The sequence below is a fragment of the Porites lutea genome, chromosome 2, assembly GCF_958299795.1.
Source record: "Porites lutea chromosome 2, jaPorLute2.1, whole genome shotgun sequence".
NCBI lineage: Eukaryota > Metazoa > Cnidaria > Anthozoa > Scleractinia > Poritidae > Porites > Porites lutea.
The window spans coordinates 37,816,048-37,882,922 of NC_133202.1; the positions used below are offsets into that span (position 1 = coordinate 37,816,048).

General features: G+C 37.1%; 4 protein-coding genes across 7 annotated transcripts in view; 2 read left to right on the forward strand and 2 right to left on the reverse strand.

Annotated features, from left to right (window-relative positions):
• The window catches only part of LOC140926964 (uncharacterized), a 2,157-nt gene extending 771 nt beyond the window's left edge, over positions 1-1,386 (forward strand). The window contains exon 2 of the mRNA XM_073376634.1: positions 402-1,386. Coding sequence (XP_073232735.1) covers positions 402-1,209 — 808 coding nt within the window. The 3' untranslated portion in view covers positions 1,210-1,386. The remainder of the gene's footprint in view (positions 1-401) is intronic.
• Positions 1,387-2,681: 1,295 nt separating this feature from the next.
• Positions 2,682-5,947, forward strand: LOC140926965 (uncharacterized). The gene is made up of 2 exons (XM_073376635.1): positions 2,682-3,068; positions 4,687-5,947. The coding sequence occupies exons 1-2, from the start codon at positions 2,830-2,832 to the stop codon at positions 5,492-5,494; spliced, it is 1,047 nt and encodes a 348-aa protein (XP_073232736.1). The 5' UTR covers positions 2,682-2,829; the 3' UTR covers positions 5,495-5,947.
• A 6,276-nt stretch (positions 5,948-12,223) lies between these two features.
• On the reverse strand, positions 12,224-26,696 carry LOC140928546 (ephrin-B2a-like). The gene is made up of 5 exons (XM_073378302.1): positions 26,620-26,696; positions 20,654-20,786; positions 17,643-17,947; positions 15,041-15,169; positions 12,224-12,781 (listed from the first exon to the last, which is right to left on the reverse strand). The coding sequence occupies exons 2-5, from the start codon at positions 20,776-20,778 to the stop codon at positions 12,585-12,587; spliced, it is 756 nt and encodes a 251-aa protein (XP_073234403.1). The 5' UTR covers positions 20,779-20,786; positions 26,620-26,696; the 3' UTR covers positions 12,224-12,584.
• Positions 26,697-48,365: 21,669 nt separating this feature from the next.
• LOC140928544 (uncharacterized) lies at positions 48,366-55,763 on the reverse strand. Of its 4 annotated transcripts, XM_073378297.1 has the most exons (9): positions 55,477-55,763; positions 54,430-54,734; positions 53,382-53,510; positions 52,641-52,808; positions 52,152-52,181; positions 51,736-51,765; positions 51,486-51,515; positions 50,990-51,133; positions 48,366-49,644 (listed from the first exon to the last, which is right to left on the reverse strand). In XM_073378297.1, the coding sequence occupies exons 1-9, from the start codon at positions 55,599-55,601 to the stop codon at positions 49,544-49,546; spliced, it is 1,062 nt and encodes a 353-aa protein (XP_073234398.1). In that variant the 5' UTR covers positions 55,602-55,763; the 3' UTR covers positions 48,366-49,543. The 4 variants fall into 4 exon arrangements, with proteins under 4 accessions (XP_073234398.1, XP_073234399.1, XP_073234400.1 ...); XM_073378298.1 differs by lacking the exon at positions 51,736-51,765; XM_073378299.1 differs by lacking the exon at positions 51,486-51,515.
• Between the last annotated feature and the right edge of the window lie 11,112 nt (positions 55,764-66,875).

The following is a 66,875-nucleotide window of genomic DNA, read 5'->3' on the forward strand; positions in this document are numbered from 1 at the left end:
ATTATAGCATGTGCAGAAAAAAAAATACCACACGTGTTTCATAATAGAGGCCACTCCATTTGATATTTGATATCAACCCCCCCCCCCCCCCCTTCCCCTCTATGGATGAGATTTTCTCGAAAGCTCTGATGTAGGTGGCTGTGTTGGCACCTTTGATCACTGGAGTATTCTGACGGGTATGAGAAAATGTTCCTATTTGTGCTGGTAGTGGGGGGTGTTACTATGTCAGTACTTTGATCTTTCTTGTTCTTAGGGGTAAGAGTCAACTTGCCTCATCCATTGGGGATGGAGGGATGTGGCATTTTAAATGAAATGGCCAGAGATAGCCTTTACCTCTAGCAGCTAATATCACCAGGAAAAAATGAGTTATTGTATTTTTCTTGGTGTCGTCTGTGTTTCAGGGTAGTGATCAACCCAAACAGTAACTGTGGTAGTTGCAAATTTTGTCAGAAAGGCCAACCACACTTCTGTAAGACTGGCGGCATCCGTTCAAGTGTTGGAATCTGGCGTAATGGAGGGTGGTCTCAGTATTGCCGGGTTTCTGCAGAAGCTATTCACCTTGTTCCACCTCTGATACCCCTGCGACAGGCTGCTCTTTGTGAACCGTTCTCTTGCATCGCTCATGGATTTGACCTGTTAATGCCATTAACAACCTCATCGGACATTCTTATCTGTGGTTCAGGAATTATTGGACTTTTATTTGCCTGTTTATTTCACTTTCATGGCTACAGGGAAGTTACCATTAGTGAGGTCTCTGAGAGTCGGAGAAGCCTTGCCACTGGACTAGACCTGGGCTACCATGTTGTACATCCAGATGTTCTCGTGGATAGGTATAATGTTGCAAGACTTAATGGCGATGATGGATGGGGATTTGATGCTGTCATTGACTGCACTGGTGTTCCGGCTGCAATTGAACAAGCCATAAAATGGTTATGTTGTGCTGGAAAGCTGATTGTCTTTGGGTGCTGTCCAAAAGAGTCATCAATCAAAATTGATCCTCATGAAGTTTATGCTAAAGAATTGAAAATCATCGGGTCACTTATTAATCCTTTTACTTTTCCTAAAGCTATTCAGTTAGTGAAAGATATGTCTGAGAAGTACTTGAAATATGATAAGCTAGGTATTGCTGTTTTTGATTTGCCAAGCTACCAGTCAGCTCTTGATGCCTTGACTAGAGGTGAGATTTCCAAAGCTGTATTTCAGATGTAAGAGAATACACCAAGTCCACCATTAATAAACAAAAAATTAATACACATTGAAATTTGATCATGTCATAAACTAAAATGTTGTTTTACATGCAGTTTATTTCTTACTCTTTAAGTACTTGTATCAATTTGGTTTTAGAGTTGCTCCTGGCTTAAAGTCATTGTTCCAGTAACATATTTGTTTTTCCTCAAAACAATATAAATAAACAGAATTAATATTTGTGAATAATTTGTCCTGCAAGGCCTTAAGTATAGTTTTTTGTGTCTGAGGTTGTGCTTTGACAGAATATTGAAGGGCGACGTAAGATAGAAAAGGGCGATGGTCAAGCTGTAAATTTTTTTGGCTTGGGGTGGGAGAACTGGGCAATTTAATGATATGGTCTCTCTATTTTCAATCCTAGAGTAAACTGGACACAAAAATTGCAAATCAATTCAGGCGCGGATCCACACCAGTTTCCACCATATTACAGAAATCGGTCATATTTTTCATAATAAACATATTTTTGATAGTAATAAAAAAAAACTTTCCCAATGTAAATCTGCAAATCGTCAGGGCTCGCCTTGTTCCGTCCACTACAACACAAAAATTGACCTTGATGAAATATTAAATCTGCCAAATTGCCGGTAAGGTTTCATCCGGGGAGAATGGAACTGGCCAATATCCTGTCTGAATGACTCAGAAACCTAGAAAAGAAGACTCAAGGGAGTTAAAATCTAACAAATTGCGAGGGAGAGCATGCCCTGGACCCCTCTAAAAGCTTGCACCTGCAACGCTCATTTAGGAAATCAGTCAGTATCCTAGATCTGTGCCTGCAATTCCAGCCAGTAGTGAAGATATACCAGTACTCCTATTAAGAAAAATACTAAATACTTGAGCATAATCCTGGGGCCATAATAGAGAAGCTTTTGCATGCTTATGTTAATTTCAATTTATCCGCCACTGTGCCCTGCAGGCTATTTACAGGTCTTTTGAGGGACCTTAAGTCTGGCGGGTGGAAGAGGGGGTGGGGGAAGGCTACAATGGTCTTTACAGCTCTGCCTGAAAGGTTTAGGAAATCCATCATTTTTAGTGGAAGGTATACAAAAGGGGCCTATGAAAAAAAGGAATACTTCAGGTCAAAAGGGCGGAGCTTCTGTTTGGGGCGAGGAGTTCGGGTTTTGTGACTCAGTCACACTCCTCTTTACCTCTTTCAGATTATATAAAGGTTCCTGGAAACTGCCGTGCCTTATTACCCCTCCCCTGACGTAATGTTAACATTAAGCCACTTCTCACTTGGAGCAAAAATGTTTGGTTAAGGGAGGAGGGGTAGATGGGTATTTTACCAGACCATTATACTAATCCACCCTTATAGCTCAAGATTAAATCATTTTACCTTCCATATCCTCCTCTTTCAAACGTAGACTCGAGAAACTATTGACCGTTAGTACGAGCGTTGCCCGGTCGATTGTCTTTCTTTTTGGAGCTGGGAGGGGTCATCGGGTTCCGAATGTTTCTCGCCCTAATCTCTCACGTCCAACAACATCAACTATCAAGGGCAGAGTATCAAGGGCAAAATAGCAGTGTTGCTCACATGCTCTAAAGTTTTCGCTTTTTTGTTTTTTCTCTTGTCTCTTCTGCAAAATAATGAACAACGCGGTTCAGTTATGGGACGGACATCTTTCTGTGATCACAAGGCCTGTTCCTCATGTTCAAAACCCGACCGACGTTGTCGTTAAAATCACATACTCGGCGGTTTGTGGTACAGATCTGAAGATCCTGGAAGGCAAGTTTCCTTGTGAGAAATCCGTTATTATGGGGCATGAATTTGTTGGCGTCGTCAAAGAAGCTGGAAGTGAAGTTAAAAATGTGTCTGTTGGTGATCGGTAAGTGTCCTATACTCATTGATTACTTAAAAGCTCACAGCAATCGTGATACAGTCGATACCCGATAACTCAAACTCATAACTCGAACTCGAAAAAAGTTCCAGTTATCCATATCGCTCTGGAGCTTGGAGCAAATACCCAGAAATAAGGAAATGAGATGTGGAAGGAATGCAAGCATCATGCACACTTCACTTCAAGGGTAGCAAGAGATATATTGATATTTTTTTAAAAGGAATATAAAGAACACATAGTTGTTTTGATAAATGGGTCAATTTAGTTTACCCAGTTACCCCTTCCTTAAGCCAACATTTTGCCTTAAATGAGATAGGGGAGGGCTAGGCAGGCAGTTTTCCAGAAACCTAATAAAGGGGCAGTGTAACATGCAGACTGTGGACTGACTGGGACTATTGCTTTTAGGGTTAGAAAACAATGACTGTTGTTGTCACCTACTCATTTGCATGGTGAAAACACTAGTCCAAAGTCTGTGTTTTACACTGACCACCTGATAAATTGGATCAATAAATTCAATGGTTCAGACTGCAGTACAATTTTCTTTTGACTTGTCATGCGCTTAAACAAGGTTTGAGTTATTGAGGGTAAAATTATATAGAAAATAATGATCTGTAGGGAAACAAATATTACTTCGAGTTAGCAGGAGGTTTGAGTTATCGAGGGTTCGAGAAATCGAGAGTAAAATGACTGACAGTAAATGCATGGATGAAATCAAGGGGAAATTCTGCGATTTCAAAATGGAAGTAATAATGGAAGTAATAAAGTGGTAATTGAACTTGTGATTTCAAATGGAACTCACGCTGTGCGCTCGTTCGATTTTGAAATCACGTGTATAATTTCGGACCAAATTGCAGTCCACTCAGTTCAATTGTCCAATTTAGTCACACAAGCATTGATTTACAATGGTAATTGAACTGAGTGGAGTGCAATATGGTCTGAAATCATACACGTGATTTCAAAATCGCAGACCAAAATTGCACGAAACGAAGTTCAATTACCACTTTATTACTTCCATTTTGAAATCGCAGAATTTAGTCATGACTAATATTTTATTGACCAAGTAGCCAGTTTGAAATCACTGGCTATGCATGCAATCTGATTGGCTCTCAGCGGTGTGATTTATTCCTAAGTCGCACCATTTTTTGCTCTAAATCGCATCTGTTCCAAATTGCGTCATTCATGTTCTAAATCGCATCATTTCTGTTTCAAATTGCACCATTGTTGTTCTATATCGCATCATTTCTCTTTGGAATACAAAATGAGATGTAAAAGCCTTTTTGTTTCAGCGTATGATTTCAGACCAAATTGCACTAAGAAAAAAAACATGGAGTAGTTCATAATAATTGGTTCCCTTAACCACTAAGTTTATCTCCGGACATGTTGCAAAAATTTCTGACAGACAAACAACTTAATGATATTGTGCAAAAATAATGGCGGTTGCAGTTGATTGCCCTCATTTTCAATCAGCTGTTGTTAATGTAACATAACTCTTAAGCAATGCAAAATTATACAGATCAACTTACAGGGCCAGCCGCAAAACTATTTGATTTTGAAGCCCTGCGTAATTCATAATTGCAAGGTTGATTGTGTTTTGTTTATTTGGCAGTGTTGTCATTAACCCCAACACAAGCTGTGGAATGTGTGACAACTGTTCAAAAGGACTACCTCATTTCTGCAAATTTGAGGGCGTCAAGGCCACTATTGGGATAAGGCGGAATGGAGGATGGGCCCAATATTGTAGATTACCAGCTAAGAATACAATTCCATTACCCCATCAGCTATCTTTTGAGCTTGGTTTATTGATTGAACCAATGTCGTGTGTCGTCCATGGATGGGATCGCCTGCAGCCAATTTCAGCCGATGCAGAAATCTTAATTTGTGGTGCTGGGTCTGTAGGTCTTCTCTTCATGTGCTTATTGTATTTCAGAGGCTACCGAGAGGTTGTTGTCACGGAGCTGTTAAAAGGACGTCAAAGGATAGCACAAAAGCTCAATTTCGGCTTCCAAGTTGTGCACCCAGAAATTTTGGTTTCTGAAGCTAGAAATGCAAAAAATGAAGGGGATGATGATTGGGGTTTTGACATTGTCATTGATTGTTCAGGAGACCCAAATTCACTTGAACAAGGGATAAAATGGTTGCGTCAAGGTGGTAAATTTCTTCTTTTTGGTATATCACCTGCTGGGTCAGTAGCAAAAATAGATCCTCATGAAGTGTGTCTCAAGGAACTTAAGATAATTGCTTCAAGGATTAATCCTTTTACCTTCACTTCAGCCATGCAAATAATTCAGGACATGGGAGAAAAATACTTGAGCTTTGAAAAATTAGGCATGCGCACATTTCATTTGCAGGAATTCACTGCAGCTTTGGAAATACAACGTAGTGGAGAAATTTCAAAAGCCGTGTTTGAAAATTAAGGGAAATGGAATTTTTTGCTACAGCTAGTAAAACAAAATTAATGATACATGTGTTGGACTCTAGAAGTTCTAATTAATTTTAGCATGTTAACAGAAACAGTGCCTGCACTATCACTCCTAATTTGAAAAGTAGAGGATCGCACTTTTTTCAAGTTTTATAATAATGTTAATATTAACGATAATAATATCATAATATTTAGACCTTTCTCGAAGAAAACAATTTCATGTACTCTTGTGCTTCAACATTATGTTTTCAAAACTTAGACTCCCACAAGTTAGCGTGGTTGAGCAACACAAGTCACTTTGACTTAATGGATGACCCAAGCAAAAGGATTAGTCTTTAAAATACATTAATGCTATAAGTGCATTAACAATTATGTCACTCTATAAAATACTAACTACTGGCTAAAGATGTACATTTATTTCTGTAAACAAGTCCGTGTTAATAAAGTACATGTACCGTAAATCCTCTATTAAGCCCCCCGGGGGGCTTATTTTTTTCAAGCACTTTTGAGGGGGGGGGGGGGGCTTAATAGAGAGGGGGCGTTAAAAGAGAGGGGGGGCTTATTTAATTTAGCGAAATGGATCACCTGTAGCAAAAATACTGTGGTATGAGACAGAGTAGACTTACGCGTTGTACAATTAAAGTCACTGTCAAAAGTATTTAATTCTCTTGTGGGTGCCTAAAAGTAACAAAAACACAATTCTTATTCTTCAAAAATGTGCTTTTGGCCTCATGTTCTTCTGTAATTTTTATGAATAAACCATAACTGATCAGTCCATGTTAATCGTTAATTCTTTTTTTTTTTGAAGAATAAGGATTGGGGGAGGGGGAGGGGGGGGCTTAATAGAGAGGGGGGGCTTATTAATGTTCCTCCTCTGAAAAGGGGGGCTTATTTGAGAGGGGGGGCTTAATAGAGGATTTCCGGTATGTTAAAGGTACAAGGTAAAGGTCAGTAACTTGTAACAGTACATATTAGACTGACAAACCTAAGGCTGAGGCTGCAATCAGTTTACTCCCCTCTCATCAGTGCTCCATTTTATGGGTATTTAACGCTAGTTAAAGCTACATGGAAAGGAAAGAAGTCAAAACAAGCATTTTGAGATTACGCCTGGGAATTGAAATTGAGACTTCTCCTGCACAGAAGGCTGCGCACTAACCCAATTTGCTAATCGCTGTTCCTTGTTTTCAGTAACTTTACTAGTTGTTAGTTGTGGATTAATGTTGTTGCATGATTGGAATCAAAAGTCCAGATTTGAACTGCAGTCTGTTTGTCATGAATAGATCTTGTGAATGTTTACACGAAAAGTGGGCAACTGCAGGCAAAATACTGTGAGATTTGAAAAATTCTGCTCAATTCACACAGTTGAGGGAATTAAAGCAGGTATAACAGAACCTGTGCCAAGGTGCCACCCATGACTTACTTTGCATGTAAACATTTGCCTGGTACATGTTTGGGTTCAATTTTATCCTTCATAAAAAATTATATGGTTCCATTGTTTTTGTTTTTTTTTGTTTGGAGGGGGGCGGGAAGTGGGGCTGGTTAAATTATAATTTTGCAAAAAAAAAAACTCTTGGAATTTCTTGTGTTTTAATTTTATAAATGCCTAAAATATCACAAATTTCATTACAGTTACGATTCATTGGTATCAGAACTCTGTGTTGTCCAATTCGGTCTGAAATCTAGCCTCAGAAAACAGCCGACATTTGGCGATGCTACCACTGGTTTCCTTGTCAAATGAGTCTGAGAAACGAGCGTAGAAAGTCCATACTGATGACACGTCACTACCCAGATCTGGGTAGTGCTTCTGATTGGTCGTGCTGCGTGGGAAATTTGATTCAACTAATCAGAAGCACTACCCAGATCTGGTTAGTGACGTGTCATCAGTATTGAAATTCAGCGTTCGTTTATCAGACGTCATTTGGCAGGGAAACCAGTGGTAGTGTCGCCAAATATCAGCTGTTTTCTCACGCTATCTGAAATCATAATCTTGATTAAACAAATCAGACTCCCACTAAGCGGTCATCCGATTTTGTTTATCACTTGTATGATTACAGACCGATTTGGACACCACTCAGTCCTATTACCATCATTAAACTGTGGTAGTTTTTAGTGATTTATTAGGCAGATTCAGTGGATACAAAGCTGAGTGAATGCAACTCACACTAGGATTCAGATCTGCACATGTTGATGTGACATTAGCCTATTAATGAGGCCCTGTTGGGGTAAAATTCCAACAAGCAACATGGCCGTGAAAAAGCAACATAAGGAAAGGTGAAATGGTCACAAACAACATAAAGATGCATTAAATACCAACAGCTGACAGGGACATGGCCTACTGCTCAATACGCAAAATGACAGTATTCGAAAATCAGACAAGGGAAATACTCTTCCCCCCCCCCCCCCCCTGTCCTGCCCAAAAGAAGGGCCTCCTGTCAGGAAGGTTTTAGTACAGTGGTGGGGTTGTGGTGCTGCTGGAATTAAATCTGAAAAATACTTCCCACAGATGGTTGTGAATATTGCATGGCAGTACATGGCCTGCAATTTTAAATGGCTATTTTTTTTTCTGTGCTGGCCAGTTTCTCTCACTCTATTACTCTCTATCTCTAAGACAAATAACGTGCTACTCACTGACTTTTATTAGCCGTTAGAGAGAAATGTATGAAGAACAAAAAATATCACAGCTTTCATATCATTTGATAAAATGTTTTATTACAGCAACAGTTAAGCAACTGTAAGATTGATTCCATTTTTCCTGTAAGAGGTAGCTTACTTAAGCTCTTTTAACTAATAATTTATTGTTGTTGTACATTGTTCATGCCCCATCACATTGTATTCCAAGTACCAGTAATACAAAAACTGCAGAATATATACAGACTTGGTAGCAAAAATAAATTATATAAAATCTTTTCGACGTTGGGCAAATAACCCTTAAATAATCAATATTATACAACATGTGTACAGTACTAGTGTGGCTATAATGACACAATTTGTTTACAATTTTGTAGCTTTAATTACTAGATAAATAATGTTCTCAGCAGCTAAGCAGAGAGGATGTAAGAAGGCATTGGAGACAGAATGACATTGATGATTTTTACAAATTTAAATAAAAGCTATTAAGTGTGAGGTTGTATTTTGATGATTGGAATCAGACTAAAGATACCATACCAGCATAAATAGTAATAGTAGGTAATAGCAAAAAAAATAATTTCCTCCTGTCCTAAAGACTTACAAGGAGGTGAAAGAATGTACATGTACATGACTGTATAGGTTTGCGGATCAGGGGATTATAAAATATTTTTGTCAAAACTTATCCCACATGATTACTTTTGCTTACATTATTCAATTTGTTTTCGGAACAAAATACATTTACCCTTGAAATCACTAAGTCGCTCAGATGTTTCACTACAAATGTAGCTACATTTCATTTCAATCCACTCATGCTCTGGGGCAAAATAGGTCAAAAAAAGTACTTGTCCACCCAAAGTTTGAACCAAGAAATATATCTAGAAATTAAAATACATATTATTTTAACATATCAAAAGATCAGTGTGCTTAGAAAATAAAGGACGTTATTATTCACTGTGGACCAGTTCTATGGGAGTTGAAGCTCGCCACCTATTTGTCTGTGAACAGTGATGTATTTCCAAGTACGTGTATTAAAACTAACTCTGATTTCTTCATCTCTATCCCACCTTGAGTAATAAGGTACAGTGAAGTCAGTTCATTGCTTTGCAAACCTGTCTACACTGACATCAGCTCAATCCAGTGTGAGCCAACATTTTTTTAAAGGCTTACTTGCTACTTGTTGATAATTCCACTAACATGCTAGTCATGGAGTATTCAGTGTTATGCGCATTCCACATTTTTAGAACCCATGCTAACATTTGTAAATGATGAGACAGGACGGTTTGTTGATAATGCACTAGGCACCCTTGTCGTCTTGACATCTACAAGATAGGGACAATTAAAATTAATGTTATTTTCCAATAAGCTATCTCAAGAAAAGTAAAATTTATTTTATTTATACATAGTACAATATAAAAAAAGGTTGAGTTTGATCGTCCAGGTGAACGTAGTCCTGAATAGGACTGTTGTTGTTGACAGTGACTGACGTTTCGACAACCTGTGCGGTAGTCATCTTCAGAGTCAAAGTGAGTTGTATCACGTCAGTTGATGTTATTGGTCGTCTGTCAGTTAAGCCATGATGGCTTAACTGACAGGCTTAACTGACAGACGACCAATAACATCGCGACATAATTGACCAATCAGATCAATAACCAGAGTATAATACCATCAACTGACGTGATACAACTCACTTTGACTCTGAAGATGACTACCACACAGGTTGTCGAAACGTCAGTCACTGTCAACAACAACAGTCTATTCTAGCCTCCCCGCAGATGTCCTTTGGGGTTCGTTTGTCATGCATTCATTTCTCCCCCATGAATGTGTGACAAACAAACCCCAAAGGACGTCTGTGGGGAGGCTAGTCCTATTCAGGACTACGTTCACCCGAACGATCAAACTCAACCTTCTAAAATGACTCCTGGGTTCAAACCTTTCACAGCCATAGTACAATATAGTTGTAAATTAAAGTCTCATTTAATTTCGAAACTTGAAAATTTTTCATGAAAATTTCAATGCAGGTTCTTTATTGTCATGATTACAGGTATGTACAGCTGTACTTTTGTTTAAAAATGAGCTATTTGAAGATCATGGTGTACATGGATGAGTAATTTTTGTGATAAAAGTTAACATTCACAAATCACAACATTCTGACCTCTATGGGGTGATTTTCAAGTTTGAGAACAAAATATAAAGAAATTATTTTTTTGTTATTCGCCCTTGAAAATGAACTCAAAGAGATCTTAACGTAGTGACTTCTTTATGTTGTAGATGTGATCTCTTTTTAACTCCGATTGATGAAAGTTAATTATAGGTACCTTACTCAGAGTAACAGCCTGCCAAGGAAATCATGTCCAATAGCTCATAGATAGTGGATTTTGCTATCAGGCTAGTGAATTCTGTTCTTAACTTGCCCGACAGGCAAGAAAAGTTGTTTTAGGGAATTCAAATTACAGAAGAACTGTGTTCAATCCTGCTCATCAAAAATTTTTTTGGGCTAGTTGAAATGACTGTTGGGCTAGTACATGCTGGCTATAGCTTTCCCGAGTGGCAAGCTGTAAAACTGACTTTCTTTGCACCTTGCTGTAAGAATGGATGAGTGTTTGGTACTTACTAGCTTTTTCGGGCTTCCTTCTCTGCATCCTGCATAGCAGCATGGTTACGCCTCCACCAACCAGCAGCCCAACCACCAATATAATGAGACATATTCCAGCAAAAAAGCCTTTGTTAATCAGTAGGTCATCTTCAGTCAAATTGTCTAAGGAAGAACGAGATAAAGGTCAAATGAATAGACACTTGCAGCCTACCTGCAAACTTCTAACACTTACATTGTGCTGTTGATAGTATTGTTGTTATCTTCAAGCATAACATTAAAAATTGTACTAATATTAGCCTCTTATAGCTTCACCCAGCTGAGTTAAGTTTAATTATGAGTGACTGGCTTGTTGAGCACAGCACCCTGAGAAATTGCTAATCACATGCATTTTACGAGGAAAACTCACTACTCTGGGCTACTTGCTCAGCAGCCGTTCACATAAAAATCAACAAACAATGTTATCTCCCCAACACCTGTGACCTCAGCAAGATCTGACAATACAATCACCTCAATAAACTCAATAAACAGACTCTTAAATGTCAAATTTATATTATTATCATCTGTTTTATCTTGTCTAATGCTTAACAAACCATTATTAATAATGCTCCTGATGATTTATTTATTTATTTATTTTAACATCAAAAAATGCATACCTCCTGTTGTGCTTTCTTTGGAAGGGAATTCTGGTGGAGCAAAGAAGAAAAAAAAAACAGTTTCAGCCACCAACAAATTACAGACTGTGCTAGTAAGAATAATATGAAAATACGTAAGAAATCATTATTCAAAGCATCAAGCAGGGCTGTCTTCTAGCAGTCATAACTGCTGGCCTCGTGAGGCAACTAATAGTTTTTGCTTTTGAACAACAAGAAAATTTTCCTTGCTCTTTCAAAAATGGAAATTAACTAAGGATACTGGATTCCCAGGCTCATTGTAGACAACTCAGATCTTTGAACCACACCTATAGCTATTAATTTTGCCATTTTTCTCAGAGCAAATCTTAACCACTGAGAATTCTATGTTTGTAAGTTGAAGGACCAAAGATATAAGCCTTATTAATATGAATAAGTACCTGGCTCTCGTTTACAGGGGCGTAGCTAGGGGGGGTCCTGGGGTACCCGTGACCCCCCTTGGTAGGCCTTCTTTTTGAGCAAACAACCTACAATATTCAGGTGGCGAAAACGCCATGACAATATCTTGGCCATAAAAGCCATTGTTGAAAAGCCCACTTTTTTAAAATTTGTTTTTTTGTAAAGTATTTTCGTCAACGGCTCTTGTCTTTAGTTAGTATGGGCCTTCATGCCACGATTATACGACTGAGCCCGCTGATTCACGTATAAGCCATATATATAGTCGGCAATCCCCGGATGGTGTCCCTGTCTGTGACCCCCCCTTTGAAAAAATCCTGGCTACGCCCCTGCTTTAGTTGTAACAGTAGAACCTACATGTAAAAAAGTAAAGAAAAAAAATTTGAGATTAACACGGACCGACAAAAAATGCCAAAAACCTACATTAAGCCAATCCCATATTATTAGTGATTTTAGGCTAAAAATGCTGGTCCAACCAGAGCATTCTAACTAACTAACAATGTACCTTTAGTATTACTGTCAAAATTGATCGCAACACTGTGAACATCTGATTGAAATATTCAAGGACTGCTGATTGTTTTAGCCACATGAATTCTCAAAAAAGATCAGAACCTATCAGCAGACTTCATGCTTGCAGTTAAGTTTTCTTACACCTGATTGGCGACTTTCCTTGCAATACATGCCAGAAATACAAAGTAATGGGTTTATAACAGTTCTCTAAATTTCCTAGTAAATAAAACACCTGATCCTCTATACTACAGACAAGTACACTGCTGTACCTACAAGAACGTTTGCAATTGCCACTCACGTGAGTTGCCCCTGCAGTCCAACACTTGAGAAGCTTTTGTTGTGCAGGCTCTTTCAGCATCACCAGTGCAAGGTAATCCACCACTCTCTGGATAAGGGCTGTCACATTTGCGACTCTGAAGGCCACCACCTGTACACTCACTCCAGTCAGACCAACCACCATGCACAACTACAGTGCAAAAATACCCAACATTACAGTACAATCCCTTAATTATGTACAATTATACAACAGAAGAACAGAGAATTACCGTATTTATTCGAATAAGTGCCCAAACTCAAATTAGCGCCCACCTAGAATAAGCGCCCATCCTAAAGGCAGAAAAAGTTAATAAGCGCCCAACCTCAAATAAGCGCCCACCCCACTCCCCCTCTCTCCCACTCCTACTTAAACTAAAATAAATAACTAAATTTTTCTCTCTCCCCGCCGCGTGTCGCCTTTTCTCGCGTGGGGTGATTTTCACGCGCGCTCGCGTTTCGCTCGCCCTACTATCCCTGAGGAAAAATGGGGGACTACTCGTAGTCTACCTCGTGTTCTCATTGCTTTGATTCAATTCGCGACAATGGCAACTGAGGTCGTCGAGGTCGCAACTGAAAGCGAAGAGGACGTAATAATTAATTGCGTGGCAATCTTCTATGAAGAAGGAAAGGAAGGGGAGAATTTCAGAAGAGCTGTACGTTTTAACAATCGTCTTCTCCACTGAACGTGAACTCTTTACGAGACAAGAAGGTCACAATTCCAGAAGAAACATTTATTCCGCGTTCCACAACTAGCACAGGGTCATCCAAAGTAATCAGTCACCCAATGTAAGACGTACAGGATCAGTGACAGAGTTTTTCAAATTAAAGTCAAGGGAGATAATCGATACTCGTTCAAGTACATGACCAGCATACTTGGCATTTAGTTAGTAGTAAATAGAGTATAACAGTGTAGTACAAGATATCGTTAGCGTTATGATGGTACGTTTAATGCTAACGCACAATGTTATCAGAATATATCACAAGTCTTGCTGACGTCAGCTTTCATATTGTGGCCTACATGTACGCGGTTTCGGTATTCGGGAAAAAATCCTATGCGGTTTGCGGTTTTTTGGCGTATTTCTGTGCGGTTTTGCGGTTTTCAGACCCCCCTTACGCCCCCCTCAATAAGCGCCCAGCCTCGAATAAGCACCCACCTTGAATAAGCACCCACTCTCAAGGTCCAAAAATTTAATAAGCACCCAGGGCAGTTAATCAAATAAATACGGTAAGTTAAAGCAGAGATTGGAACTGAATGGAAAAATTATTTTACATACGGCTGGATCCCATTTGTCATTTTTCTTGCTTTTACAAATTTATTGTGAACACCAGCTTTATTTGTTGTTTTTGAATTGGTGAAGGGTGCAAGTACCTGAGATTCTGGTACATAATTTTTCAGGGGTGTTTCAGTGATTTTGTTTTATTACCTCTGAATCCTGCATCCCTCATGCATAAAAATCCCCAAAGATGCAAAATAATTAATTCACTGGATGTGTCTGTAGTACACAAAGATCAAGCGATCTGAAGATGTTTTTGTAGAAAATCCTGTTCATGTGATTTCTGTGGCTGTTAATGTGGTTGTTGTTTAACGACTGATACATATTTATTCTAGTCCCCTCATTTTTTCTGTTTAAATTAAGAAGGACTATATTTTAATTTCAGTAAACTGTGATAAAGAGTTTTGGAGTCTGTCTTTAGATTCAGTAACTGCCTGGTTACATAAAGACCCAAGCTTTTCCAATTTAGAACTCATTGTTTTGTGACTTGGCATTCAATGGTTCTTGACTACGACTCATGATTTTTCACAAGATGAGTCCCAGGACTCACCATAACTATTTCTAACAAAATCACTGGGTGATTACAAATTAATTTTCGTGTTAAGCACTCGACCCATCATTTTTATGGTTGAGCCAGCCGCACCCATAAGCATAGCCAAAATTGATTTGGTTCAAAGCCAAACCAGCCAAAGTTTCAGAACCTGACAAATCCATTTCCTTCTGCAACGACTGGCACAGTCGAGGCAGATTATAATATTATTACTGAGAAAAGAAACAAAAGAATAAAACAATACAACTTAACTTTCTGGCTATTTTGCTAATTGTTTTTGTTTTAATATTCTATGCCACAACAATAAGCAGAAAGGATTCATTTATAGGGACCCAACAAGCCCAACCCCATCAAGTGCTTTAATTTAGAACAACAAAAGAACAAGAGAAGTTCTTCCGGAGATATCTTGCCTAACATGCAGTTCTTAGCACATTTTTTTTAATACTAACATTCTTAATCTTTTAACTCCTCTTTACTTTGTTTGCTTGCATGTGCATATTAATTTATAACACTGTTTACACACATGAGCTGAATATTCCACAGAAAAATTCAACTTGCAAGCAACAAAAATGTTCCTACAATTTACCTTGATTTCCATGTGGGCACTTAGGGTCATTCCCCTCCTTGCACACATAAATTTTCATTTTCATCTGGTTGTCTTTGCAACGTCCGCCTTCCAAGTTTGTTAATGAGGTAATTAATCCAGATGCTGTATCTGTAAATGAGATGATACAGTTCATATTTTAAACTGAGTTACAGTGATCACTGTGTACTATATCATACATGCCAACCCTCCCGGATTATCCGGGAGTCTCCCGGATACGACACCAATCTCCCGGTTTCCCGTACGGGTCGCTTTATCTCCCGGATAAAATCATCTGTTGAGCTTTTCTGTGCCTTAGGTTGAAATTTAGCCCATTTTTAGCTCAAAACTTGAATTTTTCTTATTCGTAACTGCAGTACGGTTTCTGAGACATTTTACACCTATTTAGTCACTGACAAAGATTATTTCTGGCATCAAAACGATGATCGCGAATTTGGATAGTATCTACGTCATGTAAGACTTGATATAATGTCCTAAATTTCCGGGGTAGGGGGCTAGTGAAAAACAGAGTCTCCAGATTTTAAATCTCTAGAGTTTGGCATCTCTGCTATATGTAAAAGTTGCTTATTTTAATTTAATAAATTACATAATCAAAATGTTACATGTAGTCATTACAGTACAGATGAATCTGTTTGGACATGGAAGGGTCGCAGGAAAGTGTCAACATTTGAGAAGGCTCCAATTCATTAGGGTCACCTTAGCTTAATAATATCACTTTTAACTACTGACAGTTTTAAGTGTTTTGATATTTTATCAGAAGCAACAATAAATATGGTATTTGTCAGTCACATACACAATACAGTATTATTTGAAATAAAACAAACAGCAATGCAACGCTGCACGTAAACACACTGTCCCTTTTCTTCTCTGATCTTTGGTTACAATGTTATTGTATTTTATTTTAAGGTTGAAATCTAACCATAAACAGGAAATTGTATCATTTTCATACACATACTATCATCACCTGGTAACTGTAAAAATGTCAGAGCGCAAAATTGCACAAGCCCATTTGAGCTTTTTGGAAAACACAGGAATTTTTGCAAATAAATTGTTTAATTAACAATTATTCTTTGAAATCGAGGTGAATAGTGGCTAAATATTCCCAAAGCCACTATTCACCGAGATTGAAAAGAATAATTGTTTTAGCATATACACACGAAGTGATCTCAACAAAATCAGAGAGGAAACCATTCAAAAGTACGATTTGATTGACAGATCAAATCACGCGTAAGTTTAAAAATAGATCTTTGCAGAATTTTCAAACATGGCAATTCAGAAGTTAATCATAACTATAACAAAATTCTCAAATCTGATTGGTTCTCAACTGCCCTGATTTCAGCCTTAATAGGACAGTTTAATAGAACAGTACGCGTCATGCCTAAGTAATTGGACAGTACGCGCCATCACGCGCGCGCTTAAATGGCTTTTTTTTTTCATAGCTAGCGAAAAAATCTTGGAATTTCTTGTGTTTTGATTTAAAAAGAGCCCTATATATCACAAATTTTGTTAAAGTTATGATTAATTGGTAACAGAACTTCGTGTCGTCCAATTTGGTCTGTAATCATACTCGTGATTAAACAAATCGGACTCCCGCTACGCGGTCGTCCGATTTTGTTAATCACTCGTATGATTACAGACCGAATTGGACTCCACTCAGTCCTGTTACCATTACTTATCATTTCGCAAACAACGGCGTAATGGCTTCAATGGAACCGCTAAAAGTTTGACCTGTTTCCTTACCTGAGAAGACAAGTAGAGCTTTGTTGTTTTCTGTTGACTCGCCAAGTTTATAGCCAAAAGGGTTTGTTGTGTCGTTCTTCGCATGAAGTGCTGACAAAAATGGCGGCTCGGTTGCTCGAGGTAAGACGTCTTCTTCCTATATCATTTTTTTTTCCGGTTTACTTGAAACGTAGAATTTCTGCAAACATTTCCTTTTAAATTTGTTTGTCATAAATAAACTTCGATTTTTGAGCCAAAATTTTCGGGTTAGAAAACGCTGAGTAAACGCCGTATTGAATCCTTCCAAGTCTTTTCTTGCCTTAAAAAAAGTCAGCCCTAGGATTTTGTCGACTTTTAAAAGATTGTTCTCTAAAAAAATGGGAAAAACACCGAGCTCACACATTATCCACTCGCTAGGAGGTAAATATTGTTGAATAGTCCGAGATAGCGAACGAATCAGATTGTTTAAATCACCAAGATCACTGAGTGTGTATATACTAAGTATGATTACCCTTAACAAGTGTATACATGAAAAATTTTCTGGATCACAGTTCATCCCCAAAACACGTTCTCACAAATCATCACAAACCAACCCAGTGTCACACACAACCTTAATAAAGTGGCCAATAAAGATTGTGGCACCTGATTGGTTCTTACAGTGTATTCCTATTCTTTATTAGCCAATCAGAGTGTTCTATTCTGTGAGATATTTGCTTTATTAATTTTCCTTTTTGCGTTATATTTTGTTGATTTTGCATTGTGTTTACTAAAAAATCCATTGCTCTTGTAAGCCAATCAGATTAAAGAAATTTGTTCATGTATATTATATTGAGCTGAAGAAATATGTCTACCAAAAAGCACTTACTTATAAAGTAGTATTCTTCTCCTTCCACAAATTTAGGGTCATTTTCATTTGCACTCTGTGGTTGAAACACAACTGTTACATGTCTTCCAGGCACATCAGGATTATCACAGGACAAGAGTTTAAGCCCCAAGGTTGCATTGCAGTTGTCAAAACCTTTTTTATCAACCATAAACAAATTTTCATAAAGTTGGTCTTTGGGATAAACATTGTCTCTTTCAATGGGATAGTCCATCAAGTTCGGACACCTTAGTGACAGTTTGTCAAATAGCAAAACCTTCCTTGCATTATTGTTAAGGTGGCTAAACCTAAAAGAGAAAAATACAAAAGCATGTCTCATCAGTTCGGATGTTTGCGATTGCATGTACAGAAAGAAAAATAAAGTGAGATCAAGAAAACTTGTCACTCAAGAACTTAATCAATTTTGTCACAGTTTTTTAGGCAACAAACACTGTTTATGGTTGACCAAGTAAGTTTAATTAAGCTTTATGTTTTTAGTAACATTCATGTGATAAAAGTTATGACTTAAAAGTTATGCATCTGTCGATTCCACCTGCGCCCAGCCCCCCCCCGGGCTGACCCCCGGGAATTAGCATTTTTTTTGCCTTGGATGGCAAATTCCCGGGGGTGGGGACTCTTGAGCTGTCAAATCCCCCGAGCTAGGGACTAAATATGGGGGCAAATGCCCCGTCCTCCGTCAACACTGCAACATTTTTCATTGATCGCACAGTCGAATAGTGCCATTTTAAGCATTTAAATGTGCGGTTTTTTGTTTCAGTTAACGTCTTCCTTTGTCATGCTTTGTAATAGCGCCAGGATTCTAATTAAGGCTTCACGCCGCGACGACATGCACCAGTTGATATAAAATTATTGACATTAAAATTAACAGAGCGCTGCAAAGTTATATGTTATGAATAGTTTTATCAGTATGAAAGGATGTTCTCCAAATTAAGAACATCAACAGAAATTTGATTCAATAAGCAGAAAAAACGTTGATTAACATCGATAGCTCCAATTTCGCGATGTAATTCTGGCTTGATAAGCAATGAAGAAATGCATGCATAAAATCGAGAACATGCCTTTACAAACATCTTCAATTTATTCCTGTCCTTGACAGATGAGCGAATCTGCCTTTTTTCCAGTAAAACCTTCTGTGTAGTTATATTCTTATAGGAAACCGCGTGCGTGTCAAAAGCTTGGGAATGGCCCCGGGGTTGGCAAATGCCCGGCCCCTAGCCAGTGTAAAATTTCAAATGCCCCATCCCCGGGACTGACAAGGCGGGCAAATGCCCTGCAGTAACCGGGGGGGGGGGGGCTGGGCGCAGGTGGAATTGATTGATGCATTAAGGCTCATATAAGCTTACGTGTTTGCTTTTAGAACATGCACAAACATTCCGCTCACTCAGTCTTGAAAGCACTGGGCAGTTTGCCACTATTATTTGTTTCCAAACACTTTTTGTTTGCTAATAAAACTTAAGTAAAGTAAATAGCAAAAACGTTTCCATTCTTGTGGATGAAAATTTAAGAGAAGCAGTTTCCTTTAAAGAGAAAAAACGCAGATCAGTTTCACTCCACGTGGCTTTTACTTCGGGTAGAAGGGCACAGAACGCATCATCAAAATGGAATGGGCAAAAGAGTAACATTATCGTTAATTTATGACATTTGTATGCAACAGTAGTCGTAATAAAGACAAACGTATGCATTGACATGAAAACACTACAATGTCTTGTAACGGTAGAATCGACTACTTTTAGTTGCTAAGAGAAGAGCTTTTTGGAATTTTGAAAATGCAAATTATCTGTTTTGCATCGCTCTGCTAGACTGTTCCACAAGTGTTGTCTCAAAATGTTTTCAGTGTCTGAAAAGGCCAAACCGGACAATATGTAAGACGATATCGTGATTTGCAGTTCTCGTGTCATTCCGGTTAAATGTGACAATATAAATGGTTATGAATATCTGTCTACGTCAAGTAGTTGTTTCAGAACTCCATAATCATGAGCAATTATCTCATGATTGTGCAACCGACAACGATATACCCGGCTCACTAGCATAACACTGATAACAGGACATGTCAGGCCATACAGTCGACGAGGATTATGCCTATCGGTCTTTCCATCTTAATCTTTCCACCCGACGACCCTTAGGAAGCTGTTTTTCCTGAACATGCTTCTCTTGAGCATTTGAGGAAGCCTTTAAGAGAGGGAATTCTGGACAGGGTTTGGCAGGGTTTGGCAGAAAGAGATCCTTTCAGGCATACCAGGAGTAGCCATCGCTTTTTTGTATGCATTCCTTTAAATCATCCATGGAAGCAGAATATGTTGTGACGAAAAATGAGAATAGCACGGTAAACTGCCAGTAGCTCCGCATTGTACTTTCAAATGGCAAAAATCCCACACTTCCACACTTCCAGAGTTATTAGATAAAATAAGACAGTGAAGACATATTTCCACATTTCCACACTTCCACACTTCCAGAGTTACTAGATAAAGACAACCAAGACACATAGAGACAATGGAGACACGTTTCCACATTTCCACACTTCCAAAATTAGCAACTAAAAGTACTCGATTCTACCGTTACAAGACATTGTAGTGCTTTTACGTCAATGTATAAGTTTGTCTTTGTTACGACTACTGTTGCACACATTTGTCATAAATTAACGATAATGTTACTCTTTTGCCCTTTCCATTTTGATGACGCGTTCTGTGCTTTCTACCCGAAGTAAAAGCCCTCAACGTGAAGCTACTAAACCTAAAGTAATGCACATACTAAGGAAAGAGCCAATGAATCCATTTTTATTTACACCACGGAAACAAAGGAAAGATGAGATTTAAGTGTAACCATAAAAACAATTTACTAGTCATTACAAAGTGATGAAATTTTAGGCTTTTCTGTAGCATGTAAACCTAAGCTTTACATTCTCAAGTAACGCGCTTTAAAGCAACCCGCAAAGCAGCGACAAGGAACGATCGCAGTAAAAGGAAATGCTTAGACAAAGATGTTGAAATACTCACCAAGGGTTTTCTGGATTCCATAAAATCGAAGGTAGTATTTTTGCAACGGTCCCAGGGCAAAGCAACCATAAACAATAAACAACAGTCAATACACGACGACTTCGCATCACTGAGCTTATCGCCATCTTTCAATCTACACACGAAAGAAATACTTAGACAACTTGATGTTCTTGATATAATCTCGACTCTTTACTGAAACCACGCACGGCAGGACGTAATAAAAGAACAACCATCAACCACTACTACAAGGGTGTCTAGAAAACGACGAACTAGAAAACAACGACCTAGAAAACGATGACCTAGAAAACGACGACCTAGAAAACGATGACCTAGAAAACGATGACCTAGAAAACGACGACCTAGAAAACGATGACCTAGACAACGATGACCTAGAAAACGACGACCTAGAAAACGATGACCTAGACAACGATGACTTAGAAAACGACGACCTAGAAAACGATGACCTAGAAAACGATGACCTAGAAAACGACGACCTAGAAAACGACTACCTAGAAAACGATGACCTAGAAAACGACGACCTAGAAAACGACGACCTAGACAACGATGACCTAGAAAACGACAACCTAGAAAACGACGACCTAGACAACGATGACCTAGAAAACGACGACCTAGAAAACGACGACCTAGACAACGATGACCTAGAAAACGATGACTTAGAAAACGATGACCTAGAAAACGATGACCTAGAAAACGATGACCTAGAAAACGATGACCTTGAAAACGACGACCTAGAAAACGATGACTTAGAAAACGACGACCTAGAAAACGATGACTTAGAAAACGATGACCTAGAAAACGATGACTTAGAAAACGATCACCTAGAAAACGATGACTTAGAAAACGACGACCTAGAAAACGACGACCTAGAAAACGATGACTTAGTAAACGATGACCTAGAAAACGATAACCTAGAAAACGACGACCTAGAAAACGATGACTTAGTAAACGATGACCTAGAAAACGACGACCTAGAAAACGACGACCTAGAAAACGATGACCTAGAAAACGATGACCTAGAAAACGACGACCTAGAAAACGATGACTTAGAAAACGATGACCTAGAAAACGATGACCTAGAAAACGACGACCTAGAAAACGACGACCTAGAAAACGATGACTTAGTAAACGATGACCTAGAAAACGATAACCTAGAAAACGACGACCTAGAAAACGATGACTTAGTAAACGATGACCTAGAAAACGACGACCTAGAAAACGACGACCTAGAAAACGATGACCTAGAAAACGATGACCTAGAAAACGATGACCTAGAAAACGACGACCTAGAAAACGATGACTTAGTAAACGATGACCTAGAAAACGATGACCTAGAAAACGACGACCTAGAAAACGATGACTTAGTAAACGATGACCTAGAAAACGATAACCTAGAAAACGACGACCTAGAAAACGATGACTTAGTAAACGATGACCTAGAAAACGACGACCTAGAAAACGACGACCTAGAAAACGATGACCTAGAAAACGATGACCTAGAAAACGACGACCTAGAAAACGATGACTTAGAAAACGATGACCTAGAAAACGATGACCTAGAAAACGACGACCTAGAAAACGATGACCTAGAAAACGACGACCTAGAAAACGACGACAGGGATAGGGTAGCTCGAAGGATTAAGAGGCAGAGTAGAGGGGTACAGAAGGCGGGAAGTAAGAGGACGGTAGGAGGGAATTATGAAGAGGTGAGAGGTGGGCGAAGAAGGAAAATTACCGAAAAATAGTAAATATTATTTGTAAAAAAACGGCTAAGGGTATGAAGCCAAGGAATAAAACGGTGGAAATGGAAATGCAAGGTACGCGAGGTCTCCCCTCTGTTTCGTTTATAAAACAGGCGTTGCCTGTTAGATATATTTGATGATAATGAATCGTGATTGACATTAATTCTATACAGTCTATACATTGATTTAAAAGTAGTAGGTTATTGTGTTATTGTTAGTGCTATTCTATTTTAGTGCAATTTACATCCTTTCTTAATAGTAATGACCATTGATTTTCGGTTTTCCTCTTGTTTTTCTTTCAGATCCTTTAAAATTTAATCTTATGGGTGACCGTGATATGTCGTCCAGATTTAAACTACCGACTCTCGGTAGTAAAAGGTGCTGTTCGGCGCCATCCTTGAACGCCTTTCCAGATGTTAAAACATTTGATTATAACAAGCTCGACAATGTAGTGGAAGTTGGACGAGGCAGCTTCGCTGTCGTGTTTTCTGCCATATACAACCCAGCGACACTGGGAGAAAATGTCGTAGTGAAAAAGATGTTTGATCTAGGAGGTGATGAAAAAGACCTTTTTTAAAAAGAGATGAAATTGTTAAATACATTAAAACATCCCAACATCGTGACATTTCATGGAATAAGCATTTCTTCTCCAGCCATCGTGTTGGAGTACATATTTTTCGATTTCAGTCTCTTTGACAGAGACCACAAAGTTCATTTTTTCTGCGTACTGTTAGTATAGCCAGTTGAATTGAGCACACATACTGGTAGGTTGACTGTAAATAACTGTCATGAACATCATGTCCCATTGGCTCATGAACATCACAACTTAGCAAATTGAAGGAGTTTCGTTCAGTGACCTAATGATGTGATAATGAACTGTACAACACGAGCTAAGTACTCTTAGGCCAAGGCCACATGTCGAACTTTTCAAGAAACGAACCAAACTTAGTGAGTTAGCTTCATCAAAAGTTCGACGTCTGGCTTTGTTGAGTTCGTCTGAATGAGTTTTCCAAACTCGTTCTATCCGTCTGTGTGTGTGTGGGGTGTGTTGGGGGGGGGGGGGGGGGGGGAGGGGCGTAGCTGCTTCGGACGAATAGAACACCTGAAGATCGTCTCCGTAAGAAACGTCGATCTTCATATCCGACAAACTAAACTGATAAATATAAAATTTGTATAATAATGCACGTTTAGCTTGTTCGGGAGAAAATTTTTTACTGATCTGATTCAGTTGATTGGTTCGACGCGTCCTCAGTTCGGCGTCTGACCCAAGAGACTATCTAAACTTAATTTGGGTGGACTCACATTAGAATGTGGTTCGCCTCATGAAAAGTTCAACGTTTGGCCTAGACCTTAGAAAAGCAAGTTAAAGCTTTATAAACACAGTTTGGTTTATATTGTCTCGTTGAATTTAGCAATTTTAAGCATTAGCAAACGCTCCAGTTGACAAGTGGAATTGCCTTTTAGTGCAACATTAGCGTAACGAAATGTATGAATTGTAGCCTAGATGTTTTGCATGCAAAGCCAGAGCGGAAAGTCTGCATTTGAAAAAGATAAGATAATTTTGTGTACAATAACGGTTAAGTTAATTTTCTAAAATTTCATATTGATCGGCAGAAAATTCAGCCCTAAGTGCCCTGATAAATAAATGAACTTTTTCCTTATTGAGCGTGCTTTAAATTATCCGAACGATTTTCCTTCGGTTCTTATTATCCAGGGTATCATGTTACGACCCAATTACTTCTAACCAAAGCAACGGCACCCCCTGCGGGAGCACTCCGTTATTTTGCTCGAAAGGGTATGTCCCACTGAACTCACAGGGTATGGTTTTTAGGGTCTTGACCAGAGATTTGCAAGGGGATACAATTTTTAAGAACGTGAAGGTTGGCGTGAGTGCTTTACAGTACATTTATTAAGATTTTTTCCCAAAAGAATTTAATTCCATGATGTTGGTTTAAAAAGGTACTTATAATCATTTCTTGCATGCAAAATAAATAAGGGTACCAAAATAAAGTCTCTTGTCTTAAAAAGAGTCGCTAAATGAACGAACAGGGACAGGGCCTGCAAGCTTACACGGTTCACCTCTAACCAAACTTCTCTTCAAGCGTCTCCCTTTCCCCTTATAAAGGTCCTCTGCTCACGTTTTTTTTTCTCAATTTTTTTGTTTGACTATTATTTATCGAAATTGTTTTTCTAGGTTGTCGTTTTCTAGGTCATCGTTTTCTAGGTCGTCGTTTTCTAGGTCGTCGTTTTTTAGACACCCCTACTACAAGTACAATTGTGTTCGGAAATACGTCACCTAACACAAAACCGCCTTATTTGTTTTCTGCGTTCCAGGCCAAATAACTGCCCTTAGGCTCTACTAAGAAGGAGGGGGTGATTGATATTTTCCTTTTCTTAAAAATCTGTTGACAGTGGCGTCTCTAAAACAAAATTGATAGACTGTAAACATAAAATATAAATTAAATATTTCGTAAAAACTATTTTGTAAAACTATATTCAACATGCCAACAGCAACTCACAAAAAGGAAATAACCATTTTAACCCTCCCGGTGTCAGTAGCTTGACGCGGCCAACTTATTCCCGACTAATTGTCTATGACGTAATCATGCAATGTAATTTGCAATACAAGTGCGATAAGTGGGCGCGTTGTGACGTGTATCGTGGGATATAATAAAGTTGAGGCGGATTTCAGCTTGCCGGAAGTAAAATAAACTGTCTTTAGCTTTTATAGTCGACGAAAAGCTTCCCTGTGGCGCGATTTCCTCTGTTAATTGGAAAAATGGCTTAATATGACGAGCACCCATATCGATGTGCACTGCATGTTGGGGCGTGGGCTGAATGAAACCGCATGAAAATTGCCAAACACGACAATACCGCAAAATTTCTTAAAGTAAGGCGCTATAAATGTAAAACTGTACCATACTCTCCCCTCCCCGAGACAAACAATTGCTTCCAAATACCCCACCGTGAGTAAGAGTACCTAGAGGGAACCCAAATTCCCAAAGGGGATGGTCACACTTCAAATTAACTGACCCGTTGTGGTTTATTGCAGGCCCTTTCACAGGAGTTGAGGGTGCTTCGTTTTCCAGTTGAGTGTATTTCGGTTTCCAAAAAATAGAGGATTACTTGGTTCTTTTCCAATTCGTGGTTGTTTCCCTTTTACTCGTAGGTCTCTTCGATTCAGCTTCGTATTTGAGAATCTTTTTTGTGGTTATGAAGTACGTCATAAGCAAAACGTTCGGAGAAGAAACTTGGGGTTGAACAAAAACCCAGTGGAAGTACTCCGGATTTCAAGTGACGGCGATGATCGAAGGATTTTTTTGGTTTGAAATTTTCGATTCCGGGATTTTTTGGGGTAGGAAAATTCGGCAAGTATTATCTTGGGCGGCTTGATATAACTGAAGATTCGTGGTGGTGGTCGCGTATTTTGGCCGTGTAGTTCTGTATGGGATTTTTTTTTTGGGGGGGGGGGGGAGGTAAATTTGTGGTCTAGGGATTTTTTGGTGTTTTGATCTTTGCCCCCATAAAATCATCCACGTCATTTCTGTGGTATAAGTTTTGTTCGCCCTTCTGATAAATAACATTTAGAACTACCGTGAAAAAAGAAAAAGAAAAATCAATTAAATGTATTAAAAGGCAAGAAAGTTAAATTGCGAGGAATAAGCAAAGGTAGTATTTGCTGAACTGATTTTCGAGAAGGTAAAACCATATACATGTTAAATAAGAAGCTTAATATGTCTTCGCCCTTCAGTGGGATTTGTGCTAAGAGACCACAAATCCGAGATGGAATGACCGTCTTAAATAAATCCGCATGGATTTCTTTCTTTCTTTCTTTTTTATCTTTGTTTGTTTTTTGCTAAATGGTGAAAAGACGAACTACATCAGTCAAATACTTGTTAGAGAAAAAGTTGAGCTGAAGAATTTTGCGCCTTGGAAATACGAAGATAAAGATCAAGATTTATCTAAAACAGTTCATGTCCGAAATTATTAACTAAAATACCTTACGTCAGTTTGTAAGCCTATTAATGCACTCACGTGAAACATAAAAAAAGCGATGCAAACAACAGGAAACTTTTTGAAAACAATAATAGTGTGGCTTGTCTAAAAAATGCACAAATAACATATCATTGAACAATATTATATGCTTGTTTCAGGTAGGAAAACCTTTCACTAATTATAAAATCTAATTTATCAAATTTAGCCTACCTGTATTTTCACGAAGGAAGAACTTCTCTTTTTCGCTACACTGTAACTGTTTCACTCAGTCGTATCTTGATATGATGATATGAAAGGGGCGTCAACTGATTATACAGCCTTTGACAAATCATGTGATCAAAAGGACACGACGCAATTGGTTAATTTTATTTTAAGAAATTGTGTGTGATGACATTCTGCCTAAAAATATCTTTTATTCGTCAGTAGTTAGTAAAATGGGGGGACTAGGACAGTTCTTATATATTTGGCTGATATATGCACTTTTTTGGTGGTTTAGAACAGTTTTTACATATTTTGCTGATATATGCACTTTTTGGACTTGACCTTGGGAATCCGGTGCAGGTTTGATCCGGTTTTGGGCGGTTTGATTGTAATAACATCTAAGCCCAACCATATCACCATACTGAAATAGCTTGCGACTATATATTATTTTGGTTTTTGAATCAGGATCTGGATTATAATTTTGATATTTGTCCTCATTTGTGAATACAACATGAGAATGATTATCGGTTATTTTTTTGAGTCCAAAATCCAACCTGTCTATATTTGCTTTTGCAATCATATCCACCATTTTGTCGACTATTGGATTTTCAATTATTTTCTTTTTATAAGTTTCTAAAATAGGATCTAACTAAAAGCTCTTACCGCATTTATAATCAGCTTTTTCTATTGCTTGCTCAGGCTCAATGAGTACTGATCCTTTGTATCCTTCACAAGTATTTGTTATGATGCCAGATAGTAGTAATCATCCACGGCATGAAATTCTTGGTTCTTTTAGCTGGTTTAGTTGCTATAATGTTGATTTTAGAGCGGTTTTTGTGTGTTTTTGTACGACTTTTGACTTAATATTTGAGACAAGACCCATTTCATTGGTCAACTTTTGTTTACTAAGGCTTACTCTACCATTTGGAGGAATATACAACAACAACAACATAAGCTTTATTTGCATGACTATAATTATGTAGTTACAGTATTGCAAAAGCTTTAACATAAAAAAACAAAAAACAAAAAAAAACAAACAAACAAACAAATCATAACAATGATAATGCAATGCAATGATTACTATAGACAATCAAGTGTCATCAGCATGATTTGATAACAAATTATTACGTAAATCATTACATAATGAGACAAATTTCAACAAATGTAAATTTACGGAAAAATTCTGTGAATTCATCAATTTAATTATTAATTCTGTGTAAGATAGCTGATTAAAGTCGACAAAATTTTGTTGGATTTGATTGTAGAATTTCTCCCTTGGGATTGAGTATTTTGGACAATGGAAGAGAAAATGAAATTCGTCTTCAATTATACCAGAGTTACAAATAGGACAGAATCTGTCGTTGCGGGAAGTTTGATTATGTCTTCCAGTTTCAATCATGAGTTTGTGGTTACTTATACGAATTTTCACTAAATCTTTCCTATTAGCAGAATTTCTAATTAAGTCTAGATAACTTGAAATTTTATAATCACGTTTAAATAAGCTGTAAAATTGTAGTTTCTTAGAATGATGGATTGTTTGTTGCCAATATACAATATATTTTTGTTTTATTATATCTATATAGTGTTTGATCTTAGCTTCACTTAAATTATTAGGATCAAAATCAGGGAGGTCATAATATTCAAATATTTTCATAAGATTATGGTAAAAGCTATTTTTACCATTACAGTGAAGTTCTAACGAAGTACGAAAGGCTTGTTTAACAATAGTATCCTCGTTTTTACGCAGAAGATATAATATGTAATAAAGGATGTTTTTATAAATATTAATAATTAATGGAAACCGTCCTAATTCACTTCTACTTGCAACATTTGAAGCTTTATTGCTTATTTCTAGGTAACGCTTGCAAAATTTCAAGTGGGTTTTTTCAATTGGGGTATTGTCCCAAGCTTTAAAATCATGTTTTACATATACACCCCAAATTTCGCTAATATATGATAATATTGGGGAAATCATCGTTTCAAATATTTTGCAAGCAAGAGAAGGTTTTAATTTGCTAAAGTTTGTGTGTTTTCTTAAACTAAAAAGAGCATGAAGAGCCTTCTCTTTTAAGTGTTCGAGTGAGATATTAAAATTACATAGATATCATAGTGCCTCCTGATAGAGATTGTTGTTTGGCTAAAAGACGCATAAAATCTTCCATATATATATTGTATATAACTACGGAATATAAAAAAGGTGTGTTAAATAGATACTGACTTGGTTTTAGTTTGTAATAATTTTATTTTTCAATTCGGTGGATAACTTTATAATGCATTTCTAGTGTGTCCTTTTTATAAAAGTGTTTGATGCAATATTTACACGGCACTCTGATGCCTTTCATATAATCATGGATATTCATGCATATTTTATCATAATCATTACTGAGTATAAATGCATAACCATTATTAACGTACTTCTTCTTCATCTCCAGTTGGGCTTCTGACACATGATAATTATTAGTTGGTGATTTGAATTCAATACAGAGGCCTTTATAATCTTTGTGATAATCGAGTACCATTAGATCAGGCTGTCCTCTCATATATCCCTTTTTATATGAATCTAGTCTCTTATCCTCAGTATCTTGATTCTCTCCCAGACCGGCTACTAATATAGAATCTGGATAATATCTCCTTATGAGGTCCACTACTTTATAATAATATTCAATACTTATATTGCGCTTTTTCTATAAAAATACTCAAAAGCGCATTACAATATTATCAATAACTAAATTAAAACCAGTAAAATCACCCGGTAAAATTACAATATTACAATATTAACATTACAATATTAAAAAAATAAAAATAAAAATAATAATAATTATAATGGAGGTCAGTCTCATTGCCAATCATGATCATCTTATTCCAGGGACTATCAAACAGCTAGCCTGCGCGCAGACCCGTTAAACCTTGTTTATAGCTATATCCACACTATATGCGATACGTGGGCCGGCTGCACCGCAGGCTATCACCAGCTTGTATTGGCCATATTTACGGATAGATGGGAGGACTGTAGTAAATACCCAATCGCGGAATTTTTTAGCAGCTTCTAATTTGGAACTAAATATAAGTTCATAAAAGGCGGCCTCGTCAATGAATGTGTACTATCTACCTTGTTGGACCTGGGGGGCGAAACGTCCATGCCAGCTTTTTGAACCTGACCCGTCCAGACGACGGGGCAGCATTTGGGGTATACAAGATGGATCATTTTATGGTTCTTAGATAGATTCTTTGTAACAGCCTGATCAGTATCACTATATCCAAGGATCTTAGCAACATCTTTTCCTCGGAACCAAACATTTTGCTTATTATCAAGAAATGAAATCAGTTCGATATTCATCTCTTCATTGGTATACTTTTTTTCAATCATACTTATCATATATATAGGTTACATAAATATTATCATACAGACCAAAAATATGATAAGTATGATAGATTAAAAAGTATGCTAGGCCTGAGGTGCCGTTTCACCATTCTGGACCTGGGGCGTCGTTTTGACACCCCCAACAAAACTGTCTTATTTGTTGACCCTTTATTTTGACGGGGCAACACTTTGGACCCACTGGACCCATTCCGGGTCCACTGGCAGTTTACTCATTCACCTCCTCTTCCTCCTCCGTTTTAAAGATTACTTCAAGGACGCCAGTCAATGTCATCTCAGCTGATTCCAGCTTTTTGGAGATTAATTTCTTGTGGTGTAATGTCGCAATCTCTTCTTCAAATTTTTGGATTTTAGTGAATAGTGCATTAAGCTCGGTTTCCTTATTCTGGATTTTAGTATCAAGCTTTCTTATATGATCGTTCACATATACTATTAGTAAGATAATTCTTGCAGGTTGCTTAGCGGAATCCAACTATTAAAGTCGTCACTATAGCCCAACCATTTTACAAGAGCTTGTTTCTTCTTATAATCCCTCCGAATGACCTTTTCAATGCGAAATACGTCCTGTTTAGCCGGTAGTAATTCAGGCTCATAAAAGCTGCCTTGCATCTCCTCATTGTTAAGATCCTTTAATCTATAGGTGATTGGATTTGTTGATTGGATTTTATCGATCAGGAATATCTCCTCTGTCCAATTAGGTGTGTACCTTATCGAACACCTTTCTCTTGTACTTACTTATCGTAACTTTATCACCAATCTTGAATTTGGGCTTAGATGATAACTGTTTCATATCACCATACAGATTGTAATACACGATATTTTCATTTTTCTTTTTACTAGCTTCTACAGGTGTCATTTTAATGGAACTGTGTTTGGTGTTATTATACTGACTCAGTATTTTTGGTAGTATGTCTAAATATACGTTATTACCCTGGACAGTAAACTGCTTCCACATTTTGGTTTTAATTGTACGGTTCCATCTTTCACCTACACTAGATTTTTTCTTATTTTCGGTTGAGTATAGTGTTATGTTATTCTTTTCCAATAATTTCCTCATATTTTTGTTATATTCTTTCCCTTTATCAGTCCAAAGATATTGTGGTTTACGGCCCTCTTTAAAGATGGTTTTGAATGCTTCTGTGACAGTTTCCCCTTTCTTATCCTTTAATGGTACTATCCAGCCATATTTGGAGAATAGATCTAGTACCATAAGGAGGTATCTGTAACCCTTGTTCCATTTACTGAACTGTTGCATTTCAACCAGATCTGAGCACCAAATTTTGTCAATACCGGTTGTAATAAGGCGCCGCCGAGTAAAGTTGCGTTTTATTGGTTTATGTAATTCGTCCGCTAATTGTTGTTGCCAAATGATACCCGACGGCTTTTCTAGTTTAAACCAAGACCAAGTTTCTGTTTTGTGTTTATTAGATTTCTAGCTAACCAGTGACCCCATTGTCGCTCACTATAGGGAATGGCGTCTAATGATTTTACCATTTTACGGTCAGCTTTATTTTTGCACTTTCGGTTATCACCACAAACACTATAATCAATATCATACTGCATGGCCACTGCATCGGTTGGCCCAGTTGGTTGATCATAAATTTCTAATATTTCACCAGTTTCTGGATTGTATCTTACTTGGTTTTCTAAATCATTATAAGGACCTGTATATTTATGCCCTGGTAAGGTCCATCCGCCTGCGGGTCTTGGTAATTTTCCAATGGCCTTGTGAATATCCAAAGCACCTCCATCAAGATCTTTCCTGTTTGTTTTGTAGTTTTTCTTTGGTCGTATTTTGGTTGATAATTGGTTAAGAGCTTGAGAACCGACATTCTGGATCATTGGATTTAATTTGTCCAAAGTATAATCTATATCTTTTTTCTGTAATTTAGGGTTTCTGAGCGCTTCTGACCCGTAATATCTCCCCATCTCAACTGCTTTTTTACCCATCCATGGAAGCCCGTGATGTACAAACGCATCAAGAGCAGTACCAGCTACTGTGTCCATTACGCCTGCCCCTAGGACCGGCTGATCTAGTTTCCCTTCTTTACAAACTTAAACTTTTTTATTCCGCATTCAGCGCAAGTGCACCAAAACATAAGTCTACCATTTTTAGCTGTTTTATAACCCGAAGGTTCTACACATTCTGTTTGCTTCTTCTGTTTAATACAATAAGATTTCACCATTATTATATATTTATGTTATATAATTATTGTCTAATCACTATCACTACTGTCTGGAACATAAGTATCTTGGCTGCTATCTGACTCATAATCACTTTCACTCAGGGGTTCACAGTTGCAGCACTCGAAACATCCATATTGATTCACATAATGTCGAGTAACTTCTTGGCAATAAACACAGAACTTTTCAGTCATCTTATATATATGGATTACATAAAATAGTTTATCAGAAATTGGTGATTTATCATTTGATTTGTAAAACTGAAGTTGGGGTTATGTATAACGTCTAATAATGATCTACCCTTTTGTCTCTCTAGAAGATAATATAAGCACCAATAACCGCATAAAACACTGTCTCTTTCTTTTATTTCATCTGATGAGTACACCATTTTTTTACCGCTTGTTTTCAGATAATTTTTGATTTCATTGGACATGATTAATCCGAACGGGTCAAAATATTCACAATATTGTTTATCCACGTTTCTATAACAAATCCAATGACTGCCCCCGCCCATTGAATCATCAAGATTAATTATTCCTGTTTCCAATTTGTGTATTTTGTCTGGTAAATTATCACGGCTGTAAATACCCCTAAAATATTTTATTCCTTATTGTTTGACCCATTGTAACAAATCAATGTTCGATAATGGTTTGTTTATGAATCTTACAGTATTGTTCCTAGAATTGGGATTGAATTGAATGGACTGTTTTTGCCGAGCAGCAGTCCCTTTCCCTTTCTTTTTTTTTTTTACTCCCGCACCAACCGGGTTTACCCATGTTCCAAAGAAAGGTGGCGACATGTAGGGATACGGATTATACATTCCGTGGCCATTAGTTGTATCGGGTACATAAACAGATGTTGTATTAGCGGAACCGGTTCTGTCAGCCTGCAGTCCTTTTCCCGTCAATGCATTTAGTAACAGGGGGACACCTATACTCGCTAATAGAGTTCCTAAAAACCCACCCCGCTTTGTTTTCGTCGGTCTGATAACTAATCCGTTGCCAGTTTGGAGAGCGTTAAGAATATCCTTTTTCTGCCCCGTGGTCAGTAAATGTTTGTATGCAACCAATTGTGCTATTTTGTCCATTGGAATAAGAAAACCTCCTCGTTGACCTTTTCCGAATATTTTATCCACACCGAGACTGGCTAATCCTGATAACGCTCCTGATACAAGTGGAGCGGCAGCCTTTTTGACTATTGGCATGGCCATAGGTAGCAACTTACTGCCTAAACTGATTAATGATCCCCACAAACTACCACCCTGTCTAACAGCCTTTCTGATTTGCGTTTTTGATATCTTGATATCCGACCCTGTACCCTGGCTCATTGCTTTTTTCAGTTTACTGATCTGAGTTTTTGTGAACATTAATTCATGTGGACCGGATAACTCATTTCTAGCTAATCTGATAGTTATTGCTGAACTATTATTATAAGCTCTCGAAAGCTTTTCCAGTTGTCCTTTACTAAGTGACACACCATAAGGATAATATTTCGTCATTACTTGTATATAATATATGTTACATAATTTTAACCATATTCAATTTTCGATCTGAGTATTATTTTACCATCCTTTTGAATTAGCTCAACATCTTGCTCATATAATGTTAATGCGTAAATTGAGTAGGCTGTTGCCGTTGTTCCAGACAGTTCATATTCAAATGTCAGTTTTGTGGTGCCATCCTTAATGTCCATTTTCTGCTTCGTTAAGTCGAAATACAGGTAGGGTAATAGCGTACTAAAATTAGATTTATTGAGTAATGACCCTTCACCGTATTCATTATTTTATTGAACATATTTCAACACATCCCTGAAGACTCTAGTCATATCAATAGTTGGTGTGTAATGTATTTCGGGGTATTCGTTACCGTTTCCAACTTCCAGGTGACAATTGGATAAGGTTCTTGGGTCAGTTGATACAGAGAATGTGTTGTACAAGAATGGATTAGCTGTCTGGGCATCGATATTTGCATCATTGATTATGAATACAAACACGTGTCGGGGTTTTGAAATACCAGAAGAGATTCTGAAATGCCCAGCTGTCTGCTGGCTACTATTTGATCTTTCAATATTCTCTCTCAAATAAGTCCATTTTATGATTTTTAAGGTATTGACTCATGTAGGATGATTGTCCTTCACTGTTAAATGTTATCCGCGGAACATACAATTGCATTCTGGTGATAACCACCCTACAAGCAGCTCCGGCTTGCCAAATTAGATTACCATCGGACTCAATCTCAAAATTCATCTCAACCCTTGTATTGGGCAAGAGCTCATCCTCTAACATTTCGAAAAATGAGTATCTATTCAGTGGTATTTCAGTATTTACTGTAGATGAGGTACCAAGAAGGGCTTTCCGAATAGCAAAACCCTTATTGTAAGCTGCTCTTCTTTTGGCTAATTGATTTGTACCACTAACTTCAAATTCCCGCTCTTCCGCATTTCTGGATGTATCAAGGAAGAAAAACTCATTATTTGCTGTCTTATTGGCGTAAGCCGGACCGTAATCAAGTAAGTTCTTAATAATAACCGCGTGATTTGCGTCATTACAATCATACACTTTCTTGCCATTAATCTTAATATCAAAATGTTTCAAGAATGAGTACGACTCGTTTACAATTCCATTATGATCTGCTACTGCAACGTTACCACTATTAGCCAGTAAGACTACTTTAAAGTCGAGAATGATTCGAGCATTATACCAATGAAAAGGTGTAACCTCTCCACTGTTATCAACAACAAATCTGTAGCCATCTTTCTTTTGGTGAGCATTGTTGGCGACAGTTGTATTTAGTGCTGTTTCTAGGTCAAAAATAACATCTTCATATCGTTCAACATATTTTGGATCTCTGAAAGAATTCATTATATTAATAGATTAGATAAATCTTCTCATCTGACCCCCGGATAATAATTGTTTCACCCTCTCATTAATCTCCTAATCGCTTAGCTCTCTTGATTGTGGATTTTCTATTGGTAACGCTGCTACTGGTGTTTTTGTGTTTTTATTATTTTTGCTTAATAACTAAATAATTTTATCGCCTGCTTTTTCGCCGGCATACTCGCCAGTTTTGGTAGCAGCTTTCTGAACAGCCTTCTTGGTTGCTGTTTTAGCAGCTTCCTTCATGGTCTTTCAAAACAACTTTCTGCCGATTGTTTTGAAAACATCGGTAACAACACCTTCACCATAAATGTGCTTCTTAACATATCTCCCCGTTTTAACATCATAACGTTTCTTAAATTCTGATTGTCTCATTGTATATTATTAGGTTAGATATTATGCTGGTTTGGATCGCAATATCAATGTCATAAACCAGTCAATCTTATTTAGACCAATCGGTCGTCCCAGTGAATCTGTGATGTAAAACCTCATTTGTGAAATATTAAGCTGCGAAACTTCATTAAACAATAGTCTTCTGGGTTCAAATGTGAATGGGAAGCTTCTTGTCAAATTTTCAGTTGGAATAACAGCTAACGTGTTAGTATTAACACCATTCAATATGCTCGTCGTAATAGCATCGGCATTGATATAAATCATGTCAATGGAATTTGTGATATTAGGTAGATTACCATCCCCATATTCTGTTTTCTTCACAATTTTCTCTGTAAATCCAATTAACTCGCCAAATTTACTATTTCTCATTTTTCCTGCTTCAATTTTAGGAATACTGAGTCTCTTGAATCTTTCTATATCCATTAAACTATTGTGTTATATAAAACTTACCTCAACTTATCTTAACTTATCTCAAGTTATCTAACATAATAGTATATGGATATTCCAAATTATGATTTCAATGAAGATGAAAATACAAACTTCAAACAACTGTATAAGTATATGCCCAAATCCAATTTTAGGATGCTAATTTGTGGCAATTCAGGGTCGGGTAAAACAAATCTACTTTACCACATCCTTATGAAACCATTAGTCTACTATGACCAGATACATTTATACGGTAAAAACTTGGAACAGGAAAAGTATCGACACATGATAGAAAAAATGAATGACATTAGTAGCCAGGTTGGATATGACATAATGCATTGCAATAATGATGACATCAAACCTGTAAATAGTCTGGAGAGCGATGCCCAGAAAATTGTAATATTTGATGACTTCATTTGTGATAAAAACCAAAAGCTGCTTATCGATTATTTCATTCAAGGCCGTCATAAGAACTGCAGTGTTATTTACCTTTCGCAATCATTTTATAAAACTCCAAAAGATATCAGACTAAACTGCAGTCATTATGTTATTTATGATTTCCCGAGCAGTAATGAGAGAAATATGATCTCTAGAGAGCTGAATGTCACAAAGGATCAATATATTAAAGCAACAAAACAACCATACTCATTCCTGTATGTTGACAAACCAATGAAGACTGTTAAAAGAAACTTTTTTGGGAATATATAATGCATTATCCTTTCTCTGGTAGATAATTATATAACCAATAATATATGAAGGTACATTTGAAATTCAAAAGTCTCCAATTTGTTCTAATGGCAACTGAATTGCTATATGACCTCCATCCTGTAATATTGAAAGATATGCTAGATATGAAACGGGCTCTTGGTTCAATTCTTGGACAAATTATCAAACCAAATCAAATAACCTACGAGCAAAGAGAACAACTTACCAAATTAATATAATCTATTTATATGGAAGTATATCTAGAAATTGAAGATGTCAAATATGGTAGAATGATTGCTGAATTATTTGAAAATCTATCAGAGGGTTGTTTATATGAACTTCTTAATCACAAACATGAATCTTTAGAACAAGCTCGGATTATTGGCAGAGTTATTGGGATGGATGATCCAATTACTAATGAAGAAGCCAAGCTGTTAAAAGCAAATGGATTTTGTGTAAGGGACATAACTGAATAATAAAATAGTAGTGGATGAAAATATCTAATGTACTATTATCAAATGGGAATATTTAATCAGCAACCTAATTATAATCAATCACACTCAAAAGGAAAACGAGGAATTACTGGCCCTCAAGGACCTCCCGGCCCGCCTGGCCCTAAAGGTGCTCAGGGTATTCCTGGCGCCGCTGGTGCTCAGGGTGTCCCTGGACCTACTGGCCCGCCTGGCCCTAAAGGTGCTACTGGTCCTACTGGCCCTAAAGGTACTACTGGTGCATCAGGCACTGGTTTTAATCTCACATCAGATGGGAATTACGATATGACAAGCAAAAAACTAACAATGGTGGCTAAGGGAACTGATTCCAATGATGCCGTAACAAAAAATCAACTGGATACTAAACTATCACTCTCTGGTGGTTTAATGACAGGCAATTTGGATATGAATAATAATAGGATATACAATGTAGCACAACCAGATGGTGATAACCAACCAGCTACAAAAATATGGTCAGAAAATAAATTAAGAAATAAGCGTTGACAGGCCAAACACGACTCATAAGCTCGTGATAATGTGAAACGTGACCTTGAGAGTCTGCTTGAACAGTCACGGTGGTTCTCTTCCTTTTTTCTCTCGAGCGAAGGTTACTAGCACTACACAGTGCAAGACGTGTAGCATTCTAAACTTTGACTGAGTAAATCTTGTTTTTGCCGCACTAAGTCTTATAGGTGGTTTTCACGTTACGTCATCGCCGCCATGCTGGTGGACGGTACACAAAAGATCGCTCATTAGCTCCCTTTGTTTGTCCACCAGCATTTGTTCATTTCACCATTGTTATTTGTGTCTCCCGAGATTGCATGAAAACCACCTATATTTAGTGGTCATGAAGCAGGTTTGTTACATACATACTGAGTAATCATTTCCTGTGGTTTATGCTTCTGTACTAGGTGTCCCTGACAGGATTTGATTTCAGATGCAATTGTTAAGTGTTTTATATCCTTTGACCTCTGTTCATTACGGCTGAATAAAGATTTTAGTTTTTTGGTTTTCTCCGAAATGACTGTATCTGAATAAATACATGCATGCCTGCATGCAAGTTTCTTTGTCCGTGAATGTGATTATTTCCTGCCATGTCATTATGGCTCTGGGCCCAGCTCTATAGTATAGTGTGGTTTGCAGGATTTTGAATTTCCACGGATAGTGCGATCTTCAGATTTGAGTTTTACACTGTAGCTTAAAAACTAAAGCTACACCAAGTTTGGAGAAATATGCCGTGCGTCAGTCAAGATAATTCTCTTAGCGCTCACACAGTCCATTTAGTTTTTCTTAACATAAGTGAGCCTTTGAACTAGAGCGCGATGTCTTGTTGTTCCTTCGTAGGTATTTACTTAAGTTTTTGCTTAACAGTCGTCTGTGCGACTGCTATGAATTCTTAAGGAAGACTGCAGTTTCGGAACTATAGCGTTCTTCGTCAGTTGCTACTATGGTAAAGTCTTAGGTAGAGAGAGCGAAGCAGACTGTTTAAATACTGGTGGCTAGGATCGAAAATACCATTTCTGGATAAGTCCAGTGGAGTAATGGCTGGACCACTAAACATGTCCAATAATAAAATTACTCATCTTGCTAATCCCACAGCCGATAACGATGCTGTATCCCGTATTTACGGTGATGGACGGTATGTTAAAAAGGGTGGAGATACAATGACTGGTAATTTAGCATTGGGTGACAATTATATAACTGGATTCAATTCAAAACAGACAGATTATGATACAAATCAACCCAATCTACGACAAGAAATCATTGATTGGAAAAATGCTTAATGGGAAGATAGAAAAGACAATAAATTTTATAAAGCTTATGAACAATGGACAATATATGATGGCTATGCCACACCATTTTATTTTATGAAACAACTACAATTGTTTTGGTTGTTAATGAATGATAAAGATTATGCTACAATAAACGCGTTTCAAGTATTAACTAATAAATCGAGACAATCTCCACCGTCTGAATCCCAAACAAGTAATAAATATTTTAACCTATTTGGTATGACTGCCACAAATATGGAAAACCCGACTGATGCTACTGATGGGGTTAATCTAAGAACATTGAATAAATATAATATAAAGCCATCTGATCACACCAACAGATTTGCATATCTCATGGATTCTACAAATGGTCTTTTACAATGGACTGCTTTACTAACCACACAGTATTGCCCTAAACAGCATTGGTGATTTGAATGCAACATCGGGCAATTATCATACATACAATAAAAAGGTCATTTACGCTTCCATTAGGAAAGAACTCACAAGGAGGTTATAAATGGCGATTAGCTATCCAATGCTATCCCCTTCAAAAGGACAAAGACTATACATTATGTTTGGAAATCCTCACTACTGCTATGAATTGTGACACAAATCTATAATCACTTTTGATACAACTACCAGCCAGGGGGTAACTGTAAAAAATTGGCATGTTAATAAGTACTCACATGAGTATAGAACATCTTCCAATCAGGTTGAGTATATGTATTATCATAAACTCCTGGTGACATCCAGCAAGACAGCTTCATCCACTCCTTATTTCTTACATATTCAGGATGTTATGGCCCAGTCAGGAATTGACTTGAATACATATCCAACTAATTTCAATAAATATTACCTAATAGCTTTACGGTATTCTTGGTGAAACAATGGATTTAAATCCAAACAAAACTTATGATTACCATACGGCATTTAATATCATACCAACAGAAGTTGTTTACAATGTTAATCTGGATATGAACAGAAAGAAGATACTGAATATTGCTCCAGATCGCTCTAAAAATAATTCGGCTGCTACAAGATGGTCAAGGATTTGAAGACAAAATTGAGCCCTTATACAACAAATAATGTGTATAGGGAAATATTTGAGGAATTTTATGATTTAAGTGATACTGGAATCTATAAACTACAAACAAGACCATCAGGTGTCGTATTTATAGGTTGACTTCGTAACATATATTTCACAAGTATGTTTATTGCCAATGTTGAGAAAGGGGGATTGAGGATACAAAATAAACCAATAAGTTTAAGATTATTTGGTAAAAGGAGCTTTACTCTTTGTGTTGTTATGCAGCTGTGGCTGAACAAAAACATGTACATTAAAACGTTTATGAGAAAGGAAGTTGATGAAAAACCACACTTGATTTATGACAAAACAACAAAGAAATTAAAACTGCAAACTAATGGTCTGAGAGACGGGTCAACTAATGAGACTTCTATCACATTATTGAATAGTTTCAATGGTAAACGTGTTGTGTTTTGGCGAACTAAGAAAGGTACAGGGAGTGACTTAACAGTAAAAGCTTCAGTTTCAAATTATTCTGGAACATTAACATTAAGTTCGGCTTTAGCATCTCAGAGTAACTACACATTTAGAATATCCTCAGAAGATGCAACAATCTATAGAATTATGTATTCTCCAAACTTTTATGACCTGGATTCTCACGAATTTCATACCATATTGGTGCAAGAAAAACTGAACGGTTCTTATGTTCTGTAATTTGTCTAAACCAATAATGTAATGAGTCAAAAGGAAAATATATTTCGCTTTAATCATATTGACAAAAGTAAAACAAAAGAGGAAATACAGGAGATCAAAGAATTGTATAAATATTATCATTTCAAGTATTGGTGTTACCAAAAGGTCTATAAATACTTCAAAAAACTGAATCTCTTATTAAACATGACATCATCTGGCCTGATAGTAGTTGGAGCTGTTGCTGGTGGTTTGACAGCCAACCCAGCCATTCTAGGAAGCATATCAGGAGCTGGTTTAGTTCTAAAAACATTCTCTGAGACAAAAAACTATAAAAGAAAAATTGAGATGGCTCGGTCTGCTTACACTTCTTACGACAAGACAGTAGTTGGTCTGAGGCCCAGGGGGGGGGGGGGGGGGGGGGGTACTCAGGATTTCAAGTGACGGGGATGATCGAAGGATTTTTTTGGGTTTGAAATTTTTGATTCCGGGATTTTTTTGGGTACGAAAATTTGGCAAGTATTTTTTTGGGTAGCTTGATTTGAGTAGCGATTTTTTGGGATATTAAAAAGAATCGGTAGTGCCCTGGCTGCGTAGTTCTGCGAGTAAAGTACAAACAAGCGTGTTTTGCTGTTGTTTAATAGTTAACTATGGTGTCGCTTTACATCTCACGTGTTATACAACAGTCTGCATTTTTGGTCCAGGGATTTTTTTGGGTTTTGCTGGAAGCCCTAGGGATTTTTTTGGGTCTTGACTTTTGGCTCCATTAGATCATCCCCGTCACTTGAAATCCCGAGTACCCCCCCTGGGGTCTGAGGACTTCGTTGCGAGGGGCTACCTTTAACAAAGACGACTTCTTGAAGGAAATGACAGTCCTCGATGAAACAATTGTCGATTTTGCTCCATTAGTGACAAGATTTGAAAAGCAGTACGCTAAAAAGTTCCTCCCCTGTCCAACAGAAACTGTGAAAGAAAATGGCGAACAGTTTGAGACAACAACCTCGTCCCCAGGGCCTCTCGCTCAATGAGTAAAATCTATTTCCGGTTAGGGGCTTTCCCTTACTTCCTGTCTAAATTCTGAGAAACCAGACAGCTAATATCGGCCTTAATCAAGGAATAAACTCTCTCCCACCAATTTTCATAATATCGTAGTGTATTTTTTGATCGAGTGAGGGGAATAATCTTATATTCTACTCCTAAAATATCAAAAAGTTGTTTTATAATAAAATTACACTAATAAGTCGTCTTCCGCGAAAATTATTGACTTGCGGTATAACTTGGTCAATCAACCGAAATATTCTCAGAATCTTCTCTCTATTATAATAACCAACGTGCATATTATTACTGTGTGCAATATCATTGATGACATTCAAAATGTGATATTTTCTGTGGCATACAGACTTTCTTTTCATTTTATGTCTTTTTTCATAAAAGTCAATATACTCGTCTGCTGTTAAATAATCATGTACTTGGCCACAATTTTTACACACAAGAAGTTTATCCTTTATTAGTTTCATATTTTTACAGCAAAAATATCGCTTGGGCTTACCAGGGCCCTGAATCTGTTTATTACAAAAGATACAATTATCATGACCCTCTGGATCAATAACTCATGAACTTCTTTATTACACATTACTATCTACTATATTTAGATTGTTTATTTTTAAATATTACCCTCGCTCAACTTCACAAATGATTATAGTTTCACAGAATTTTCTACAGTCTGTAGAAAATTTTGTGTAATCATTTGATTGGCTGAGAGAATAATCTTCCAGAACATTCTAATGACCTAAATAATCTACGCACAGCCAATACGCAAAAATGAAAAATTTCACTGAAACATTTCACAATTTCGTAGCTGAAATGCGTAGCTTCTGATTGGTTAAGGGAATAACCTTCCAGAATATTCTAATGACTTATTTCCTCGGGGAAGCCCCTATTTGATAATGACCGTGAGCATAACTATGTATTCCATCCTCATGGATATATCTTTTATCATCAAAGCAGCTCAAACTAATTTTATTTAACTGGTAGCTCCCAATTTGATGATGGTCACTCCCGATTGTTCGCATGCTGTGTAACATTTGTTTCCTGTTCAATAAGCAATCTTTATAATTCTCATGAGTAATATTCTTCTTTATAACATACTTTCTAACACCTTTAGCCGCCTTCTCATTCTTACCATTGTCTTTCACATAAGAATACATCTTACTTCTAAGACCAATAAATTCCACAATAGGCATACCAGCTGCTTCATCTTTAAATTTACCGATAACTTTTTTATTTGTTGAATCAAAAAATTTGCTGTCTTTTGGATAATCACTGTTGTCATATAAATTTCTATCCTGCCATAACTCCTCATAAATATCCTGTGTTTCTATTTCATAACAAAGACTTTCTGTATCTATAAATAATAATTTAGCCTTGTTATTGTATAATTTAGCCTTGTTATGGTATCTCTTTTTAATGTAATTATAATGAAAATCATACATGAGTGTCTTTGAAAGATCTAAAATGCACATTCCAACATAAGCTGGTCCATCAAGTTTTAGTGTTTCTTTGATTTTATGAACCGCGACAAGGTCCTCAGTGAATATTTTACTGTTAACATATGTTGGCTTGCTTGCAAGTTTAGATAACTTATTTTGATCAGTCACCAATCTTACATCAACACGCTTTCGTAAATTGTCACAAGTTTTGCCATACACTGAATTATTCATAAGCTTAAAAAAATCCTTCTCAAATGCATTTTTTGCACCCGCACGCTTCTGTGTATTGAAATCAATATATTGTCTCAACCATGAGCTCTGATTAAATTCTAATACTCTGTGGACTTTTTTCAGTTTCAGACCTAGTGATAGATAAAGTTGTAAATTCCTATAGTGCAATACATAATTCTTCTTTTCTGTTAATGTTGGGGTTAATTTAGCTACCTGTCCTATTGTTACTCCAAGCTTCTCCTGAATAGTTTTATGGTGAAAGCATATCTTTTGTTACCTTCATTTTTTCTGCAGCTAAGGGATAATCATTATGCAGCTCATGTAATTCTTCAGGGTATTCCAAATCAACTTCAAGTATATATCCTTTTTTATTATCAGGTAATATTGTCTTCTTCATAATCTTATCAATTTACTTTTCTGTTAGCCATTTAAATCCACCTGTTGGAAGATACTGGCTCATCGCATAACCGTATAAATTATTAGCGTCTAGATACATAATATACCTGCTGGGTTTTTCTTTATTGTACTCTTTCATGTATTTATTATTTGCTTCCCCGAATCGGTTGGCGATGTATGAAATGCCTCCACGTGTACCTTTTTCTATAAACTGGACATGTCAATATCAGTCATTAACTCCAAGTTTATATCTGTCATTTTTAACATTGCATCCCAACTCAATCCTGGTGATGTATAATAGTGACATGGGTCTAATTTATAATACTGCAAACATGTACTTCTGAAATTCTCAAAAACATCTGCCAATAGTAAAATATCAGACTTTAAGTATAAATCATGGTAATCACCCATAGTCTGTAGATTAAATATTTCCCAAACTTTTGTGGCATGACAATATTGTTCATCTGTTATGGCATCTTGGGTTAGCTGGCTAAAGAAATCATCTTTGCTTGGCAGTTGGCTCTCATTAAATCTCTCAAAAGAATCCATATAGTCATATGCATAAACACCTTTTTGGGTCATTAATTCTAATTTCTCCTTTTTGAATACTTCACTTGTATACTTGAATTTATCTTTTGGTAAATTGGCTGAAAGACGATCTAGGCTACTGGACATAAATTGAAAACTGTCCAAAAATACTAAATGCTTGCCTAGCATAAAAGCCATATATTTCTCCATATTATTAGGAATACAGTTAATATATAATTCATACTCTTTTCCAATTGTTCCTATCTCCTGCATTATAAAATGGGAATCATACCCACGGAGATTATGAAAAATAACTGGTAGCTTGAACTTTTCTGACCTTATTCTTAATTTCAAGTTACAGTATTCATGTGCAGATCCTCTTTATTGACCTGTTATATGACAATGATCTCTTACACAGATATCTTCATTAGTATATTTATTACCACAAATATGACACTCTTTCGCAGCATTAAAATTTTGTTTATCCTCACTGCTCATTTTTAATGGTTTCTTGAATTTGGTTTTAATTATTTTTTCACAGTATTGTACCTCTTTTAACATTTCTTCCATGAACTTTTTTACTGGTTCTTCTCCTCGATATATTTTTACCGGTTTTGTATATTTATTATCATAACAGCAAACTACTCTGTAACCATAACTACAGCTTGTATGTTTTTGATATTTGTTTGTATATGATTTATTCTTATTTGGCTCACATCCTTGTATCTTTTCTGTAACCGCTTCAAAATCTGCATATATCACAAATGGAGCTGGCATCTGTTTTTGATGATTTTTAAACTGCAATATATTTTCACCATTTTTTGGCATCCTTATTGCCTGTTTTCCATTTACAACCATACAGTTGTCTTTATGTTTTAAAAGAATTTGTTCTGTACTAAACTTTTGTAGGCAATACATACAAAAGTGTTTTTCCTCCCTATGCTTTGTCTTTTATACATCATTCTATTAAAATCCTTAATTAACACATAATGTTTATTCTCATCTTCTGTTATTAATAAAAGATTCAATATATCCTCATTTTTCTATTTGGATACATATATTGGGTGACACTGTTTATTCTCATATCCAAATACATTTATATTGATATTATTTTGCTCCTCAATTTTATTATAATCTTTTAACCTTACTGGAAAATCCACTCCCTGGTAATATGGCACCAACGAAAACACTCATTATCCTCATTTTTTAGATTAATTAAGCCTTTTAGGCTATTTTGAAGTTCTTTCGGTAAAGGTATATATGATTTACCTTCTAATAGTTTATAATTAACCAAATTAAAATAATGCTCTAAAACACCATCAGTAGTCCAACCGCTTCCATCTTTTAACCACTCAGCAACATCCTTCATTATTTTTTCCTGTGACATTTCTAAGTTTGGTTTGATATCACTTACATTCATTATAATTTGCGCCTTACTATTAAAATACACCATCTCTTCCTCAGGTTCACCATTTTTTAACTTTTCAAAGTTGACCTCTATAGTCTCCACAAATTTAAAACCTCTATTTTGATTCAATATTTTCTCAAAAAATCGGCTGATTGTTAATCTCGTATTTTTTAATTGTTCTAAAATATCTTTATCATTTTTAATAGCCGTATCTCGTATGATTTTGTATATCCCTTCAAAGCTTTACTTTTTTTCCGTAATCTTAGTTCTTGGAGCTGGAATAGGTTGAGGTCGTGATTGTTGTTTCTTTGGTCTTGGTGGTTTGTATAAATCATTATTCTCAAAATAACGGATTAATTGCTTGACCCCCATTTTTCTTGGGGCGGGAATAGGGCGTCTTGCTTCTTCCCGTACTCTAACCAAGTTTTCAAGTTCATCATCAGTAACTCCAGATAACAATCTTCTTATAAGTTCATTACCATTAGTCTTCATACTACTACTATATATTATATTATTTTTATTTGAACGCGCCATCTGCATACAAGTATACGGCGCTGTCTCTTTAAGTCTCGACAAACCGCCCAAAACCGGTTCAAACCGGATTCCCAAGGTCAAGTCCAAAAAGTGCATATATCAGCAAAATATATAAAAACTGTTCTAAACCACCAAAAAAGTGCATATATCAGCAAAATATACAAAAACTGTCCTAAACCGCCCAGAAAGTGCATATATTAGCCAAATATATAAAAACTGTCCTAAACCACCAAAAGAGTGCATATATCAGCAAAATATATATGAACTGTCCTAGTACCCCCATTTTACTAACTACTTTCGTACCAATTCAAGATAATGATATAAATAAAAGAATATGACGCAAGCATATTTTATTCAAGGAAAATGTGTTTGATGACATCCGATCTAAGATAAAACTGTTACTTGGCAATTTATACACCGTCACACACATATAAAATATTTCGCTTTACAACATTTCTCTTTTATAGATTCTCTCTCTTTCGTAGTTAAATCTGTAATACTCCTAAAAAAAAATCTGGAGTCATCCAGAAATAGTATTCCATGCCATTTCAGTGTGACAATAATATGGGAGCCATACGCTATACAATCACTATAGTAGACCATTAATTTCTTTTCCAAATTTCGAAAAAGTGCAAAACATTTCTTGTTAAAATGAGTTTCATTTGCATTAGAGCTCTGCACTTAGCCTCGCTTTGAAGCAGAGGCTTGAGTCAACTCGGAAATAGCCCGTACTGGTGACGACTCATTTGTCTCTTACATTGTTCTGCTCATAGTAACCTACAATTAGCGTTGTGTTTTTTGCTCAAAGCTACTCCGATCAAAAGACTCACAAAAATCATTTTTGACTCTAAACAGCCAAGAGTGTTTGAAAACTGGAGTATTTGAGCTGCAACTCGTCAACCCCCCTCCCCCCAACTCTTTCGTCCATTCAAAATTGGGGTATTTTGTTGTTTTCTACAGGCAGCTTGAACAGCAACACAACATTGCATGCAGGGGATGGGGGAGGAAAAGCTTTATTTTCTCCTTTTGAAGTCTATAAAACGTCCGAAGGGCCCGTTAGGGCAAACTGTCTCAGCAAATTTTGTCGCCGACTGTGGTTCCTCCCCCCCCAACCCTGTCGGTCTAAACGCAAAAAACTGAACAGTCAAGTGAAGGAAATGGATTAAGACTTTCTTTAAAAATGTTTCTACTTTTCTCTCGGTAGCTATTAACTGCTATGTTATGTAGGCCAGTAAATATTTGTAGTGAGAATAGAACGTTATTTTCGTTTGATTATTCGTGTGTCATTTTCTAATGAAACTACATCTTATTTATAAACCTTATTGACACTTTATCCGCAATTTTTTTTTTAGAATCGCGCAAAACGCTTAAGACCCACATAATTAACATTCTCAAGAAATTTAATACTCATATACGTCTACATGGAAAATTCAAATCAAGGAAGAAAATGAAGAAACATGTGATAATAAAAACTATCAGGACCGGAATCGACATGGGAGTTTCCCCACGTCTAGGGCACAAAATTTAGTTTCATAAATACACGAAGCTCTTACTCCGAGTCCGACGTGCGGTCACTAAGCGCTTCTTGCGCTATTTACAATATTTTTATTGTAAATAGCCTGCAAATGCAGGCGTTCTTCCGGTCATGCGGAGGGAAACCACAAAAGTGGTTAATCTGGTTAATCTGGTTTAATACGTCCCACGAGGGCACGAGGGATGTTTTTAGATCTGCACATGTTGATGTGACATTAACCAATTAATGAGGCCCTGTTGGGGTAAAGTTCCTATAAGCAACATGGCCTTGAAAAAGCGACATAAGAAAAGGTGAAAAGGTGACAAACAACATAAGGATGCATTAAATACCAACAGCTGACAGGAACATGGCTTACTGCTCAATACATGAAACGACAGAAATTCGAAATTCTGACAAGGGAAATACTCTACCCCTCCCACACCCATCGCCTCAAAAAAAGACCTCCTGTCAGGAAGGTTTGAGCACAGTGGTGGGGTTCTGGTGCAGCTGGAATTAAATCTGAAAAATACTTCCCACAGATGGTTGTGAATATTGCATGGCAGCACATGGTTTGGAATTTTAAATGGCTATTTTTTTTCTGTGCTGGCCAGTTTCTCTCACTCTATTACCTCTGAGAGAAATAAGATGCAACTCGCTGACTTTTACTAGCCCTCAGAGAGAAATGCATAAAGAACAAAAAATATCACAGCTTTCATATCATTTGATAAAATGTTTTATTACAGCAACAGTTAAGCAACTGTAAGATCGATTCCATCTTTCCTGTAACAGTTAGCTTTAACTTAAGCTCTTTTAACTGATTGTTGATGTACATTGTTCATGCCCCATCACACTGTATTCCAAGTAACAGTGATACAAAAACTGCAGAATATATACAGACTTGGTAGCAAAAATAAATTATATAAAATATTTTCCATGTTGGGCAAATAACCCTTAAATAATCAATATTATACAACATGTGTACAGTACTAGTGCGACTATAATGACACAATTTGTTTACAACTTTGTAGCTCTAATTACTAGATAGATAATGTTCTCAGCAGCTAAGCAGAGAGGATGTAAGAAGGCATTGGAGACAGAATGACATTGTTGATTTTTACAAAATTATTTAAATAAAAGCTACCCACCCATTATTATTTAAGTGTGAGGTCGTATTTTGATTATTGGAATCAGACTAAAGATACCATACCAGCATAAATAGGTACTTAAGTAATAGCAAAAAAAAAATTATTTCCTCCTGTCCTAAAGACTTACAAGGAGGTGAAAGAATGTACATGTACATGACTGTATAGGTTTGTGGATCAGGGGATAAGGGATTATAAAATATTTTTGTCAAAACTTATCCCACATGATTACTTTTGCTTACATTATTCAATTTGTTTTCGGAACAAAATACATTTACCCTTGAAATCACTAAGTCACTCAGATGTTTGACTACAAGTGTAGCTACATTTCATTTCAATCCACTCATGCTCTGGGGCAAAATAGGTCAAAAAAATATTTGTCCACCCAAAGTTTGAACCAAGAAATATATGTAGAAATTAAAATACATATTATTTTAACATATCAAAAGATCAGTGTGCTTAGAAAATAAAGGACGTTGTTTTTCACTGTGGATCAGTTCTATGGGAGTTGAAGCTCACCACCTATTTGCCTGTGAACAGTGATGTATTTCCAAGTACGTGTATTAAAACTAACTCTGATTTCTTCATCTCTATCCCACCTTGAGTAATAAGGTACAGTGAAGTCAGTTCATTGCTTTGCAAACCTGTCTACACTGACATCAGCTCAATCCAGTGTGAGCCAACATTTTTTTAAAGGCTTACTTGCTACTTGTTGATAATTCCACTAACATGCTAGTCATGGAGTATTCAGTGTTATGCGCACTCCATAGTTTTAGAACCCATGCTAACATTTGTAAATGATGAGACAGGACGGTTTGTTGATAATGCACTAGGTACCCTTGTCATCTTGACATCTACAAGAGAGGGACAATTAAAATTAATGTTATTTTCAAATAAGCTATCTCAAGAAAAGTAAAATTTATTTTATTTATACATAGTACACTATAAAAAAAGGTTGAGTTTGATTGTCCGGGTGAACGTAGTCCTGAATAGGACTGTTGTTGTTGACAGTGACTGACGTTTCGACAAACTGCGCGGTAGTCATCTTCAGAGTCAAAGTGAGCTGTATCACGTCAGTTGATGGTATTATACTCTGGTTATTGATCTGATTGGTCAATTATGTCGCGATGTTATTGGTCATCTGTCAGTTAAGCCATGATGGCTTAACTGACAGGCTTAACTGACAGACAACCAATAACATCGCGACATAATTGACCAATCAGATCAATAACCAGAGTATAATACCATCAACTGACGTGATACAACTCAGTTTGACTCTGAAGATGACTACCACACAGGTTGTCGAAACGTCAGTCACTGTCAACAACAACAGTCCTATTCTAGCCTCCCCGCAGACGCCCTTTGGGGTTCGTTTGTCACGCATTCATTTCTCCCCCATGAATGCGTGACAAATGAACCCCAAAGGACGTCTGCGGGGAGGCTAGTCCTATTCAGGACTACGTTCACCCGAACGATCAAACTCAACCTTCTAAAATGACTCCTGGGTTCAAACCTTTTGCAGCCATAGTACAATATAGTTGTAAATTAAAGTCTCATTTAATTTCGAAACTTGAAAATTTTTCACGAAAATTTCAATGCAGGTTCTTTATTGTCATGATTACAGGTATGTACAGCTGTACTTTTGTTTAAAAATGAGCTATTTGAAGATCATGGAGTACATGGATGAGTAATTTTTGCGATAAAAGTTAACATTTACAAATCACAACATTCTGACCTCTATGAGGCGATTTTCAAGTTTGAGAAAAAATTATAAAGAAATTATTTTTTTGTTATTCGCTCTTGAAAATGAACTTGAAGAGATCTTAACACAGTGACTTCTTTATGTTGTACATGTGATCTCTTTTTAACTCCGATTGATGAAATTGCGTATAGGTACCTTACTCAGAGTAACAGCCTGCCAAGGAAATCGTGTCCAATAGCTCAGAGATAGTGGATTTTGCTATCAGGCTAGTGAATTCTGTTCTTAACTTGCCTGACAGGCAAGTAAAGTTGTTTTAAGGAATTCAAATTACAGAAGAACTGTGATCAATCCTGCTCATCAAAAATTTTTTTGGGTTAGTTGAAATGACTGTTGGGCTAGTACATGCCATGGCTATAGCTTTAATTTCCCGAATGGCAAGCTGTAAAACTGACTTTCTTTGCACCTTGTGTGAGAGTGGATGAGTGTTTGGTACTTACTAGCTTTTTGGAGCTTCCTTCTCTGTATCCTGCAAAGCAGCATGGTTACGCCTCCACCAACTAGCAGCCCAACCACCAATATAATGAGACATATTCCAGCAAAAAAGCCTTTGTTAATCAGCAGGTCATCTTCAGTCAAATTGTCTAAGGAAGAACGAGATAAAGGTCAAATGAGTAGGCACTTGCAGCCTACCTGCAAACTTCTAACATTTACATTGTGCTGTTGATACTGTTGTTGTTATCTTCAAGCATAACATTAAAAATTGTACTAATAAGCCTCTTATAGCTTCACCCAGCTGAGCAGTTTAATGATGAGTGACTGGCTTGTTGAGCACAGTGCCCTGAGTTCAACTCACAGGTCAAACCCACCTTTGCTTGCAGGTAGAAATTGCCAATCACACTCATTTTACAAGGAAAACTCACTACTCTGGGCTACTTGCTCGGCAATGATTTGATGAGTTTTTTTAAAAATTTATTTACTTCAAAAAATGCATACCTCCTGTTCTGCTTTCTTTGGAAGGGAATTCTGGTGGAGCAAAGAAGAAAAAAAAAAGTTTTAGCCACCAACTAAAGGATTACAGACTGTACTGGTAAGAATAATATGAAAATACATATGAAATCATTATTCAAAGCATCAAGCAGGGCTGTCTTCTAGCAGTCATAACTGCTGGCCTCAGGCAACTAATAGTTTTTAATAATACGCCTGGTGATTTTTTTTAAATTTATTTACTTCAAAAAATGCATACCTCCTGTTCTGCTTTCTTTGGAAGGGAATTCTGGTGGAGCAAAGAAGAAAAAAAAAAGTTTTAGCCACCAACTAAAGGATTACAGACTGTACTGGTAAGAATAATATGAAAATACGTATGAAATCATTATTCAAAGCATCAAGCAGGGCTGTCTTCTAGCAGTCATAACTGCTGGCCTCAGGCAACTAATAGTTTTTGCTTTTGAACAACAAGAAACTCTTCCTAATGCTCTTTCAAAAATGGAAATTAACTAAGGATACTGGATTCCCAGGATCATTGTAGACAACTCAGATCTTTGAACCACACCTAGCTATTAATTTTGCCATTTTTCTCAGAGCACATCTTAACCACTGAGAATTCTACATTTGTAAGTTGAAGGACCAAAGATATGTAGCCTTATTAATATAAATGAGTACCTGGCTCTCCTTTAGTTGTAACAGTAGAACCTACATGTAAAAAAGTAAAGAAAAAAAATTTGAGATTAAAACAGCAACAAAAACCAGCTAATTATGCCAAAAACCTACATTAAGCCAATCCCATATAATTAGTGATTTTAGGCTAAAAATGCTGGTCCAACCAGAGCATTCGGACTAACTTATAATGTACCTTTGGTATTACTGTCAAAATCGATCGGAACACTGTGAACACCTGATTGAAATATTCCAGGACTGCTGATTGTTTTGGCCACAATTGTCAAAAAAGATCAAAACATGTCAGCAGAATTCATGCTTGCAGTTAAGTTTTCTTACACCTGATTGGCTCTTTCCTTGCAATACATGCCAGAAATACAATGTAATGGGTTTATAACAGTTTTCTAAGTTTCATAGTAAATAAAACACCTGATCCTCTACACCACAGACAAGTACACTGCTGTACCTACAAGAACGTTTGTAATTGCTACTCACATGAGTTGCCCCTGCAGCCCAACACTTGAGAAGGATTTGTTGTGCAGGCTCTTTCAGCATCACCAACGCAAGGTAATCCACCATTCTCAGGATAAGGACTGTTACATTTCCGACCCTGACGGCCGCCACCTGTACACTCACTCCAGTCAGACCAACCACCATGCACAACTACAGTGGAAAAATACCCAACATTAGATTAAAATCCCATAATTATGTACAAGTTTGTCAAGCACTCCCATCATTTTTATGGTTGAGCCAGCCACACCCAGCATGGCAAGAATTGATTTGGTTCAAAGCCAAACCAGCCAAAGTTTCAGAACCCGACAAATCCGTTTCCTTCTGCAACAACTGGCACAATCTTGGCAGATTATAATATTATTACTGAGAAAAGAAACAAAAGAATAAAACAATACAACTAAACTTTTTGGCTATTTTGCTAATTGTTTTTGTTTTAATATTCTATGCCACAACAAGCAGCAAGGATTCATTTATAGGGACCCAACAAGCCCAACCCCATCAAGTGCTTTAATTTAGAACAACAAAAGAACATGGGAGAAGTTCTTCCGGAGATATCTTGCCAAAAATGCAGTTCTTAGTACATTTTTTTTAATACTAACATTCTTAATCTTTTAACTGACCTCTTTACTTTGTGTGCTTGTGCATATTAATTTATAACACTTTTTACACACATAAGCTGAACATTCCACTGAAAACTTCAACTTGCGGGCAACTACAATTTACCTTTATTTCCATGTGGGCACTTAGGGTCATTCCCCTCCTTGCACACATAAATTTTCATTTTCATCTGGTTGTCTTTGCAACGTCCGCCTTCCAAGTTTGTTAATGAGGTAATTAATCCAGATGCTGTATCTGTAAATGAGATGATACAGTTCATATCTTAAACTGAGTTTACAGTGATCACTGTGTACTATATGTAAAATTCTGCTTATTTTAATTTAATAAATTACATAATCAAAATGTTGCATGTAGTCATTACAGATGAATCCGTTTGGACATGGAAGGGTCACAGCAAAGTGTCAACATTTGAGAAGGTTCCAATTCATCAGGGTCACCTCAATAATGTCACTTTTAAGACTCTACTGACAGTTTTAATTGTTTTGATATTTTATCAGAAGCAATACTAAATATTGTATTTGTCAGTCACATACACAGTACAGTATTATTTGAAATAAAACAAACAGCAATGCAATGCTGCACGTAAAAACACTGTCCCTTTCTTCTCTTTGATTACAATGTTATTGTATTTTATTTTAAGGTTGAAATCTAACCATAAACAGGAAATTGTATCACTTTCATACACATACTATCATCACCTGATAACTGTAAAAATGTCAAAGCCCAAAATTGCACGAGCCCATAAATTTGAGCTTTTTGGAAAACACAGGAATGCAAATAAATTGTTGTATGATTACCCTTAACAACTGTATACATGAACAATTTCATCGCCAAAACACGTTCTTACAAATCATCACAAACCAACCCAGTGTCACACACAACCTTAAAGTGGCCAATAAAGATTGCGGCACCTGATTGGTTCTTACAGTGTATTCCTATTGTTTATTAGCCAATCACAGTGCTCTATTCGCTGAGATGTTTGCTTTATTAATTTTCCTTTTTGCATCATATTTTGTTGATTGATTTTGCATTGTGTTTACTAAAAAATCCATTGGTCTTGTAAGCCAATCAGATTCAAGAAATTTGTTCATGTATATTATATTGAGCTGAAGAAATATGTCTACCAGGCCATCGAAGACTGCCAAACACTTACTTATGAAGTAGTATTCTTCTCCTGCCACAAATTTTGGGTCATTTTCATTTGCACTCTGTGGCTGAAACACAACTGTTACATGTCCACTTGGCACATCAGGGTTATCACAGGATAAAAGTTTGAGCCCCAAAGTTGCATTGCAGCTGTCAAAACCTTTTTTATCAACCATAAACAAATTCTCATAAAGTTTGTCTTTGGAATAAACATTGTCTCTTTCAATGGGATAGTCCATCAAGTTCGGACACCTTATTGACAGTTTGTCAAATGGCAAAACCTTTCTTGCATTGTTGTTAAGGTGGCTAAACCTAAACGAGAAAAATACAAAAGCATGTCTCATCAGTTCGTATGTTTGCAATTGAATGTACACAAACAAAACGTGAGATTCAAGAAAACTTGTCACTCAAGAACTTTAAACAATAAACAACAGTTTATTGTTTACCAAGAATTAAACTTTATGTTTTCAGCAACATTCATGTGACAAAATTTATGGCTTAATAGTTAAGGCTCAATACATGTAAGAGTTTACTTTTAGAACATGCACAAACGCAAACATTCCGCTCAGTCTTGAAAGCACTCAGGCAATTTGCCACTATTATTTGTTTCCAAACAATTTTTATTCACATGTTGTTTGCTAATAAAACATAGTAGTACAGTAAATAGCAAAAACGTTTCCACTAATGTAGATGAAAATTTAAGGGAAGCCAACTCATGAGTTTCACTCCACGCACGTGAAGCTACTAAACCTACAAGAAATGTAAGCTTTAGTATGTATGTTGCTTAAGACTAGAGCCAATGAATCCATTTTCATTTACACGACAAAAACAAAGGAAAGATAAGATTTAAGTGCAACCGTAAAAACAATTTACTAGTCGTTAAAAAGTGATGAAATTCCAAGCTTTTCTGTGGAATATAAGCTAGCTGATCAACTTCAGCTTACATTATAAATCTCAAGTACAGCGTAACGCGCCTTAAAGCAACCGGCAAAACAGTGACAAGGAACGATCGCAGTAAAAGGAAATGCTTAGACAAAGATGTTGAAATACTCACCAAGGGTTTTCTGGATTCCATAAAATCGAAGGTAATATTTTTGCAACGGTCCCAGAGCAAAGCAACCATAAACAATAAACAACGGTCAATATACGACGACTTCGCATCACTAAGCTTATCGCCATCTTTCAATCTAGTGCTACACACGATATGATCTTGCCTCTTTACTCCAACCACGCACGGCAGGACGTAATAAAAGACCAACTTGTCGACGAGGACCATTAACTACTACAAGTACAATTGTTTTAGGAAATACGTCACCTACCACAAATCCACCTCATTTCTTTTCTGCGAGCCAATCCAAATAACTTCCCCGGGGAGATGACAAAAGCTGGGCTAAGAGGGAGGGGTTAAAGATCTGTTGACACCGGTATCTCTAACACAAAATTAATTGCATGTAAACATAATAGATAATCTTAAAACTTTTAAACACTGTTTTATAAAAATATATTCAATATATCAATAGCAACTTGGAAAAATGAAATAACCATTTTAACCCTCCCCAGTGTCAGTAGCTTGACCCGGCGAGCTCCCGTCAGAGCGTCTATGACGTAATCCTGCGATGTAATTTGCAATCATGAAATGCGACAAGTGGGCGCGTCGTGATGTATAATATTATCGTAGGATAAAAGTTGAAGCGGATTTCAGTTTGCCGGAAGTACAATTTACTGTCTTTAGCTTTTATAGTTAACGAAAGGCTTCCTCGTGGTGCGATTTCCTATGTTAACTGGAAAAAATGGCTTTGAACAACACAAAATGAAGCGAGCTCCCCGGGGCGAGCTCCCATAACGATGTGCATTGCCGCGTTAAGGCGTGGGCTGAATGTAATCAAGCGACCCGCCGTCACGGCCTCGGAAAATTCTACATCATATGTAAAATTAGTAGGGCGCATACAGACAGATGATCATAAAGCCACAGTATGTAGTAAATGATCTTATAACATGTTAAAATGATGGAATGCTCGCGGGCATGCTGAAGAAGTGAAGGTTCTTAAGGCAAAAGAGAGGTTAGCTTGTTTTAGTGGTGCCGGTGACGCTCCCAAGTGAGTTACGGATGTACGGAGTTGCCACAGACACGGCACACGACATGAGGCCGCCATTTCATTTCCAAATCGCTTCATCCCATGGTGATGTACGAGTTTATACTGCTAATAATCATAATTTAAACTTGTATCTTTACTGGCTAGTAGTGATCTGCGCCGCGCCGGATATCCATCAAAAAGTGCATATGATCTGGACTTAAACCTCGCCATAGCCCTCGAGCCAAAGAACAAAGAATGTTTTACGGCCAATGCTGGGCTTTGGTGCAAATGGCATTCTTTCTGTTCTTTCCTGACTTTTAACTATTTGTCCATCGTCGGTTTTCTTTAGTAAACTGGTAGACTGCCTTTTAACTTGGAATTTGTCCTAACCTATACCTTCTTAACCTGAGATCATGCCCAAATCTTTAAAAACACCTGACGGCAGTTTAATACCCTCTCAAGCCTTGTCAGCCTTCGATCTTACTTGGACAAGCAAAATTCAGAAGCAACTTTGCTCAGCATTTCGTACAATTTCGTAAAAGATGCTCTGAGGCAATTGTCTGAAAAAATCTTTTTGTGAATGACTTTGGGATTACACGGGGGGTTAAGCACTCAAAACTAGGTTCAGAGTTTGCTGCGGACAAGCCAAGCAACAACTTTGTCTTAGGTTGATAAAGGAATTTTTTTGTAACTACCCAACGACTGCGTTCTGTGCTGCAATAAAATAAAGACGTCAAAGGGCATTATTCTAGTATTTTATTTGGGATCGTATGTACTCTATCTTTCTCGCCGCATAAAAAAGCCACATTTTAAGTCCTGAAGAATTTCCACTCACAAAACCTCCTTTGATAAAGGATAACCAACAAAGCAAATTACCACCTCACGTCAGTGCGTCGTTTGTTTTTAATTATAGATTTCTATATTTGTCTATCTTTCTTTGTTTTCATGCATTTTCTTGTAAATTATGACCGCATGAAAGATTCAATGGAAAATTGCATTGTTTATCGGAACGCTGTCAACATCGCCCATGTACTAAATTAAAACTGACCGACTGCACGTATTCTGTGAAATGTGAAATTCATTATGAAGGCCATTAAGCCAGCTTACTGAATTGAAACAGTGATTTCAAGTGCGATATAACAGTTTTAGTTGTTGCTAAAATCCGAAAAGACCAAAAAGTTCGGAGCTGAGATATAATGCCTCTGGGTGGTCTACACTTGACAACGATTACAATTAATCCCTGCCCATTTCTTAATTTATCTGAACTAAGAATAATTACACCAGCGTTCCACTATCGAACCGTAAAAATTCCTTTTAAATTAGAGCCGCCGAGGGCAAACAAACTCCCTGAAAAGAGATTTATTATATCGCAAACAACCAGAATATTGAGGGATTAAACGTCCGGTAAGTTCCATTAGAGCCGCCACGGACCAAATGTCTTGAAAAGCGATTTATTACATGGCAAACAACGACGATATTGAGGCTTTAAAAGGTCCGGCAACAGAGCCATAAAATCTGTTCTTAAAACACGAGAGCCACTCACTTGAAGGAAGGGCGTGTTCGCCCAACAAACCGCATGGTGTTTGTTTACGAAAAGACCGCCTTTCAAGGACGGCGACTGATTCAAAGAAATTAAACTTAGGGCCTGTTTACATGGAGTGGGGGACCCCGGTCTAGTGGGGTAAGTTTCTTTTGTTTTCACGCTCTGGGAGACACAAAACAAAAGAAACTTACCCCACTAGTCCGGGGTCCCCCACTCCATGTAAACAGCGTCTTAAATAAAGAGCAAAGAACGCTACTGCATTCTTTATGGACTAAACTTCGAATTTAGAAGAGTAATAGCTTAATTTTGGCAATCACTTTTTACCATCGCTGAAAAGACACAAAAATTATTCTCAAAAAGTAATTTTCTGCCACGTCGCACATCAAGCATGCGTACGAGTGTTTATTCCAGAAAGGCACTATGACACGAGGCCGGTAAAAATTGGGACAGATGAAAAAAGCAGGCAGGTTGCTAACAATCCTTCAAGCAAATCAATGCAGATTAACGCAAGTCTTTCCTTTGATTCAAAGTCTCATTATTGCTTTTGTTTGTTGGTTTGTTTTCTTTTTTTATGATGCCTTCATACTTCTGTTCATTTCGTACGATCAGGTCTTATATTGTTTAGAAACAAGAGACAATAATCTCACAATAATTTTAAAGAATATTAAGACCGAGAAAATAAAACTCAAGGAGAGCGGTGTGTTTTCTTCTTTTCTTTTTAGATTAAACTCAGTACTAAAATTACAAACAGATACGTTATAATTATAAAAGATATTTGAAGATTAATGAAGGCCTATTTCACGATTTTCTAATTGTTCAATGTGCAAACTGTCTATTCAGTGTGAAAACGAGGGGCCATGCAAGAACGTGCTCTCAATCATGGACAATAACTGGTAACTGCTGATCGACGGCCGACTGGAGCACTAATTTTATCTCCTGATCTGCGTCTAGTGCTAAGTCTGCTCAGTGTCTGCTGAGAGCTTGCGAGAGTGCGAGCAGTATTATCCGACTATGTTATCTTGTATGACTATCTTAAATCCTTTCTAATTATGTTAACCACAGCAATCAGCATCCTGTCTTGATTGTGATCTTGTAGCAAGCTTGTTGAGGAAGTAGTTTTGAATGGCTTTTTCCTAATTACGAAAGCATGAACTCATGTGGTAATACTGATCCTGCCTTTTCCGTTCTTAAAGTAACATTTCTAAACTGGGTTTTAGGCAATGCGGTAAATGTCTAAACCGTAATCACGCAAATGCCGTCACTTGTGTTTTGCGCTGAAACCATAGCTCTCGGGGCCGGGATATAGCTGCGCTGACATACGAATTTTAGTGGAATTCTGGTCTACAAATCCTGAATGTACACAGCCCAACTCAAGTATAACGAGCTTCATTAATTTTAACGAAGGCTTGGTATAAAGAACAGCTATTGTCAGATTCTTCACTGTATCCTCAGTCTGCATTTACAGTCAAAACAAAGGTGTGCCTAGCGCAAGCAGCACTCGATATCACGTACTCCCGTCCGAAAGGAATCACATTTCCCCATTCCCTCTGGCACTTCATAGTATATGTCAGCTGAGGTTCAATGTGTCAAACAGAGCATACGATTTTTCCGGCTTTTGTTTCAACTTCCTCGAATCTTAGTGCCCTCTTCTCCTGGGTGTGAAGCGAAAGGTGATACTGTACTGTTCTGACTGTTGACGCTTGAAGCGGGGCTACTGAAAAAAAAAATTAAGTTTCAGCCGGGCGATCGAGCTGAAAAAACCTCCTTCAATTTAGTAAGAAAAAACTGACTTTTTACCTATGAAAGGCAGTTACGTTTGCATTGGTGCGATGCAAAGGGAAACCGCCAACCTCCCGAGAACCATATATGATTAATAATCACTGAATGCGTTGGTGTCTTCGACCTTCCTCGGTTTATGGTCACGGGAACACATATGTGACCGAAAAAGGGGTGTGTTTATTTATCCAACAACGAATTAGAACTGAGCGGAGCGGATTTTAAATGACGAGGAATAAAATTTGAAATACTTCCTAACATGGTAACAATATTAATGCATTGAGGTGGCGTAGCTCGAACACCTGCTTGGCAATGCATGTGGGATACGTCGGTCTGTCATATTGTAGCCTGCGTAGCCGAACCGTTTCCAATCGAGTTATTGTATGAATCTCCGGGTAGTCTGAGTAAAAGAAATGGAAGATTTTCCTTCACAAACTAGCTCGGAAACACTTGCTACGTAGGCTAATCCTATCGGCCGGTTTAGCTTGCAGATCTGCAGTTGGCAAAAATATGATGAGCGCCAAAAAAATTGCTTAAGTTTTACTGCCATTCTCTGGTTTACTACGAACGGATCTGTCAAGACAAAATATTATTTTGAAAGGTCTACTTCTTATAACCCCAGTATGTCATTGTACTTCACGATCAATAAACTACATGGAAGGGTTTAAACGTTTAAGCATGAAAGGGGTTAGGGTGCTCGTCGTCTCGCTTAGGGGTGTAAATTTCGGATTTTGGTCTCGCTTAGGGTGTTTCGGGCAAAACGCCTTCATATTTAGCCGTGAAGGTCTCGTTTAGGGTTGCACGCGAAAAAATATAAAAATATATATTTGATATATAAAAAACAATACACGTTGTTTTAAATCAGCTTTGCAGTAGTCTTTGGACTTTTCGTTCTTGGTTCTTTATATTTTGGCTGATTTGATCTATTTTCTAGAGATCCAACGTTTACAACTAGCAGGATCTTCGTCCACGGTTTTTGCAGTATATTTGATATGTATATTTTTGGTCTCTTTTAGGGGTCAAAAAAAGCTTGGGCCACGCCCAGATCGGTCTCCTTTAGGGGTTAAATTCAAAATTTCCGACGAGCATCTCCCCCCTTTTATATGCGGTGTCCACCCCCCGGGTCCACCAATTAAACCACCAACTGGGGGGCCACCAATATCATTGACTATCATCGGTTCTGCATGATGAAATTATGATGACATTATTTTACTCTGTACGTGACGGCGTTCAGCTGGTTATTAGCACTTCTTTACAAAACCGAAGAAAATAAGTCTTGCAAAATTTACGTCGTAGTAGCACTTCAGTTAAATCCAACGTTTTCGGAAGCTATATACATTCGTATTTCCCGAGGTTCATTTTAATATTGGCCTTACTAAAAGACATTCTACCCTGCTGGTGCCTGATTCAGTTCACGAAGTTGGAGTGAATCGCCAATAGTAAGCCGATATCGAAGATATTATTTAGAAGTAAATCATTTGAAAGAGACTGGACTAATTGTAAATACATATTGTTCCCGCGCGGGTCATATTATCCTATGAAAATAACCGGGGCTGCTCCTCGTATATTTTAGTAGTTAAAATTGATCATCTAAGGAGCTGTTTACGTGGAGTAAGGAATATTCTAGCACCAGGAAGATCCTAGAAGGCAGATCATCGTAGCGGCACCATATTGTTAAACAATAAATGGAATGCAATGGAAATTTTAGATTTGATCTAGTTTACTCTTACCCAGTTTAATTTATACTTAAAATTAAGAGGATGTTCTTAAGTGGTTACTGTATGATAAATAGACTAAGGGATATTTTATCGGGATGTACTTATTAGTTGTTTAGAATACCTTTACAAGTTCGACGTTAAAAATAGTCATCAACTTAAACCTTCTCCTTTCATGAATTCGTTCTTTAAAAACAAATATGTTCTATTTTAGTACACTTCCACGATTTCCAGGACAACCCTTTTACCGTAAAAAAAAAATGTTCAATTAAGGTTCCCAACAAAGGCTTGTTTACATTTAAAAATATCGAATGGTTTAATATTTCAAACAGCTGATTTCAACCTTAACTTGATTTCTAGCCGAGATTTCCAGCAAATGGCCTCTATTCTTATTTTTGATTAATTTTAGCTTGTTTCCCGGGTTTTCGATCGAATTCATATAGTTGATGGTTTTTATTTGCAACTTAAAACATTTTACAACAACGGTATGGAATAATTCCCAATTTACAGATGTTGGTTAAAGTAAACATCTATTGTTGTAATTTCTCCTCTTTACCGCGAACTGCATTTTTCATTCGTCCTCTGAGTTTCCAGTCTTGTCGGCTCCTTAGTTAATTTATGTAAAAGTTTTAGCCAATCATTTTCAATGCAGAAGCATAACACCCTCTGTAAATCGACAACAAACTTTGATATTGAACTGTAATTTTAGTACTTTCCTAACTGTTAAAATAAAACGTCTGTATACCAGTAATTACCTTAATTTGTAGTTTTTTATATTGTTCTTCTTGTTTTGTATTGGCCAGTTGAGCTAAGCTTAACAGTGAAAACTTACATGTATATGGAAAAACCATTTTGACAAAGTAATTGTCTCGAAAGTTTCATGCTAATAAGGCTGTTTCAACCAATCAAATTAGACTTACGTGAGCCTAAGTTAACAATAAGCAGATGGTTTTTTTGGCTGATATAAAAATGGGTGTGGCACTGAACTACCAGAGAGAATTGTAAGAACAAGAAGGTACAAAGTGAATAAATAACCAGTGAGTCAAGAATAAGTTGTCTTTGTGAAAAGGCTACAGCTAGTCCCCGCCAGAAAGTCTTTTTACAAAATGTTTTCTGTATTCAGTTTACATGCAAAGGGTTGCACTCGACCCAAGCGCTAGGATCTTCCTAGTACTAGGATCTTAATTCCTAACTGAGATCCTCGAACCATGTAAACTGCTCTCGCTAGGAAGATCCTAGTACTAGAGACAAACCAGAGAAAAATGGCGGCGGGTCGTTCAGTGAGTAATCAAGGCAATAAAGGCCGACCATTTGCTTTGGCGTTACAACAAGCTGATTATTGTAATAGAGCGGTTTTCACTTGACTGTCGTAAAACCAAAACCAAAGTAAATACACTAGCCAACCAAAGGGCGTAGTAAAACCAAAACCAAAACCAAAACCAATCCCTTTCGACAGTCAAGTGAAAACCGCTCTAATTCTGAATAATGGTAGTTATTAACGCCAGTACAGAGACTCTACAGAAGGGCCCAAATTGTATTTTTGTTTTCATCTCGCTCCATCTTTAATTGACTCTATACTTGGGGAACCACACGGACCGAGATCTCGGCATGTAAACCCAACGAAAAGTTGTTCCGCCTTCAAGGATCTTCCTGGTACTAGCTAAGAATCTTCCTCTGCAAGCAAGCGAATGGTGATGGGAAATTCTTGCACATGTCACTATGCCTTTGGTAAAATCACTTTGCGTGAAATTCTGGTATTAAAGCTTTTTAATAGGGGTGTTCGTCTTGGAATTTTCCGAACAGCCTTCCTGCCATGCATATTTTAGAGAAATACTACTGTTCGTATTTTTGTTTTCAATCACAGATTTCCACCTTACTATTTGCCTTTCTTTATCGTTCAATTTTAAATTGACTGCACCAATTAAAAGAGACAATGGAAAGTGCACTGTTGTGGTTTACATCTTCTGTATATTAAAATTGTAAGGTTCATAAAAGCAAGCCAGCTGAACTAAACTAGTCTTTTCCAGGGATGTCATGCTTTGAAAAAATCATTGCTAAACTCAGAATACAAAGATGTAGTGTAGGTAAAAAGCCCACTTTGGTTTAGCCTGTTCCAGGCATGAATTGAGAAAGCGCGAAAACGAAAATAAAACGGGAGGAAACCCCTTTTACTTTCGCGTCTTTCTTACTATCTGAGAGCCTGGAACAGGCTAACTTTGGTTGTGAACAGGTTGACAGAGATAACAATTAAAACCACACCCGGTCCTTTATTGGATGAAGACCAAGAGAGATGAAACAGAGACATTGTTCGGCAAAACAATGCTTATTTTCAATGTTAAAGACGCCTTCCACTGAAAACCACACTAAAGTGCATGCGATATATAACATGAAAAAAGCAAATGTCCTGTGAAAATTTCGGTTAAATTTACGTGTTGCACTCACAAACTTGAAAGGAAAGGGACGGAAGTGTCTGCCCAACAGACCATACATTTATTTTAACTTTTTTCAAGGACGTCACAGGCATCATGTGGAAGTCGGTATATTGTCCTCATTTCCACGATGATACCTGTTAAATAAAGTAACGATGGTTATTAGTGGAAAGACCCTTGTTGTCAATCACAATTATATATTTCCTAGAAAAACTTGCTTGCTGATGCAAAAGGCCTGTTGCACGGGCCCTGTGCACAGGATATCGTTAGTAATCGTTCGTAGTTTTGAAGGGCAGACTTCATTGATTACCATCCTGCAAGAATAGCGCGGTTCACCACAGAAAAAGTATCTTAATTGATTATGTCTGAAGTTTTGTAGGGGGCTAGGGTTAATGGTCTTTTGATGTTATCTGCTTTCGTAGGCTTGTGAATAATGATCTAGAAAAAAAAACGCGATAGTTCAGTTTGGCGGGAAGTGGAGATATTTTTACAATCAAAGCAAGAGAAATAAACAATATTACAAAACACTGCGGATCGTATAGTGTATTCTGAACACAGTAGTCCATATCCTCAGCAAAGTATCATGCTGAAAGTTTTTTACTACTTTTATTTTCTATATTTGTCGTTTCTTCCTAGAATGATTGTCGGTATGTTTCTTCATGTTTCAGTGTGTGTCGGAAACATTTGAAGCTACCAGCTTTGTAAAAGTTTCTTCACTTTTTCCTAGGAATCACTATTTTTATTTTGGGTAGAATTCATCCAGGCCAGTACTGAGAAGGAAAATGGAAAAGAGATACGAAGGAACTTCCGGAAACTTTCCATTTTAATTTTTCAAGTGAGCTGCATTTAGTACAGCTAACTAAAGTACTGTCACACATAGTTGCTGATTCATGCAGCTTTCATCGGAGTATCGGCTTGATATTGATCAACGGGTAAAGTACCAGGTATACTGACCATTCAACGACTCACGTTCGACGTGCTTAGGCTTTTAGGCAGAATTTATTGCAATTTGGTTTACTGACCTGCAGGCAAAATTTTCCACTTGAATACTAAAAAATATAACAACCTGTTGAGACGAGAAAATCAAGCAGGGTCTTATATGTGGATTACGGTTAATTTATGATAAATATTTAACCAGCAACATTTATAGGACGGGACGGAGTGCATGTTTCCTGTATAACGAAGTTCATATAGAGTTATATAGCCAGCAGAGTTATTTCAAGTCAGATATAAGCATTGTTTTATTCATTGTTGAGACTCGGAGGAAAAGTTTAAGAAGTCGCTAAAAGTTACGAAGCTCCTTGGTGGTCTGCAAGTTAACAATTACAATTAAAACCGCGCCCATTCCTTTATTTGAACTGAGAACAATTCACGCGTTCCAACATCGAACCACAACAATTCCCGTTAATATTAAAGCCAACATGGTCTAAAAATGTCATGAAAAGAGATTTGATGTATGGCAAACAAACCAGAATATCGAGGGATTAAAAATTCCGGTTGGAATTAAAACAATTGATCCATTCGTGAAAGGAAGGGCGTGTCCCCCATTATAACAGCAAGGGCTTACTTTGGCGGCAGGAAATTTTAAAAATTCAGCAAACAACAAACCCGGTCGCATTCAATATTTATGAAGTAAAAATAAAATTAGGAAGAACAGCCATCGCACACACCGAGCTCAGAGGCAACTCATACAAAGTTAACCATCCATTATATGCCCTTTTGCCGAAAGTCAAAGAGTCACCACGGATCAACACAGAACGTTTTAAGAATTGTTACTTTAATAGAATAACGTTTAAATACAACTTAGCAATTTAACAATGTAGATATCCAATGTTTTATCGGGTTTTACATGATAGTTGTAAATGATCTGTGCGATTTTCATTATTTGTAGTCTACTATCTGTAACGTGTATTCTGAACACAGTAGTCCATATCCTCAGCAAAGTATCATGCTGAAAGTTTTTACTACTTTTATTTTCTATATTTGTCGTTTCTTCCTAGAATGATTGTCGGTATGTTTCTTCATGTTTCAGTGTGTGTCGGAAACATTTGAAGCTACCAGCTTTGTAAAAGTTTCTTCACTTTTTCCTAGGAATCACTATTTTTATTTTGGGTAGAATGCATCCAGGCCAGTACTGAGAAGGAAAATGGAAAAGAGATACTACTGTAGACTACTATCTGTAACGTTTGTTATGTATTTTAACGCGCGAAATAAAGACCTTTATTATTATTATTATTATTATTATTATTATTATTATTATTATTATTATTATTATTATTATTATTATTATTATTATCATCATCATTATTATCATTATTATTATTATTATTATTATTATTATTATTATTTTTCAAGATGCCTTAAATCCTATAGTCAAAATGCAATTTTATTTCTGCCACAGTGTTTGAGGCTAGGCACTGTCCGCACAATGTGATAGAAGGGGAAAGGTGTTTTAACAGAAGGTCAATGACCACACAACAGTTCAATAATTACTGCACTATAGTTCATAAAACCCACAACAATCTGAAGTCCATGGACAATAACCCAAGAAATATAGGAGTAGTAATTTTCATTACTCTTGGAATTAATGATCCCGCCATTTGTCCAATCTTAATAAAGCCTTAGTAAATCAACATACGTCCAGTTCGTAGTTCTTATAGTTCTAAGTTAAATTCCGAGCAACGCTGTAAAATGTGTGAACTAGGCATTGAATCGATGAAACAATAATGCTGCCTCTGGCTTTTTGTGCTGAAATCATAGCTTACATAAACGTAATTCAGCCGAACAAATGCTGAATACATGGAGGGCAGATAAACAAGGCCGTTTTCCGGAGACTTTTATCCGCCACTCGACGTCACTTCGGCCCGTTCAGCCTCGGTGCATAACGATCCACAATCTGCACGATTCTTCACATC

Bases quoted from the DNA above. Each gene is read 5' to 3' on its own strand.
- LOC140928544 (XM_073378297.1), bottom strand. From the start codon at position 55,601: ATGGCGATAAGCTTAGTGATGCGAAGTCGTCGTATATTGACCGTTGTT. The intron at 54,735-55,476 runs GTGAGTATTTCA...TTTCTCGTTTAG, and splicing joins TGGAATCCAGAAAACCCTTG to GTTTAGCCACCTTAACAACA. The intron at 51,134-51,485 runs GTATGCATTTTT...GTTCTTCCTTAG, and splicing joins CAAAGAAAGCAGAACAGGAG to ACAATTTGACTGAAGATGAC.
- LOC140928546 (XM_073378302.1), bottom strand. From the start codon at position 20,778: ATGGCGATAAGCTCAGTGATGCGAAGTCGTCGTGTATTGACTGTTGTT. The intron at 17,948-20,653 runs GTGAGTATTTCA...TTTCTCTTTTAG, and splicing joins TGGAATCCAGAAAACCCTTG to GTTTAGCCACCTTAACAATA. The intron at 15,170-17,642 runs GTAAGTGCTTTT...TCTCATTTACAG, and splicing joins AGAAGAATACTACTTTATAA to ATACAGCATCTGGATTAATT.
- LOC140926965 (XM_073376635.1), top strand. From the start codon at position 2,830: ATGAACAACGCGGTTCAGTTATGGGACGGACATCTTTCTGTGATCACA. The intron at 3,069-4,686 runs GTAAGTGTCCTA...TTTATTTGGCAG, and splicing joins AATGTGTCTGTTGGTGATCG to TGTTGTCATTAACCCCAACA.